We start from the raw sequence: 72,089 nt of genomic DNA, 5'->3' as shown, positions 1-72,089 counted from the left end.
AAACATTATAAGGCCTAGAAAGAAACTGGGTGCAGTATCTCAGACTGAAGATGATAAGTTGATGATTTAACATTAAAAAAAATAATCCCTCATAGAGTATAAAAAGCCAAAGTGATGATTTAACAGAAAACCAGAATTTGCTGTGGACCTAAACATGGCTTTTGGCTGTTGAATATTTTAGGAGCTTCTTGTGTGGAAACCCAACCATAACGCTTTAATAACTGCACAACGCCAAGAGAAGGACACTGCGGCGCCTGCATGCCTCTTTTAATTAGCGTCTCGTGCTTGTGTTAAAAACCCACTAAGATATGCTATCTTTTCCCTATTATTATATTTTCCTCTTTGATTTTAATATTCTAACATTCAGCTTTTGTACAGTATACTCCAGTTTTATCACCAACCGTTAGTGTGCCTAATCTAATGAACTGATAAAAATGTCTTACTTTATCACCACAGTTAGTTCTGCCCTCATATTTTGATGTACTCAGGTGTTGTAATGTATGTATGCCATTACCTCAGAGTAATAATTGCCCAATCTTATCTTGCATGTCAGCTTACACAATGCCAGGGAAGTGATCCCAAAACAGCAAGGGCGTTTCCAACTGGTTTCGTGTGTTTTGTCTGCAGGCTGTGGCAAGCTGACCGGAGTGAGCAACCCCATCACCGTCCGTGCTTCAGGCTCAAGGTTTGGCTCTTGGATGACCGACACCATGATCCCCAGCTCAGATAATCGGGTGAGGCCTCCATTTTGATTTGTCCACACTGTGTTGGTGTCGTGTATGTCTTGTGTGACTGTAATGGGTGCTGTGAGAACACACAGTGGACTAGAGATGGCCAGATTAGTGGACACAACATCTACATGGAAGAGGAGTGGTAGGTGTGTTAACAAGAAGCCTAATATTTAAATTATTAGTGGATAACACATCTGCATTGGAGAGGAGTAATGGGTGAACTAGCAAGGAGCCTAAAATCCAACTCTAATAGTGTCTGTCTTTAGCCAGGCTTGCTCATTGTACAGCTCTCCAGTCACTGGCTACTATTACATTACACCACAAAAAGGTGTGCTCCTTCAGTGTAGAGTTATGGGTGGAGGCGTGCCAGATAATACACCCATGACTAATTTTGCTGCTGTGACGCTGGCAGGATGCTGCGTGAGGCTGGTGCATGATGGGATGTGGTGGTGGGGGTGGGGGGTGCGGGATGGCTGATGGATAACCCAACCCTGGTGCTCCTGTCACGGCATCGCCAGGGTCTGATTAATCTCACCGTCCGTCATGGCTGTGGATATTAGCAGCCTGCTCAGCCTTAAGTTACCCCAATCACTTCCCTAATTACCCTCAATGACATGGCCAGACGACAGGCACAGCGGTGAGACGATATGAGCGAGCATCCCCTGCATGGAGCTTGACAGTCGGCCAGAGGGGAAGAGAGCAGAGGAGAGGAGAGGAGGAAAGAGAGAAGGAGAGAGAAGGAGAGAGGAGAATACTGTTTAAGAGAGCAGAGGAGAGGAGGAAAGAGAGAAGGAGAGAGAAGGAGAGAGGAGAATACTGTTTAAGAGAGGAGAGGAGAGGAGGAAAGAGAGGAGGAAAGAGAGAAGGAGAGAGAAGGAGAGAGGAGAATACTGTTTAAGAGAGGAGGAAAGCGAGAAAGAGAGGAGAGAGGAGAATACTGTTTAAGAGAGGAGAGGAGAGAAGGAGAGAGGAGAATACTTTAATAGAGGAGAGGAGGAAAGAGAGAAGGAGAGAGGTGAATACTGTTTAAGAGAGGAGAGGAGAGGAGGAAAGAGAGAAGGAGAGAGGTGAATACTGTTTAAGAGAGGAGACTGTGAGAAGTAGAGGAGAGGAATGTAGAGATAGATCAGAAGCAGAGGCAGAATAAGATGAAAGGTGACAATGAAAGAGGAGAGGTTTCATGAGGAGAGAACAGAAGAAAGGAAGAACAGAAGGCAGAGAGGAAAGGAAAGCAGAGGTGTGAAGAGAAGAGGAGAAAGAAAGAAAAGGCAGATGATATTTGTAATTGGATAGAACATGAAAAGAGGAGAGGAAATAGGAAGTGATGAAGAGAGAGGTGGAGCAGAGAGCAGAGGTGAGTAAAGGACTGGATGATGAGAGGAGGAGGATGAAGATAAGGAAGAGGAGAAGAAGAGGATTAAGCCTCCTGTCGCTCAATAAACCTGTGTCAGGCTGGAGTGCAGTCCAATACCATCGGCAGTAAAGGTCAACCTCCAAGAGCAAATCCTCAAGTCTGCTACAGGAACACCCACATCAGTCACTCTGACCACACCAGCTAGCCCATCAATCACAATTTACACTAATAGCCATTCCACACACATGAATGTTCAAATCAATCATTCTGATCACGTTTGGCGAAGAGCAATATCAGTGGCTCCCAGTGCAGTGGGAGTGTGTGTGTGTGTGAGAGAGAGAGAAGGGGGGGTTGTATGTGTGTGTGTGTGTGTGAGAGAGAGAGAAGGGGGGGTGTATGTGTGTATGTGTGTGTGTGAGAGAGAAGGGGGTGTGTGTGTGTGTGTGTGTGTGTGTGTGTGTATGTGTATGTGTATGAGAGAGAGAGAGAGAGAGAGAGAGAGAGAGAGAGTGTGTGTGTGTGTGTGTGTGTCAACGTATGTTATTGTGTGTGTGTGTGTGTGTGTGTGTGTGTGTGGACAGTGAAGAGAGCCCAGCTCTCTCTGAGCTGAGGTGTGGAGAGCTCCCAGCGTTCCCTCCTGCTGCTCGAGGGACTCATTTGAGCAGGGTGAGCAAGAGGCGCTCTTAATGCCCCATAATCCTCCTCTTCCATAATTCACCTGCGCTCCCCCCTCCTCACCCAGGCAGGCAGGCAGGCAGGCAGGCTCACACCCAGCAGAAAGCTCCCCATGGATGGGACTAAAAATAACCTGCCTGTTCCCTACCATAACAAGACAAGCAAAGAAAGAGAGTGAGAGAGAAATGGGGTAGGGAGAGAGAAAGAGAGAGACTGTGGAAAAGGTAAAGACAGATAGAGAAGGCAGAGAGAAACAAAAAGAGGATGGTTAGAGACAGAAGGAGAATGGCAGATATCGTGGAGAGAATAAGGCAGAGGTAGAGATAAAGAGAGAGGGATGGAGAGAGTAAGGCAGAGGTAGAGATAAAGAGAGAGAGGGATGGAGAGAGAATGAGAGATTATATACAGAAGGTAAAGGAGAGAAATGAAAGAGAGAGAGACAAGAACAAAGGTAACCACATAAAAAAGAAAGAGAGAGAGAGCAAAATCCTAACAAAACCAGACTGTAGAGAATGTAGGGTAGAGTATGCTATACCTGTGTACAGGGTTTGTGTATGTGCTCTGATTTCCTGTCTCAGTCAATGTGTTTGTGTTCTCTCTAGTTATGTGTTCTGATTTATTTATGTAATTACGGCTTTGGCAGTAAAACTACGTATTTGTCATGCCAATAAATTGAATTTAAATGTGAAAGGCAAAGGGATACAGACAGAGAGAGAGAGAAAGAGGGAGAGAGAGAGAGAGAGACTGAAGAAGCTAAAAGGTGAAGAGGGGGTGGAGGAGGGTGGAGAGCAATGCCTCGGCTCCATCCAGCGTCTGCATTCTCCATGAGGGGCGAGGGAGGGAGGCAGCCAGAGCAGCGCTAACTGCGGCTTATTAAATCAATTAATTGCAGAAGTTATGGCTTGATGGAGACAGAGGGCGGGGCAGGGGATTGGAGGGGAGGGGGGGGGCGCTCTGTCAATAGCAGAGGGAGCGAGGGAGACAGAGAGAGGGGGTAGGAATGGAGAGAGGGAGAGAGAGCAGGGGAGAGAGAGGAAGAGGGAGGAAAAGCACACACACACACACACAGAGGTTCACCACCCCAGTACCCAGCATCGGCTAACATCTTTACCACCATGCAGAGAGCAGATCAATGGCTGTCCTAACACACACAGACACACACATACAAACACACACTCTCCAAAAGGCACACGCGCACACACATAGAGACATACGCTCCGGCAAATATATAGACACAAACAGAAATCCATATATGAGCCCACGCACACACACACACACACACACACACACACACACACGTGCACACGCATTGATGTGCACCAGAAATGTGTATAAGTATAGCTGGCATGCTGTGCCGAGTGAGTTAACTGAGGCTCCAACCGCCTCTCTTGGTACTTATCGCCACAGGTGATATGGGAAGAAAAAGGCTGCTGTCACTCATCGTCACTCGCATACTGGGGACTCGCCGCGTTACATTTTTGGTGCTCTCACTCTCATCACGTCTCGTCTCTTTTACCCCCACTCTCTTTCCATATCCTATTCCTTCTCAAAGCCATCTCTAACTCTGCTCTCTCTTACTCTCTCTCTCTCTGGGTTTTATGTACTTTTTTAATATATGTATTTATTTTATTGTATATAAGATCTATGTGAACTTTGTACGAGTGTTGATTTTCACTGGCACTAAATAGAAAAATGTGTCAACAAAACTGACCCCCCCCCCCTTTCTCTCTCTCCCTCCCTTCCCCTCCTGACAGGTCTGGTCGATGGATGGTTACTTGAAGGGACGCCGCGTGCTTGAATTCCGCACCATGTCCGACTTCAAAATCGGCTTGAACTTCGTGCAGCACCTCCTGCCTCACCCGTGGGCGGGCACGGGCCACGTGGTCTACAACGGCTCCCTCTACTACAACAAGTACCAGTCCAACATCATCATCAAGTACCACTTCCGCTCGCGCAGCGTCCTGGTCCAGCGCAGCCTCAGCGGCGCCGGCTACAACAACACCTTCCCGTACTCGTGGGGCGGCTCGTCCGACATCGACCTGATGGCCGACGAGAACGGCCTGTGGGCCGTCTACACGACCATCCCCAACGCGGGCAACATCGTCATCAGCCGCCTGGACCCGCAGAGCCTGGAGGTGCTGCAGACGTGGGACACGGGCTTCCCCAAGCGCAGCGCCGGCGAGGCCTTCATGATCTGCAGCACACTCTACGTGACCAACTCGCACCTGGCCGGCGCCAAGATCTACTTCGCCTACTACACCAACACGTCCACGTACGAGTACACGGACATCCCCTTCCACAACCAGTACTCGCACATCTCCATGATGGACTACAACCCCCGCGAGCGGGTGCTCTACACCTGGAACAATGGACACCAGGTCATGTACAACGTCACGCTGTTCCAGGTCATCAAGACGTCCGACGACTGAGCCAGCAAAAGCGAGTGTGACTCTCACACACAAGTGACTCTCACACACAAACGCACACACGCAGACTCCAAACACACACATAGACACACACAAAGATGTAGCACACACACATACAAACATACACAAACACACACAATTATACAGAACCATATTCATTTGAACATTCCCATTAACACACAGATGGCAGCAGGGGCCAAACATACTGTACCAGAAGCTTTGGACTTTTTTAAGCACTTCGATCTGCATAGAGTGCTATTATTCACACACAAGGACTTGGGGTGGGGTAATAAAAAAAGTACACGGCTCCACACAGCTGTGTCGGAGGAGAGGTGAGAAGAGAAACGGACTGAGCTTTTCATTTGTTTCTGTGATGAGTAAGCATGAGTAAGTTCTTTTTATCTGTGGAAAAGAAAAAAATAAATATCGAACTTTAACATTTGAGAGTGTGTCTGTCTTTACAGCTTCTGTCTCTTCTCTAAAGGGCTCGGCGTTTGCTTGTCTTCATTCTCAAAGGCAGTAAAACATCCTTTCTCTGGGGCTATCGCCTCCACACAGTTCATTTTTAAAAGTGATTTTGTCACCCCACCAGCTTAGGGGAAGGTGCTATGACACGCAACTTATTCAGCAGTTCCTGAACCCCCTGGCACCTCCTGGGGGTGGGCACCCTGACACCCGGCTGAACCTGAATCCAAACCTGAGCCCAGCCAGACGTCAGGGCTTCCGAAGGTGATCTGTCAGGAGAATAGGTGGAGGAGGGTGGAACTTGATGACGATAGAGGTGTAGAGATGGAGGGATAGATAAATGGATGGAAGAGTAAAGGGAGGAGGAGGAGGAGGAGAGAGGGATGAAACACGTGCGGACGGACAAATAGAAGGATGGAGGGACCAGTATTAGCATTCGAGTGGAGAGATGAAGCCCCAGGCATTTGCAGGCGCCCGCTGCGGCTGCTGTTGTTGTTTGTGTTTTGCCGAACGGCAATCTGTTTCCATTTCTGCAGCACAACGCCTCAGCAGGCAATGCGGGAATGCTCGGCCACAGACGGATGAAACCTTATTAGAAAAACAAAAATAAACAGTTTGCTTGCTTGTTTTTTAGTTGAAAGAAGTTGCCCCTATGAGAAAATATTAAATATTTGATGCAAACAGTGTCATAGTATGGACATAAACATGAAAAACACCTGCTGTAACATCATAAAGATGTTACAGCAGATGTAGTCATTACTCATCAAGTCAATTGATGTCTGATGATTTGACATTGACATTTCAGCAGTATCAGTAATCACCACAACATAACATTATTCTGTTCCACACCACTGGACACTGGCTGTCATAACAACTTAGTACAGCATATGGTATCTACCACGACATGATGATGGCATGGTTATCTTAGTGTCATATTCAAGTAAAGTTCAAATCCTTAAGCCTTGTCAATGTTTTTTAGTCTTCTTAAAAGAATTCTCTAGTTAGCTATTTGTTTAAACACTTGCTTACAGGTTGAAATTCAAAATGTCTCTGGCCCCTTGGGGTATTCCTCCTCAAACGTCGTCTGAAGACGAAAACACAGTTCTGTCAATCACTCAACGTGAGACTGACACTAATGTTCACACTACAAACTAGAATCCTATTACCTGAAGATTGTATCACAGCATGATGCAAATCGTTCACTTTGACTGAACATAATGAATGTAAATGAAAGAAAATGATGCAGTGAAAAAAATCAAACATCCTGTTCATCCTACTGTTGACAGTAGGCCTACTAGAATATGTCACCAATAGTTTTCTCTTTTCTAACAACATCCTTCCACCTACACATGCACCACTATGAAACAGGACTTATCGACTGGCACGACATTTACTCCCCTAATTCTGTGTTTTCCGTAACTGTGTGACTTAATTAAAAAACACTGTTATATTACATGCTGTGCGCCCAAAAAACATGATGGAAAAAAAGTCTCATTAGTTCACCACGCCGAGCGTGATAACCCGACGAGTTTGATTCGGCGGAGGAAATAATTCAGCGAGAAATGGGACGTAGATTGCAGCGAGCAGAACATGTATATAGATGTTTTTGAAATTAGCCAATGTGGCAGAATGCATCAAAACACACACACACACACACACACACACACACACACACACAAACACACTAACGTCTGACAAGTGCTGATAGCGCATGCGTCTCGGTCGCACGGTGCCACTGAGCATGATTGTTCCATGGATGGCGGCTTTGATAAGGCCCCGCTGTTCCCCCACTCTCAGACCCGAGCGTTACCAATCAAAACACTTATCTCCTCGTGCAAAGTGACGCCTTGGCAGAGCGGCGTCAATCAGCTGTGGAGCTCATGCAGAGCAGCCACCTGAGATGGAGAGAGAAAATGACACGAGCAGAGCCGCCCGCACAGGTCAACCTCTCTTTCACCATCTCCAACTCTCACCTCCCTTCTCTCTTTTCACTCACTCTCTTCCCCTCCTTCTCTCACTCACTGCCACTCTCTTTTTCACCTCTCCCACAGACTCATTCTTCTCTCTTTTCACCTCTCCCACAGACTCATTCTTCTCTCTTTCTTTTCTCTTTCCTACACTTACTCTTTCAAACCGTCTTTCAAGCCCACTTACATTCATTCACTCCTTCTCTCCTTTCACTCATTCACATCCATGCAGTCATGCGTCTCCTTCTGCCTGCTGCCTCGTCAGTGAGGAGGTGCACTCAATCTGATTGAGTTGCTGAGGTGATGGGGTGCTGCTGCACTGAGATGAGGAGCGGCTGGAGTTGGAGTGTGTGTGTGTGTGTGTGTGTGTGTGAGTGAGAGAGAGAGAGAGAGAGTGTGTGTGTGAGTGTGTGCTTGTGTGTGTGTATGTGTGTTTGTATGTGTGTGTGTGTGTGTGTGTGTGTGTGTGTGTGTGTGTGTGTGTGTGTGTGAAGCAGTCATCCTCCGCATCCTTCCGCTGCCACACCCGCCTGCTTCCACACGACCAGATTCATCACTGAGCCGTCGGGAGAGAGAGATAAAACCTCCATCCACATTTTCAAAACAAATAAACAAACACACCAATAAATAAATAAACAAATAACACAAATATATAAACAAATGAAGACGGCTGGTGCTGTCGCCCTTTCCCTTCCTTTCCCCCCCACTCCCCTGTCTCCTCCTGTCCCAGCATGCACTAGGCAGTTTAATTCAAACTTACGGCCCCATCACCGGGCCTGGCAGCTGGTTTATACCCGGCCAATTAAAACATCCTCTGGACCTCCCACGCTCCACTCATCCGCCATCCATTACTGTAATGTGCCCCTCTCTGCCACCCTCCTGCTTGGCCAATCTGCTCCAAAACTCACATTAAGAGACCCTTGCTCTCCTCCATCTTATCTTCTTTCTGCAGTCTTTCACCGCACTACTTCTGTATCATATCCTCTCATCTGCCAACTTCCCCCCCACACACACACACATACACACATACACACAAAGACACACACACACAAAGACACACACACACACACACACAAAGACACACACACACACACACACACACACACACACACACACACTCCCCCAGCAGTGCACCTGTTTTAGTCCCCTTGCTCATGGTCGTCTACTGTTTGAAAGAGTTTGTTTTAAAAAAACAATTTGATCACGTCACACACAGATAGCTCCTCACCACTTGCCTTCAGGGAGCGATTTCTTTCCTTTCTTCCTCTTCTCTCTCTCTCTCTCTCTCTCTCTCTCTCTTTCCTCATCTCCAGACAGGCCAAGATAAAGGTGTACGGAGGGACCAAGATGATGGGCCGCAGGGGGAACAGCAAGGAGCGCAGGAGAGGAGGAAGTTTTATTCCTTCATCTCAGTGGAGGCGCTGCTCTGTAATTGGCTCTTTAATTGTGTTTCTTAACTCCCATTGATCCGGCACTCCCCGGACTAATCTCATTAGTCTCTGATTTGTGAAGGACAGTAAAGCGGACGCTCCCTTCTGGTCCAAAGCCACGGGTCATTTGCTTTTATAACCCCGACGCCCTGACATGCGCGCTTTTCGTCCGGGCCATAAACCCTCAGGGCCACGGAAAAAGCCCAACGCAACGTCTCCCACGGCGACCCAGTAATTAACACACTGGTCAGCAACAGACGCTCATCGGAGCATTAACTTCAGATAACAGACAGCCCGCTACATATGAGCCCTCCATGAGGGAGGCAGGGAGGGAGGAGGAGGAGGAGAAGGAGGAAGGGCCATGTCCATCTGAAGTGTGTGAGAAGAGATAGAAAAGATATGTGTGTGGCCGGAGAAGACTGAACTGGACAGGCGCGTGGGCGATCATCGTCCTCTGCGCTGAGGGAGATCCACGAGGATGGATCGCTGCATGGGCACGTGATGTCCACTCCACTCAGATTGTATGTGTCCTTGAGGTTACCCCAGCCCAAAATATTCACATGTAAATAAATCATATACATTCACTGCATGGCTATTGCTACTACTGTGGCCTATAGCCACAATGGTCACTGAGAGGTCAGCAGTGGTCTCGCGCTCTGATTGAAACTGTTACACTGGCTCCCCTTTACCTCCCCAAAGCCCCTGTCCCCACTGGGCACCCCTGAGGACCAGGGACACGTCCCCAGGGACCCCGATGCAGCAGAGGACAGATGGCACAGCACCCAAGAGCCCAACAAGGAAATTGGCTTAGGCAGAGAAAATACACTGGACAGAACAGAACAAGACAGGACAGCAGCACGTGACCACACGCAGAGGGAGACCCTGGTGTATTCATGCTCCAGTAGTGGACGAGGAAGAGGAGGATGAGATGAAGGAGCAGGGGGAGGGGGGAGGGGTGGGGGAGGTGAAGCAGCTGGGATAGAACACATGTCAGCTCAGCCGTGTAAAGATGGCACTGAGACAAGCAACACACGACACACTTCTTCACAGTGGCACCAACCCTCCCCCTTCGCTCCAGAGTGCTCCCGGAATCTTTCCACTCTGAAAAATCTTGCTGTTCATCATCAGCTACTGGGATGTAGATAATAGCAAACAGTATATAAACATAATTGTAATCATCTCACGTCCCACTTGGACACTCGTCTCCTCTTCCTCCTCCTCCTTTTCCTCCTCCTCCTCCTCCTCCTGTCTTTTCTCCCCTCCTCTCAGATATTGTCCACTCTTTTGTATCTTCTCTCATCTCCCAGTTTCTCCCTGGTCTCTTCTCTCCTCTACCAAGTCTTCCACCTCTCCTCTCATCCCCCATCTTCCTCTCATCCTCCTCTCCTCCTCCTTTCTGCTATCCTTCCTGTAATGCTCAAGCATTCTTTCCTTTCCTCTGTCTCCACTCTTCTCCTCTCTTTAACTCCCTCCTATCTTTTCTCCCATCCTCTTCCCTCCCTCCATCCTTTTTCTCCTTTCTCCTCCTTCTCTCCCATCCCTTCATTCGAGCAGCTGCTTAAGCCTTAAGCCAGGCAGTGTGTCTGATACACTGCCTGCAAAAAAAGCAGCGCTTCTAGAATGCTCCATCTGGGTGAGGGAGTGAGCGGGTGGACGTGGGTGGCAGAGGAGGTGTGATGCTGACCCGCACAAACTGTCGAGCGTGGTAGCCTCGTAAACGAATGAGGGGGCTGCAGTGAGCTAACACGATCGTAGGAGAAAGAACAACAGCACAACTATCGATTTCAAGAGCTCTGCTGCACACTTCAGCGACGGCGTTCCTAACTCAAGCATGTGTCCCGAAGCCACGTCCACGCAAAATTGATTTATTTGTCATTTGGCTGTGTGGGACCCCACCTTGAGAATCTCTCTCTCTCTCTCTCTCTCTCTCTCTCTTTATCTCTCTCTCTCTCTCTCTTTCTCTCTCTCTCTCTCTCTCTCACCTCCCTACTACCACGACTAAGCTTCCTGAGCACAAACTTAATGGGAAAACAAAGCCGACTGGCTGGATCTGCCAGCTGTAGGCAAATGAGGCTAGGCTAGGTTCTCACTACCAGACCAAATCTGTTTTGTTTTTGTTTTTTTCACTTAATGTGACACATATCTGATGAGGTCCAAACAGTGTGAACAGCACAAGTCACAAGAAATCTGTCTTTTTCCATTCTGATATGGCCCTCTTCCATGTGTGGTCTAACTCCGCTACAGGTGTGATGTTTTGCAATGCCACATGCAGTCTGAACAGTTATATTGGAATTCATGGGACTTTTACGTGCTTGAATCTGCATTTGTCACAATTTTGCACTGACGGAATCCCAAATATCATTTCACCGGAGCACCAGGGAAGTTGGGGGCACCCTTTCTGATGTGTGTTATCGTGTCATCACTCGGTGGAGATGAAAGAGAGCTACGAAGGTAGTCAGTCAGTCGGGTTAGCTGCGTGCTGTGTGTGTGTTTATTTATTGTTGGTTTGTGCATGTGGGTCAGTTTAGAATCTATCACCACTCCTCACTGGGATTGGAATTTGATATTGGCCACATTTAATTAAAAAAATGTGAACAGCTACACAAAAAAACCATATTGGAGCAAAAACACTGACTTGTAGTGTGACCTATAGCCTCAGTGAGGAAGGACAAGGAGCAAAAGAGAGCATATGCAGACATGGAAAGTGGAGAGGGAAAATATCAGTGGTGGATAAGGAGGATGAGAGTGGGAAGAGAGAGAGAAGAGCGGAGAGACAGGGAGGGAGAAGGAGAGTGTGAAAAACAGAACTGCAGTGAGACCAAAGGACAAAGCCTCTGAGGAAACCCCGACTGACTTATTCAAGTGGGCGCTCAGAAATACCCTCACAAGAGCCACGGTCCCTCCACAGCCGACACACACATGCACACACACACACACACACACACACACACACACACACACACTCATATACATACACACACACATCCACACACACACACACACACACACACTCATATACTGTACATACACACACACATGCACACACACAGAAACATACACACACACATACACACACACAAACCCACACAGAAACATACACACAAATAAGGCAAGCCGATTGAGCATTTATTCTGATATCTTGATATCAGGCATAATTGTCATGTACATGTAAGCCATTTTTGTCAACTAGTTAACTAGTGAGCCATGTTTGTGTGAACTAGTTAACTAGTGAGGGCCAAAATATGCACACTAGTTAACTAGTGGGAGCCAAAAGGCTCACTAGTTAACTAGTGAACACATTTAGCTTCACTAGTTAACTAGTGAGAGACAGAAATGTCTACTAGTTAACTAGTAAAGGCCAAAATACATACCAGTCAGCTAGTTGAAGGCTTTTGGGTCTCACTAGTTAACTAGTGACAGCCAAAAATGTGCACATGTTTACTAGTGAAGGCAAAACACCTCACTAGTTAACTAGTTGCAGTAGGTCAATGTCACTAGTTAACTAGTGAACCATAAATGGCTTACTAGCTAGCTAGGTGATGGCAGCAGGCTCACTAGTTAACTAGTTAATGCATCATTTGTCCAAACTAGTTAACTAGTGAGGTCATAAATGTATACTAGTAAACTAGTTCAAGACAAAATTCCCGCTAGTCAACTAGTGGCGCAGAATTCAAATTAGGAGGCGGAGAATTCTGAAAATTGAGGCTTTCTATTGGCTCCCTATGTCCAAATAGAATATGACAACCAATCACAGTACAGAATTTCACGAAATCCCACCCACAACATTTGCATGTGGCACACAAGTTAACATGCTGGCCAAAGGAACTCTAGCTAGTAAACTAGTTGCTTCAGTGTGACACTTACATGTAAACTAGTGAAGGCAGAACTGCTCACTAGTTAACTAGTTAAGACACAAATGCCCACTAGTTAACTAGTGAGGTCTAAAAAGTTTTTAGACCTCACTAGTTAACTAGTGGGCATTTGTGTCTTCACTAGTTAACTAGTGAGCAGTTCTGCCTTCACTAGTTTACATGTAAGTGTCACATTGAAGCCACTAGTTTACTAGTTAAAGTTCCTTTGGCCAGCATGTTAACTTGTGTGCCACATGCAAATTATTGTGGGTGGGATTTTGTGCAATTCTGCGCTGTGATTGGTTGTCATGTTCTATTTGGACATAGGGAGCCAATAGAAAGCCTCAATTTCCAGAGTTCTCCGCCTCCTGATTTTAATTCTGTGCCACTAGCTGACTAGTGTGAATTTAGGCTTCAACTAGTTTACTAGTATACATTTATGACCTTACTAGTTAACTAGTTTGGACAAAGGATGCATCAACTAGTTAACTAGTGAGCCTGCTGCCATCACCTAGCTAGCTAGTGAGCCATTTATGGTTTACTAGTTTACTAGTGACATTGAACTACTCCAACTAGTTAACTAGTGAGGAGTTTTGCCTTCACTAGTAAACATGTGCAAATTTACCCAAAGGCCTTCAACTAGCTGACTGGTATGACTTTTGGCCTTTACTAGTTAACTAGTGGACATTTCTGTCTATCACTAGTTAACTAGTGAAGCTAATATGTGTTCACTAGTTAACTAGTGGGCATTTATGCTGTCACTAGTTAACTGGTGTGCACAAATATGGCTCACTAGTTAACTAGTTGACAAAAATGGCTTGCATGTTGGCCTGATATCAAGATATCAGAATAAATGCTCAAGCGGCTGGCCAAATTACATAGAAGTTAACAAGTGGGAATTTGACATTCAGTAGTCAGCTAGTAAACATTTTTGTACCTAACTAGTTGACTAGTAAAATATAGAAGTCTTTAAACTAGTTAACTAGTGCACATTTCAGTGTCCACTAGACATGCTGAGCATTACTAGTTAACTAGTAAGATATGAAACATATGAACTAGTTAACTAGAGAGAATTTGGGCCTTACTAGTTAACTAGTGAGCATTTTGGCTGTCACTAGTTAACTAGTTCACACAGAAATGGCTCACTTGTTAACTAGTGGACAGAAATGGCTTGCATGTACATGACAATTATGCCTGATATCAAGACATCTGAATAAATGCTCAATCGGCTTGCCATACACAAACACACACAAACACACATGCACACACACAGAAACATACAAACGAATCATTCAACAGTCGCACTTGCATACAATTACACTCACATACACACACAAATTCATGCACACTCATACACTCATACAAAACTGCACAGACGCTGCTGCACAATGTCCCTGTATGAAGTTGATGTTTCGGGTCAGCGAATACACATTCACATCCTTTCAACACAAATAGCTAATGTTTATTTCAGCCCCCCCTCTCCCAACTGAGTATGGAATCACTTTATAATGCCACCAGAGTCTTGGTTATGCCCAGGCTTTCAAATATGCACTTGACTTGCCATGTCCAAACCAGCTTAGCCGAGCACACTGGTCCCACACGTGTATGCATACTCCACCTCCGATTCATAAACATGAGATTCCAGATGAGGAATCACTGATATCTTCCCAGGGCATGGAATAGAAAGGGAGGAGGAGACAGCCATGTTTGTACACTCATGTGAATATGAATACCGGTATGCCAGGGAGAGAGGCCCCAGGATACTGGATCTCTGAGGCTGTCTGCCATCGCAGGGGTGACCTGGGAAATGGAGTTTTATTTTATTCCCTCTAAACATAATTCAAACGCCCTGCCCTCTCGAGCTGGCACGCTCCCCTACAGAGCAAAGGTAATTAAAGTCACCTCCCATGCTCTCAAACAGCACAGCCAGCATCACCTTATCCATTCATATGCTAATTGGGTGTAGGCCGCGAGCCTGTGACCACTGTGGCTCTGCTTCCTCTTCCTAAACTAATTTCCCATAAACAGGAGCGTCAGGGGCGGCCGGGCTGGTCAGTCAGGGGCTTCCGCAGGGCCAACTCGCGCATAGCAATGAGGCCTTATCAATTTTACATTCATCAGGAGGAAGAGGGCTGGAAGTGTAGGGGGGAGCCAGAGGGGAGAATCAAGGCCCTCCTGCCATGGACACTGCTGCCGCTGAAGCTGTGGTGCAGTGCGGTGTGGTGTGGTGCGCTGTGGTGTGGTGCGGTGTCGTGTGAGGCAGCTGAGCTGCTGCTGTTCCTGAGCTACTGCGGACACAACCCCCCCCCCACTACCACCCCCACTCTCCCACTCCCCACACCACTCCCCACTACCCCCAGGTCCTGTCAACAGGCCTCCGGCTGCGCCAAAATCACGGCCGTTCATCACCACTGACACCCCGGAGACCCACTTGGGGCCCCGGCGCTAGTGCTGCTGCTACTGCCACGGCCACTGCTCCTGCTCAGACCGCAGCCCAGCGCTCGCTCAGTCCACTCACGTCCGATGGGCGGCCACCAGGGACAGAGAAGGGGCCGGGCCGCAGCCAAACAAACGCTAAAGGAAATTATGGAGCGGGTCCCTGACAGCCATGGGGTCTGGAGGCGGAGGGGAGGAGAGAGAGCGTTTACTGCTGCCACTTCAGCCGTCCTGCCCTCCCAGGGACCAGAGAGAGGAGGCAAAGCGTGGGGGAGGGGCCAGTGGGAGGGGAGGGGGCAGGGGAGGTGGCGCAAGGCGGAGGGGGGGGGGGTTGGTGCAGGTGCCACCAGACAATACATCCTCCTCACTGCAGGCTTTCTTCTTGTCGAAATTCACACCAGTCATCAAGCTCGGCAGAACAGCAAATGTGTTGCGACATCACATAATTGTTTGAAAACAACGTTTGGGGGAGACAGTCATGTATATCAGCATGGCAATTTTAAAAGTCATTTTGAAATAATTTGCTGTTTCATTTCAATAGGAGCATAAACATGCCAGTCAGTGTTACAGAATCATGATAAGACTTTAACATAGTCAAACTTACTTACTACAAACTTATTAATTGTTACAATGAAGTATTCATTGCATTCATGTTCTCTTAACTGTGAAATAAAACACGTCGAAGTTTGACTTGCTTGCACACAACCCATTACATTCACCTTTGTGCTCCAAGTCATGGGATAATGAACCGTGCTAATCTCGTCTTACACCTGTGCCTCTGTAAGGTGTGTCCTCTCTGGTCCAACCAGTGGCGTAACTATAGTAGGTGCAGCAAGTGCAGTCGCACCAGGGCCCGTGACCTCCCGGGGCCCGTCGCTACCCCCGCCCTGCCTCCTTTTTTTTTTTTTTTTTTGAAATTTAGAATGTTAGAGCACGGAGAGTGAAGCGTCACTTTGACGATCAATCGGAAGATGAGCGCTTAACCGATGCAGAGAGATACTTCAAAGTGCAGGTATTTAATGCAACTCTGGACATCATAATCAGTCAGCTCTCCCAAAGATTTGCAAGTATGCGGGAAACTTGTCATGTGTTTAAGTCTTTACGTCCTATGACCCTTCAACTCGCAGGTGATGATGAACTGCTTGAAAAGGCAAGACGTTTGTCAGACCATTATAGCAGGGACATTGCACCGACATTCCCAACACAACTCCTCTCATTCAGGTCTTGCTTTAAAGCAGAGATTTCACAGAAGTCATCTATTTTTCAACTTGCCAAAATGCTGGTGGTAGATTATGACAGTGTAACATCCACATTCGGGGAAGTGTGTACTCATGTTGTTTCTGACATTGCCTGTGACTGTGGCAACAGCTAAGCAATCTTTTTCCAAACTCAAACTTATTAAGACCTACCTAAGGAGCAGCATGGGGCAGGAGAGGCTCCGTGGGTTAGCTATCCTGTCCATTGAAAATACGAGAGCCAGAGCATTAAATATTGGGAACATCGTTGATGATTTTGCACAACGAAAGGCTCGTAAGATGGCCTTTTTCAAATGGCCTAATTCACGCATATTGGGGATTGTATGCATATGAATGATTTTATTTGGTTTCTGGACAGTTAAATAAGTTAGGCTACATTAAGTTTTGTTTCTGCGCAGTGCGAGTATATAAGCAAGCAATCTACGCTTGCAGTTTCAGCAGAGGGTTGAAGAGGCGCATTGAGTGTTCCCATAATTCCATGCGAGTTGATGTTAATGCAGTAATATTAGATTACCCTGGCCTGCAGGCTGTTAATAAAATTATTTTTTAATGTTTTCACATGTAATGGATATGTAGTCGTGTGTTTTTTATTTGAAATTGTAATCTGTAACTACTAAACTACTTCGGTGCCTCAGGCCCTTTGCATAAACAATTGAAGTCACCCTTAATGTGTATTGCATGTATCAGAGCTAATTCATCCTGGGCCAAAGTTCGTCGGTATGGGGCCCGCGTAGCGCTCTCGCACCTGGGCCCACCATTGGTTTGTTACGCCACTGGGTCCAACCATACCTGCGGCAACAGGTCGGCTATTAATGACACAATCACCAGCTGTGGCACCTCTTTTCCCACACTGTGTATAATGTCTGTTTGCACCTATGAGCTTGTGTGTGTGTGTGTGACATGACGTGACGAAGTGTTTAAACCTGTATTTGCCTCCATCTGCTACGCTTGCCTCCTGCTGACCTTGGGCACACCTGGTTGTGTGGGGACATCACAAGAAGAAACGCGGTTAGCAATCGTTAGAGCAATTACCTGGGAAAGCGAGGGCTTGGGGGAAGTGATTATGTGCCCTGGCTGTGTTTACCAGCCTGTGAGACGGCCAGCACCTCAGGAGGACACAACACAGGCAGGGACACAGAAGAGAGAGGGACGGGGCAGAGAGGGAGTTTAAAAGTGAGTCATGATGAGAAAGGAGTGGGTAGGGTGGTAGTGCGTGTGTGTGTGTGGGGGGGGGGTGGTTGTGCCTGTGTGTGTGTGTGTATGTGTGTGTGTGAGTGGTTGTGCCTGTGTGTGTGAGTGTGAGTGGTTGTGCCTGTGTGTGTGTGTGTGTGTGTATGTGTGTGTGTGTGTGTGTGTGTGTGTGTGTCTTAATGAGAGGGTGCAAAGAGTGCCAAGGAGGAAGAGGAGAAGACAAACCCAGAGGAGGTGAAGGTCCAGAGGGATGACTACCAATCATTGCTTCCACTTTAAAAAATGTGAAAACTAATGTTGCTAAACTAAAGTGTAACTCAATGGGTCTGTCCAAAACGGAAGGCAGCTGCCTCACTACCTTCAACTGTCTAACAAGTCACTTGCCGTAGCAGGTATCAAGGTACAAGCTATGAACTTTGTTTTGGACAGCCTAGCAAGATTGCAACACAAAACGTCATTGCCAGGATACTGACAGCTGATTTAATCAGTGGGAGTTGAAGCAGAGACATTCTGATGAATCCATGGTTGAAGACAACATGAAGGATACAGTACATCAACGCTGCCTTGAAAATTCGGCAAATTTAAGGTAGAATGAAGGCAGAATTTTATACAAATATTTGATTCGGACATGCCTCGATGCCTTGCTGTCATTTTAATGTTATCTTAGAGAGCAGGATTTTTTTCCATTTTTGAACACAGCCAATGTATATACGATGCCCAAGGCCTTGAGGTGCTCTGTGGTGCTGTGTTTGGTATTCTTTTTTCTTTAAATAATTCAGTCAGTTTTGGTCAGGAGGTAGGGAGGGAGGAGTCAGCCAAGGAGCAGAAGATGGAAAATGTATGTCTGGAGGGGTCGTGAGCCAAGGAAAGGGCCAGTGGGGTCATCTAATATGTGTTCTCCACACCCAATAATAACTCTGCTCTGTGGCTAGTCTGTTTGTATTTCCATCTTCATCTCCACCTAGGCATGAACCAGAAATGGATTTGCACCCTCCTGCTCTTTGCACCCTTCATCATAGTGTGGTGTGCAGCCGCACGACTGGGCCAACCAGTGGAGGAGAGGAGGAGGAGAGGAGGAGGAGGAAAGGAGGAGGAGGAGGAGGAGTGATCGACACACAGGTGGGGAAAGGTCACCCACCATCTCTCGCCACACGACCAAAAGCAGCAGGGCATTTGCCACTGGTCAGGGAGGAGAGGTGGGGTTGGTGGGTGGACAGAGATCAGATTCTCTCACATCACTCTCTCCCTCCTTTGCCCTTTCAGTCCTCAGAGAGAGAACAGACTAGCTGGAGAGCAGAGCCGAGAGAGTGGGGGACAGGAGGAGGGGGGCTGCTGGGAGGGTGGAGGAGAAGGTGGAGAAGACAGTTGGATGTGGCAGAAGGTGGAAGCAGCTGGGGGTTGGGGTTGAGGATGTGTGTGTGTGTGTTGGGGGGGGGGGGGGGGGTGTTGGCAGTCTGCTGGAAAATCTTAATTTCCTTTCTGTGCCGATCGTGGGCACTGATTATACCCTACCCCTGCCACAGCTCCGTTGGAGAGGTGAAGGCGCGCTTCTCAGTGCGACAGGCGATGGCGAGACGAGCGATGCTCGAGGAAGCGCAAAAGCCACGGGGACACAAGGGTTCGGAGCACGGGAGAATGAGTGATTAAGAAAGGACGGAGCGGGAAACAAAGAGAGAAGGGCGGATGACCGAGAGAAACAGAGAGAAAGACATAACGAGAGAGGAGGAAAGAGAGATCAGGAGGGAAGCCAGAGACAGAGAGCTTCAAACTTCCCCTGTTGTTTCATGGCTCATTATTCACCCATTTAGCCATGTTTATGTGCCTCTCCGGCTGAGCTGGCGCACACGCACCCCTCAGTAGTGGGGGGGGGGGGGGGCTGAGATAGGGGGAGGGGTTGGGGGGGTTGGAGGCCATACAACAACAAACTCAACAGCAAAACGGCAGAGGATAAACATTTACAGCTATCCAAATGGTTCTATGCCCTCACGCAAGCATCTATGTGGATCTACACTCACACATTAGCTGGAGCATCAGTTAGGTTCTGGCCTTTTCAGATTGGGGGATGACATTGCACTACACACTACTAGAGACCTGAATAAAGCCTGTGAAGCAGACTCTTTTACTACGCTATTCTTGCATAGTAAAAGAGTCTGGCCACTCGTCATTGGCAAACGTCTTCTTCCTGGTGAGTGGACACTTGTTTGAAGTTTAAAATCATTGGAATTCCTTTAAAGTAAACCAATCACTGACAACCGGTGAGGTTTCTCTGCACCAAGCCCCTGTTTAGGAGCAAGCAAGATAGCATCATATCATTGATTCCAATGGTAAAGACGGCTAGCAGTCACATGTTTCATCTAGTTATTAATTCACAGGACATTCAATCCTTTTACTAACGCTTATGAAGAAATATGTATACTTAACTGACTCATGCCAAAACTATATACATTACCAACCTCATTTTCTTCCAATACCGCAGTGTAGAGGACGAATGTACAGTAGCTCAACATTTACCCTAAGTGATAGAATTAAGGTATCACTTATGTTCAGTTGACGTTATGACATAGGCTTGCCGAACCTAGCCACAGGCAGCTCGACTGTGACTTTGTTTGTGACACTCCTGTTAATAAACTGAAAAGAGCTATACATAGAAATGTAATGGTCACAGATAACTCTCACACCACCCTTATTTACCTTACTTTGTGCCTTTTATTCACGTTTGCTCTAAAGAGTTATTAAGCATAAGCCCTTTTCACTCTCCATGTTGACGCAGGTTTCCATTCAATCCAAGCGGTCTGCTTTCCCCAAAAAAGTGGAGGGGACGTGTAGCAAATTCAAAGTTCATGCCGGTATAATGTAATAATCGCTCTCAGCCACACCCTCTGTTCGCTGGTTGGTTGGTGGCTCTCGGCTGGTTTTCTACACGAGAAATCGGTTGAAAGGACATCTGTTCCAGTCTAATACTGAAGCAAAATAAAATTGAGCGGAAGTACAGATGGGCGGAGCTACAGATGGGCGGAGCCAGACTAGCCTGCCACAAAGTTAGAGTAGATTGAGAGAGGATTAAGAATGGTTAAAATGGAGAAAAAGATGAAAACCCCTGTAAATAGACACTCGGTCTGATTCTACGCGCAGACATTTTTCTGTGTTCTGTGAATGCTGATGATGACAGCACCAGTGGTTCTGAGGGGGCTCCACTGCCGGGACCAGAGGAGACCCCAGCGGCATCACGTCAACCAGGAATCAAATGAAAGATTCAACATGCTGGCCTACTTGCAGGCGACACGCAGCCACACGCGCAGGTCTTTTCCTTGTTATTTTAACAGCTCGCCCTTCAATTTTTAATGCAGACATATGGTCACAGCAAAAAAAATCCACCTCCTGTCCGCCCCTCACACTTTCCCAAGGCCCCCCTCTCCCTCCTTCTCTCTCTCTCTGTCTCTCTCTTTCTTTCATTCTCTTCTCTGTTTTTCATCAGCCTGGGTGATAATCTTGTTAAGACAGGAGTCCACTGCTCAACACCACAGTGCACAACTGCACAAAATCGACCCAAACTGACAGGATGTTATAAATCTGCAGTAATGGACAATGTCAAGTGGGTAGCTGAGCTTCTGATGAATTATTTGCCTTGCTTTCTGGGTTTCTGATGTAAGGCTCACCGCAGTGAGAGACCAAGGAACCTTGTCAAAGCTTGTAAGCCCAACCGGAGGGCAACACAAGACAATGTTATGGTGGAGTTCAAAGGCAGGTATACAACAAAGTTTTGTTTGTACATGTGCGTGTGCGTGTGTGTGTGTGTGTGTGTCACACTGCTCCAGCTGTTTTGACATAGAGAGGTTCAAATGGCTCCTTGCTTTGTGTGGGTGTCAGGGGAGCAATAGAATGGGAGGGAGATGGAGAGAGGGAGATGGAGAGAGAGAGAGAGGAAGAGAGAGGGAGAGGCCAGTGAAGACAGTCAGAGACAGACAGAGATACAAAAAGGGAGAGACAGTGGCAGCCTGTTCTGCTGAAATGACAAACACTCCATTGCTCCATCTAAACGTCCTCTCGCAACTGTCATCACAACTTACTTTCTTTTTTTTTTTCTTGAGAGGAGCACATTACTAAGATGTTGTGTGCAAGGTGCAATTGCTATATTTAACAGCCTGTTGTAGATGAGGCAATGATATGCACACAGCTGTGCCCACGTAATCAATACCACGAGAGCTTTGCCAAGGCGCACACACACACAGACAATTCATTCAATAAGGCACTACAAATGGAGCTTTAAATGTAAGGGTGGGGGGGTAGAGAGCGTCTCCTATAACGTCTGCGGATCCAGAGAACACCGGATGAAAGCGTGATGAAGTGGTAGTGATGAAGGGGTGCGGCCGAGGAGAAGAGAGGCTGATGAAATGATTGCAGGCACAGGGAGCAGAGAGAGGGAGGGAGGGAGGGAGGGATGAGAGGAGAGAGGGGAAAGAGAGGATGGGGGAGATAAGGAGGGGGGGGTGAGAGAGTGGGAAGAGGAAAGAAGATGGAGAGAGTGGGGAGAGAGAGGAAAGGAATTAGAAAAGGGGGGGAGAAATAGGGGGAATAAAGAGAGGGAGGGAGAGAGAGGAGAGAGAGAGTGGGTGGGGGCTGCAACCCTGTGAAGAGACCTAGAGTCGCAATCATTTTCTCTCATTTCCTGCTATTCACAAAGGGCTGTGCTGCCTGCGGCCTGAATTACCCCAAGATAGCATGAATGCACCCCCACACACACACAAACACACACACACACACACACACACACACTTATACACACAGCCATGCACACCCACACAAACAGACAGACAGACAGCACACAACACACAAACACACACACGCACGCAGACACAGAGAAGCAACAAGAGCTTGTTATTTTTCAAAATCCTCCAAATTAGCAGTGCAATCTGAAATTCACAAACACACTCAAATTCAAACACACAGAGGAAAAGACACTAACCCTGCAGTCTCCTAAGAATCATTAAAGGGCCTTTTTAATGTCAGTCGACGGGCACGCTCAACGCTACGGACATCCGAAGAGTGGGAGGACCACGGGGGGCTGCCTGTTTCTATGGAGATCTCCAGATTCATCAGTTTAGGGAAGAGCCACTGACTTCAGGGGTGAAAGGTCACACTTTATTATATTTCTCATCAGCTTGCTGTCACTTCTCACAAAGAGCATGTCACAAAGGTCACCTGTGTATGAATTTGTATTTGGGATTTGTGTGCATGAGCATGCTGTGTTTGTATGTGTGTGTGTATATGCAATATTATGAGCAAGTTACAGCTGTGTTGTGTGCATGTTTATATGTGTGTGCAATTACTGAGCATGGTGTTTTCCTGTGTGTGTGTGTGTGTGTAGCTGAGGTGAGAGTGGAGAGGTTTGAAGGAGGAGCCAGAAGATGTGACCCACTCCAGACTATAGTGTCATCATCATCATCCACCTCTAGCACCACATCCACCTCCAACACCACCTCCACCTCCTGCACCACCTCCAACACCACATCCACCTCCACCTCCAGCACCACATCCACCTCCAACACCACATCCACCTCCACCTCTAACACCACATCCACCCCCAACACCACATCCACCTCCACCTCCAGCACCACATCCACCTCCAGCACCACATCCACCTCCACCTCTAGCACCACATCCACCCCCAACATCACATCCACCTCCAGCACCACATCCACCTCCACCTCCAGCACCACATCCACCTCCAGCACCACATCCACCTCCACCTCCAGCACCACATCCAATAGCACCTCCACCTCCAGCACAGGGGCGTCGCCAGCCGATTTTGCCAGGGATTCAGCCCCGAATGTTTTGAGTGTAGCCCCGAATGTATTTTGCAAAGTTGACTAACAAACATGAAACTATTATTCGGATCGTGCATTGAAACTGTGAGATGAGATGGACCTATTTATCAAATATAAAAGCAGGACACGCACAGGTTTCCTCTCACTCTCCTTCATGCAGCAGATCTAACTTGAACGTTACCTTACCATAAAACATAATTTGGAACGTAGGCTACTTAGAGCGCGCGCACACACGAGAGAGAGGGAGAAAGAGAGAGAGATACACAGTCAATCAGTTCCAGGGTTAGGCATGTCATTGTTTGCATTTTCTATTTAGTATAAGAAAGTCATAAGGAAATCATAAAAGCAACAAGGACAAGGAGGTGGTGGAGTTATTCTGTCGTCATTTAGGCTACAAGTTCAGGTTTGTTATCAGCCTGCCCTGCACTCACTCGCCTACAGTTTGGAGCTGGCCAAACAGTGCTGGCCTTTCTAGGCACCTTGCCTTTGTAGGATCGAGTTAGTGAGTCTTCAATGATTCTCTCCTTAAAGGAACACGCCACCCAATGTCAGTAGTAATATATGTTCTTACCTTAAAGGAATACGCCACCCCTAGGTGAAATTGGGTCTCTCCCCGCAGTCCCTAGAGTTGGATGAGTGAGCCAAAGCGTTTTATAGCCGACCCAGCCATTGTCCTAATCTAGAAACGGCCCGGTTAGCTTTAGCTTAGCGTAGTCGCTGTAATCCGGCGCTGCCAGCTAGCATGTCGTTGCAAAAGTGAATCAAATAACTCAAGATTTTTTATAATTATTTCTCGTAACCTGTACATTCACATCGAGTACAAATATCAATGCAAATTAACACGAAGGGATTTACTAGACCAATTTAGATTTGGAACTATTTTCAGGCATAGCACCGGCAAAGCACCGCTGCCAGGCGCAAAGACATCACGCAGCATCTGAAAACCCTCAACTTCACGCAATACACCAGTGTTAGTATTTTGAAGTTAGTTTCACCGAAGGACTTTGGTTTCACATCTACTGGGGAAAAATGGCTACTTGCTGTGTGAAGGGCTGCGGTAACAAGCAGAGGACACGAACATAATGTTTCACAGAATTCCAAACCCAGTGGAACGAAGAAATCTTTGGCTTGCTGCCCTCGGCATTCCTGCAACAACTCCAGTGGATAAAATCAATCAGTATCGTGTTTGCGAGGAGCATTTCAAACCGGAGGACTACAAAGAGAAAATGCAGTAGCCCTATGCTACGAGAAAAATGCTGTTACATCTGAAGGATACGGCCGTCCCATCCATTTTCAGTACAGAGGCAGAACAGTGTTCATCATCCATGCCTGTAAGTATAATTTCTATCCTTCTTTAGGTTATACGTTGCTAACGTTATAACTGAAACAGTCTGACTCACATTGTCGCTTCCAGTTTTATTGTATAACTTCATTAGCCTGCCGTTTCACCCTATTGACAATATGACGACTTTACCTTTTACCGTTACCTGTCAGTCGGCATGGGTTGGCACACTCCACACTCACACCACCTGTTCGTGTTTGCTCTCGTTCGCTCATCCGACTCGCCTTGACCAGTCGCAACGTCCTCTCTTCCCAGATCCAAAGCTCGCAACTCCTCTTCAGTGAACTCAGGTTCGAAAAGGTAGGGTCTTGGATCTTGGTAGTCGAAGTCATCATCTTCGTCTATCGTGTAATCTTCCATATTCATCGGCATTAGAACTCTTAGAGAAAGCCCACCTGTCAGTGTCAGCCTAGTAGCAGAGAACTTGGTAGTCATGCTGGTGTATTGCCGGAAGTTGAGGGTTTACAGATGCTGCGTGATGTCTTTGCGCCTGGCAGCGGTGCTTTGCCGGTGCTATGCCCGAAAATAGTTCCAAATCTAAATTGGTCTAGTAAATCCCTTCGTGTTAATTTGCATTGATATTTGTACTCGATGTGAATGTACAGGTTACGAGAAATAATTATAAAAAATCTTGAGTTATTTGATTCACTTTTGCAACGACATGCTAGCTGGCAGCGCCGGATTACAGCGACTACGCTAAGCTAAAGCTAACCGGGCCGTTTCTAGATTAGGACAATGGCTGGGTCGGCTATAAAACGCTTTGGCTCACTCATCCAACTCTAGGGACTGCGGGGAGAGACCCAATTTCACCTAGGGGTGGCGTATTCCTTTAACTTTCACGAGTTGAGTCATACCTCTCCCGTGTCCGTACGTGCACTCAAACGCTCTGGTGCGCGGCTGGACTGTGTTAGCATGTTGCTATGCTAGCGGGCTTTGACGGCAACTAAGCGTAGAAGTAATCAAAAACATCCACGTTTTACCGACTTAAATACAGTTGCACGAGTAGTTGATAGAAATGCTACAGCCACGCAACATGAAACGTGGCGATTTTCCAAGCGAATAAACCGGAGAACTACAATGTGTGGCGCAATAGCACTTGGGAGTACTTCGACCTAGCGTAGTAGTATTGTTAACACCTAATTGTAGATCCTATCCACCACAGAGTTTAGAATCCATGCTGGATCGACCCTCAGCCTCTCTCTCCCCTCTGAGCGAGAGAGAGGCACACACACTAGAGATGCGCTGATGGGCTATTATTTCAACCATAACTGCATAGCAAAACTTATCATCCATCAGCCATCCATCAACACCAAAGTTTTTTGACCAATCTTCGAAACGGCACCCGCCCACCATCCGCTGGTTGTTTTAATGTAGGGGGTGATGCAGCGCTGCTGACGTGAGGCTAGAAAGCCCTTGCCTGTTCTAGGAAGACTGATCCAATGCAGCAAATATATTAAAAGGCTAAAGTCGTACATTGGCTATGTTGTAGCCTATCCCCAGAATATCAGCAGCAAACTCAGTCTCTGTCTCGCAAAACAGTCTCCAAATAAAACGCACATCGGCCTGTTGCCTATACTGCCAGCTTGTGACAATATATCGTCCAAAATGCTTGATTGCATTGCATTCTCCACATTTTTAGCTACATTTTCATGTACCACATCAGCATTTTTGTTCAGTGAATCTTTTGTAAATTGCTTTAAAATGAATTGCGCTGTCTGTCTGAAAAAGACGTGCTCCTGCAGTCAAAATGAATGGGAGTCTTCAGAACAGGCTTTCAGTCACCCTGACATAACAGTGTGTAAAGTAGCCTATAATGTGAATGACTTGTTATTTTATCAAGGATTTCTTTCTTTTTGCAAAAAATAAAGTACAATAGGCATTAATTAGTAGGCCAGGAGCATGTTGAAATTATGTGGCAAATTGCGTTTTTTATTACAATGATAAAATTGTAAAAGTACGTGACCGAAGCTGAGGCAAGCCATGCAGGCAATAGGCCTATAGGCCCGACGGTAATTGTAAAGCAATTTACAAAAGATTCACTGAACAAAAATGTTGATGTGGTACATGAAAATGTAGCTAAAAATGTGGAGAATGCAATGCAATCAAGCATTTTGGACGATATATTTTCACAAGCTGGCAGAAAAGGCAACAGGCCGATGTGCGTTTTATTTGGAGACTGTTTTGCGAGACAGAGACTGAGTTTGCTGCTGATATTCTGGGGATAGGCTACAACATAGCCAATGTACGACTTTAGCCTTTTAATATATTTGCTGCATTGGATCAGTCTTCCTAGAACAGGCAAGGGCTTTCTAGCCTCACGTCAGCAGCGCTGCATCACCCATAGCCTATAGCCTAGGGGAGAACCGGCACAATTGTAACACTTTTTTATTTTTCCAATTCAAACTCGATTTACACAAAGACGATAGACTTGAGAGTTGTGAAATTTGACCAGAACAGAGTCGTACATGTCTACTCCATGAAAGTTGAAACATAATTTAAAAAAGATGTTATAGTTTGTCAATAATTTAACTTAACAGCCATAAAAAAGTGCGGTACAGTTGTAACAGTAGCGTCATGAATGTAACAGTGCTAAAATCGTGAATCCTATAACATATTTTAACACAAAACAGTGCTGGGTTAAACAAAGAGCATCTGTTTTCATATAAAATCAAGAAAAAAAGTCCAAATGTATGACTGTTAAAGCTAATTTATTGCATTATTGATTAGCCATTGCAGACTGGTGTTATGCTAGCTCACAATAACCTTTAAATATGCTTATTTTGGCCATATCCACTTGATAAAACCAGTAAATATAGTTGATAAACTGCTTATTTCTTACATGTCTGAAGCATTTGGTCCAACAGTGATATTTCAAGTTGCTGTGTTAACTTTAATTGGGTGATGGCGGCACAAAAATCATAATCCATAACTCGCAATGAGAATGTTCGTGCATTCGCGATAAAATCAGTTCATTTTGCCATAGAGACTGGTGTTACAACTGACCCGCACAGGTCATGTTTTTATTTTCATTTAATTGCATGTGCTGTGACTACATAAATCAAATAGGACTCATGTTAACTTGAAACAGGGGGACTGAAGATATGAATGACATGTGATTGAAGTCCACACGCTCAAATTTCACAAAGCAAACTTAAACAAACAGTTGCGGTTAAAAATAAATAAAAAATCGCGATGCTTGAATTTTGCACCTTTTTGCTTAATATCTCGTCGTATTTATAGTAGACCATTCATATTTGGATGGCTGTAAGATTATACATAATTACATGATATGTGTCTGTTTACGTTTCCGTAGCTACACCATATCTTGAGAATAAAACACTGTTACATTTGTACTGCTGTTACAATTGTACCAGTTCTTATGAAGGTATATTGGGTGCAAAAGTGGCGAGCACATTTAACTGCAGATTTTGCATGTGCACACTAAAGTCGTAAATGTGTAACAGTAAAGTTGAAGTTGTACATATTTTTTTATATCTTGTTAACACAAAATAGGGGCTACGGGTTCACAAATCCTTTTTACAGGTACACAAATCCTTTTTACAGGTACACAAATCCTATCCTGTGAGTCACAACTTTCAAGAGTCACGCACTCGACACTTTTGCTCCAATCGTTGCAGCGCAGTAGGTGTGAAACACATTTGCACATCCGTGTTTCATAATCTGAGAACATGCACAACATTCGTGCATTTGTAAACCCAAATGTGAACTAATGCATCCGAAGTTGTGCATCTGTGAAATAATTTCTCATTAATAAAATTCTACAGATCGCTTTGATTTTCTTGCACGACTACAAGTCAATTGATACAAGTGCTCGAATCTGCTTCTACGAGTGACGAGTGACTTTTGCTCCTGGCTAGGTGATATAATAGGTGCAAAAAGATTTGTATGTGTGCACGTAGAGCAATCGATCGAGAAAACAAGGCGGCCGGATCTGGATCCTGGATCACGCTCAGACTACCATTGCCTGCTCATAAAGTAAGTAACCTCAGCATGTTTCCTTATCAATGAAGGACACACGATTTATAATTTTTCTTTGCACAAAGCGAGGAAAAAAATATTGCGGTGTGCGGTGTTAAGTCGACCTTATTATTCATAATGTCTGCACAGCAAACAATTGCTAACTTGCCTTGCACTATCCAATAGTCTTCGTGCAAGATACAAGTCAGCTGTTCGAAAATTGCAGAACGATTGTGTCAGATTGTGTGTCCTAACGATTTTGGACGGGCAGTGTTATATTTCTGTACTTCTAAACTAGTTATTTATCTAGCGATAGCTAGCTTGATCTGGCACTGGAGGATTTAGCAAGCAGGTAAACTAAGCTAAACATAGTTGTCATGATAATGTAAACCAACAAACAAGATAACTTTCTTCATATTATTATCATGTTACTTACCTTATGAGCAGGCAATGTTAGTCCGAGCGCGATCCAGATCCGGCCGCCTTGTTTTCTCGATCGATTCGCTCGACGTGCACACATACAAATCGTTTTGCTCCTATTATATCACCTAGCCAGGAGCAAAAGTATCGTCACTCGTAGAAGAAGATTCGAGCACTTGTATCAATTGACTTGTAGTCGTGCAAGAAAATCAAAGCGATCTGTAGAATTTTATTAATGAGAAATTATTTCACAGATGCACAACTTCGGATGCATTAGTTCACATTTGGGTTTACAAATGCACGAATGTTGTGCATGTTCTCAGATTATGAAACACGGATGTGCAAATGTGTTTCGCACCTACTGCGCTGCAACGATTGGAGCAAAAGTGTCGAGTGCGTGACTCTTGAAAGTTGTGACTCACAGGATAGGATTTGTGTACCTGTAAAAAGGATTTGTGAACCCGTAGCCCCTATTTTGTGTTAACAAGATATAAAAAAATATGTACAACTTCAACTTTACTGTTACACATTTACGACTTTAGTGTGCACATGCAAAATCTGCAGTTAAATGTGCTCGCCACTTTTGCACCCAATATACCTTCATAAGTTCTCCCCTACATTAAAACAACCAGCGGATGGTGGGCGGGTGCCGTTTCGAAAATTGGTCAAAAAACTTTGGTGTTGATGGATGGCTGATGGATGATAAGTTTTGCTATGCAGTTATGGTTGAAATAATAGCCCATCAGCGCATCTCTAGTGTGTGTGCCTCTCTCGCTCAGAGGGGAGGGAGAGGCTGAGGGTCGATCCAGCATGGATTCTAAACTCTGTGGTGGATAGGATCTACAATTAGGTGTTAACAATACTACTACGCTAGGTCGAAGTACTCCCAAGTGCTATTGCGCCACACATTGTAGTTCTCCGGTTTATTAGCTTGGAAAATCGCCACGTTTCACGTTGCGTGGCCGTAGCATTTCTATCAACTACTCGTGCAACTGTATTAAAGTCGGTAAAACGTGGATGTTTTTTATTACTTCTACGCTTAGTTGCCGTCAAAGCCCGCTAGCATAGCAACATGCTAACACAGTCCAGCCGCGCACCAGAGCGTTTGAGTGCACGTACGGACACGGGAGAGGTATGACTCAACTCGTGAAAGTTAAGGTAAGAACATATATTACTACTGACATTGGGTGGCGTGTTCCTTTAAGCTAAGCATAACATGAAACATACATAGCCGTGGGAAGTGCAGGAAAGCACGCGTATTTATGTGTCATACCACTCACGATCAGAAAAAAAATAAACTCTCCGTCCCCCTGTCTATTATTCTATTATGCACTAAAAAAATTTTACATTAGACCTGGGAGATCTAAACAAAAACTAAACAAATTAACAAAACAAACCGGAGGGAGATATCCTATGACGCTAGCTTTATGGTACGACAATATGCCATATTAAGTAGCTGAATATTACCGTGAGTTTCCCAAGGAGCTGAACACGGGCCGCCTCAATCTTCAGCTTAAAATGATGCATAGTGTTAACGGGGAGTCTCGGTGCACCACGGTGAAAGGTGGCATGGATATTGAGTAAGCTCCATCCACAAACAAGAGCTCTCTTCAGCGAGGTAGATGAACTTATTCATCTGTGTCTGCGTGCCTGTTTCAGTGGCCTCCTCAGAGCGTTCTTTCTCTTCTTTTTGAAAGTGTAGGTTAAAGGCTACACTGTGCGTTTATGATGTTAGCATTTGTTGTAGGCTATATTTGTGATATGTGGATCAATTTAATGTAGGCTAGCCTATGAATATTGCGTTGTGTAGGCCTATGTTATGCATATGTTTTGAGTCAATGTGTTCTGTCTAATAATAGGGTCTTTAGCCTGTTTTGACACCCATGTCAGAAGCGTCAATAATTATTACGTTTTATTAATGTTGGTGTTCAACAGTTTTATATTTCACGTGTTCACCGTCGTTTTCGGTGTTTTGTTACCTTACTAGTGTAGCGTCAGATAGCAGACGGTTACTTTGTTTGCGTTATTTCAATCTGTGGTTTGCGACATTTTGTCGCATTTTTTCTGTAGTGTACCCATAATGTTCTTGACAGTGATGTATGCCTGTGCTGTCTGTCATGCAATGCCAGTATGCTGTTGTCCATTAAAATACAATAACTTTTTTTACCATTTCAATAAAGCCTATTTTTCCTGGCAAACTAACTTAGTTCTCAGTGCTCCAGTCTGCATCCTTTTCGTCTGTCTCGTTCTCTCTTTCATCTGGGTGATGCTGTTGTGCTGACAGCTCTGCTGTAGCCCTGCTGAGGGTCAGAAGCTTCATGGCTGCCAGATGGCATCTCTCCTGTCAGCCAAGGAGAGAGAGAAAGAGAAAGAGAGAGAGAGTGCAAAGGGAGAAAGAAAGTTAGAGAAAGAGAGAGAGGCTGAGAGAAGAATGAGAGGAGAGAGGGTAGAGGGAGAGAGTGAGAGAGAAAAGGAGAGAGTAGAGGGAGAGGTTGGAAGAGAGAGAAAGAATAATACAGGGGAGGAGAGGAGAGCAGGAGGTAGGAGGTGCAGGTAAGAGACTGAGAGAGCAGGAGGTAGGAGGTGCAGCTAAGAGAGACTGAGAGAGCAGGAGGTAGGAGGTGAGAGAGCAGGAGGTGGTGCAGGTAAGAGAGACTGAGAGAGCAGGAGGTAGGAGGTGAGAGAGCAGGAGGTAGGAGGTGCAGGTAAGAGAGTCCCCTCGTGCCCTGGAGGAGGAGAGAGGGGAGGAGGGCAGGCTCACACAGGGAGGTCAGGAAAATCTCAGTTAGATACAGAGCATGTATAGTAAGGTGTATACACACACATACACAGACACTCGTACACACACACACACACACTCAAAGTCTTCCTGCTCTACTGCTCTGAGGCACATAAGAAATTGCACACATTCACACACACAAACATGCATAGAAGTCTACACACATACACACACACACACACACACACACTCCCATAAAAAGATGCATGTGCCAAAAAGTAGTCATCCACTCTGAAATGATTGGAAATGTAGGCACCTTATGGCTTTCTGCTGGGAGGGGTGTGAGGAGACGACACTTTAAATGGACACCAGGCAAGGTTTTCGTTAATCATCTTCGTCAGTCGGTATATGGTTAAATGACTCATTACAGGGTGAATGATAACTCTCGCTCGCCCCTACTGCCTGTAGGAAGAATATCCCGCTTGCAAGTTTGGTGTATCCTACCCGCGACCTTCAGTCTCACAAAGTCTCAGACATCGCGAGAAGCAGGATCAGTTTACATCCTGCATCCCCAGCAGAGAGGCAGGCTAACGAAACCCGGCTAGCGATTGTTGCAAACGTGTGTATAATGGCGGAGCCGGCGAAGAAGCAGCAAAAACCCTTGACGGAAGATGCAAAGAAAAGGAAAAGAGCTTGAGACCAAGCTTGGGCTCGCACACGTATCAACACGTACAGAGAAAAAGCATCAGGCTTGCCTGGTGTCCCTTCAAAGCCAGAGAACAAGAATAGGAATTTCACAGCATCAGTGAGGAGGAGAAGAGTGAAAGATTGAGGTCGTCCTCCTCCACGTCTTCATTAAGTACTGAGGTGCCAAAGAAATCAGTGAGTAAAAGGAAAAAGAAAACCTTGGATGAGAAGGCAAATAATAAATCAAAATCACAGTCAGTGGACTATCAGAGCGTCCCATTTGATGCAGATTTTTTGTTGCTTTAAAATAACATATATTTCCCCTGAATCTGATCACCATGAGGATAGTGAACTTGATGAAGTGGCAAATGATGTAGCGAGAAAAAATAGACCCTGTGTCTCACAAGCAACACACACACAAGTACTGTATACACACACACACACACACACAGAGAGATAAACACACACACACACACACACAGAGAAACACACACACACACACAGAAACACACACACACACAACACTTTTCAATCTGAATTTGTGCCATTGGCTCAGAGCCAGCGCCTGCCTCAGCTCCAGCCACTGCGGTCAAAGGTGGATATTAGATTAAGGTGTGATACGCCTGCCAGGCCTCTCAGAGAGTTCAGAGAGGTGAGTGTGTGTGTGTGTGTGTGTGGCCATAAACCTGACTAATTCCCGAGCCGCCCTCACCAGAGTCTGCCTTCTGGAGTCCCAGCTGCCTGGCTTCCTCTGGCCATAAGCACCTCTGACACCTGGCCAGTGAGACAGCTCTATGGACCCCTCCACTCAGGCACGCAGAGGCTCACTTTAAATTCAGCGTCCTTGCATATATTCTAATCGACGCTTAATTATTTCAGAGGTACAGTGTGCCCATGACATTACTAATAACCATTAATAGTCCATTGGGATTTGATGTTAGTAATGTGTAATGACTTGTGACAATTACATAGTGTTATTCATCACTTAAGTAATTACACAGTAATACATGCTTTTAAGGATGTGGTCCATAGATCCATTACGCTATTTGGCAAATTTAGCCTACACCTATCCTCCCTGTAGCAAGCCTTGGAGCAATCGTTTACCATTATAGGCAATCAACAATTGGTGGGCGGGGCAGTAATGCATTTAATTGGTTGTTAACGTCAATTATCAATAGCCTTTCACCAGGATTGATGACTGCACCTTTTAATTTGGGAAGCATGACTAACCTCAGATCCCCAGCACATGCCATGCCCACATGTCAACACAGTGGCCACAGGAGGGAGAGAAAAACTCAGTTCCCAGTTGGCAGTGATCAATTTGTTAACAAAAAACAAGTCCCTTCATAATGAAGCAAAGACTAACATCCTATACATTTCTAGCCTAGAAATCTAGGCGCACCCTAGCGGCAGCAAATGTAATTTGCAACCAGGGTCGTCTAACAACTCTCCGTTGGCTTGTGAGCTGGAAAAAGTTTTGCCAACTAGATACTGTAAAAGTTTGATCTACCAACTAGCTCCGCTGGTGGTAAAATGCATGGGACTCATGGGTTGGAGTTCTATTCTATTGCGTGCAATTTGAAAGACAGCCGTTTATCCCGCCCCTCGGATTGAGCCCTGCCAATGGTGTGTTCCCAGACCCAACATCTTGTGTGGATCTAGCTTGCCAGGCTAATACATTTCTGTTATTACCATTAATCCCAGGGGGATTGTCGATTGTAGAAGGTTTTGCCCCCCCCCGCCTCCTCTCCCCAAACCCCCAACTCAAGCACTGTTCATTACTATCCCATGATATGCACATAATTAAACATGTGGACCTGTGTTAGTGTGTGAAGGCTGGGTGATGTACAACAGGGGATGTAAATAAACATTAACCAGCCTCCCTGAGCTACTGTACCTGAACACACACACACACACACACACACACACACACACACTAAAAATGCCAGCACGCAGGAGCACGTGGTTGTGGACCAGGTGTGGATGATTCCTCTCCCGCAGGAATCACAGGGCTTAATTACCCACCCAGCTGGCTAGTTCTCCACTCACACGTCAGCATGCAAACATAATAAAACACACATAAACACTCATAAACACACATACAGACACCCAAACATATGCACACACACACACACACATAAACACACCCACACACACGTACAAACGTAGCCTCCTAAATCACAAAGCTGCCACAGATGACATGCTCACAAATAATCTTTATGCCTCTCGTATACTATTCACCTCTGCTGCTGATAACGCATATAGTGAAATAAACTGTACAAAACAGCAATAAATAAAAGTGGCATCCATCTCTGGCTTTCTCATTGTGGCCACCACCCCTACCCAGTCGCCTGGCCATGAATTTTATGTGATGATAAAAAATAAAAAATGTGAGCATTTTTTTCCAAAAGTAGAGGGGCTCGCATTCTTGCTTCTAGACAAACAGGGACAAAAAGGGAAAGAAAAAGTGCCAGCAAATGAAGGTATGGAGCCTATGGCAACACACCAGCACCAGAAGTGGAGCTAAAGCAATCTCAGTGTGGACTATCAGCCTGTATAACCAGTCTCCTCAATCACCAACCTGTTATTGATGATGCTCGTATTTCTGTTTTATTTGTGTGTGTTGCGTTTACAGTGCGCCCACACGGGGGCAGGTTATATTCTAATTACAGGAGGTCATAAATTATGGATGGGTGCCCGCCCTTTAATGCAGCTCGTTTCTGTTTTGTATATTTTATTGCGATTAAAGTGTATAGGAAAGATGAGGCCATCAATAGGAAAAGCAGTGCAGCGGAGGTTTGGATTGCAAATACCTGCTCCTGAGGAAAAGGGGAAACAGAGAGAGGGAGGGGTATGCATAGCAAAAACAAATGCCTTTACCGATGCACCCATAGATATATATATACTACGGATGCTCCATTTACACATACTGTACATTGCATTCTAAAGCTCACTTAAGAGGGCAAACCATTCACCCATTCATCCTGGTGACTAGAATTCACTCAGCTTGCCATTTGCCACCGAGTCATTTGGGTACATCATGAACAGATGCCCTAAATGACAAAAGCATGTATGATGTGGGCAGTGTATACCCAACAAGCCTGGGGGTTGAACATGTGGCTTATGTACCTGCGCTTGCACAACTCCAGTGGTATTTATTATGCATTACCTGTAACTACTTCATCCCACCCAACGGAAACTAGAAATAGAGTTTAATCTTAGTGCACTTACTGGAGTAGAGAGAGAGAGAGAGAGAGAGAAATTGGGGAAATCAATTCATCTATAGTTCATAAGGTACGCTGGAGGGCCGAGCTGCATCGTCCGTGAATGGTGGTAATGATGTTGTGCAATTAAATGGTTTACAACTCCGTTTCTTGTCTCAAAAAATGGCAACACTGTGCTGTTTATTGTCCTGCCAATACAACTCATTTGAACAGGAGGGAGGGGCGGAGGGAGAGAGCAGAAGAGAGAGAGAGGAAGAGAGAGAGAGAAAAGGCAGTGGCAAGCACAATCAGTCACAGATGAAAGTCATTTGTCTCAGTCTGCAAGGCACTCATTCAATTATTCTCTAACTGTTTACTTTGGTGGCAAGAGGGACGTGCCAGCTAAAGTATTGATTTGGTTATTTTTATATCATTCCATTAAACACCCATACTAAGAAAAAATAGGATAGAATTAAGTGCTTTCACTCCAACTATTCCAAAAGCAAGCATGGAACATATCATATTATGTGTGTTAGTGTATATGTGTGAGCACTGATGTGGACCACTTGTAAGGCTGACTTTGTATAAACATGTAGCTGAGTTATGGATGTTCTACAGGATGTGAAAAATTCTTCACAGAATCGTTCACCTATTAAATACTCAAAATATAATATGTAATACTGTATAAGTTAAATACTCAAATAAACATCGCTAGACATTCCATATTATATATAATAAACTTGGTTTTAAATTATGTTTTAAACTAGTGTGCTCTTAACTTGAAACTGCTGTAGTTTATCCTATGGTGAGTAAGACTAGGCTGACTATTTGGGTCAAGTTAGAACCATAGCATCTGAATCATCTAAGACATTGTTTTGTTTGATCCCGTGAGGGAAATTTGGTCTCTGCATTTATCCCAATCCGTGAATTAGTGAAACACACACAGCACACAGTGAACACGCAGTGAGGTGAAGCACACACTAATCCCGACGCAGTGAGCTGCCTGCTACAACGGCGCTCGGGGAGCAGTGAGGGGTTAGGTGCCTTGCTCAAGGCCACTTCAGCCGTGGATGTGGGCATGGGCCCCTAACAATCAACACATCCCCTTCACTGTGCATAACTAAAATGCCCAACATTGTGAAGCCAAATCCACCCACTACATCAGCTAGCCCCACTCTGTGTGCGTGTGTGAGTGAGTGAGTGAGTGAGTGAGTGAGTGAGTGTGTGTGTGTGTGTGTGTGTGAGAGAGAGTGAGTGAGTGTGTGTGTGCGTGTTGTGTGTGAGTGTATGTATGTGAGTGAGTGTGTGTGTGTATGTGTGTGCGTGTGTGTGTGTGTGTTTGTGTGTGTGTGTGTGTGTGAGTGTATGTATGTGAGTGAGTGTGTGTGTGTGTGCATGTGTGTGTGTGTGTGTGTGTGTGTATGTGTATGTGTGTGTGTGTGTGTGTGTGTATGTATAGAGTTGGGTGGTAAAGAGAACACAACTGCTGACTCATGAGCAGACCAGGCGCCCAATTACAGCTGAGGAACGCCTGGCGCCCCACCGAGAGACTGAGCCGCCACTTGAGCTCCTCACGGCAATTTGTCACATCATGCCATTTAAGAGCTGTGGACGAACCCCACGCACACAGCACAGCACAGCACAGCAGCAGGAATTAGTCCAGTGACCAGGCATATTTGCTGCCCAAATGAAGTCCTTGCCAGCACTGCCAAGAGAGTGGCTCTAGAGTGGTTTAGGTTGTGCTGGTGCCCTCTTCACGTTGCCTGCGTAATGCGTATTTTTCACTTGAACTTTCAGTCATAAGACTGACATGAGCTTGTTATGAGTGTCTCTTGGGATGTCACTAGTCATCACAGCAGTCAATGCACATTGTGTCCATCAGAGTGCCATTTTACCGTCTGTAATTCTAAGAGATCTATAATATTTTGATAAAAAAGAGGATAAACATAAAGTGAGTACTCTATAACAAAAACATACAAGTGTACAGCAGGTGTAAATATAATGCTTTAGATATGGCATAGGGATGCCATTTCGAAAGGGATTTATGGGATAATTCAAAGTCAAGATTTTGGACTCAGTTGGACTCAGTGTGTGTGTGTGTGTGTGTGTGTGCGTGTGTGTGTGTGTGTGTGAGGACTCAGGGTGTGAGGGATGGCTCAGTCCACTGCCTGAACAACAGACGACACAAGGAGTTATTTATTTGCCGACACTGATTACCTTTCCCGACAAGGCTGTACCCGGAGTAAAACAGCAATTTCCAATTTACAAACCCTGCACAGCAAATAACGCCGCCAAATTGGCCTACTCCGGGCACGACGCTAGTGGCGGATGCAGATAAGTGCGCAAAGGCGCAGTAATTCAAAAGCGAGGGGCCGACCTAATCTGTTGAATGTGACAAAGCCTTAACCCAAAACTCATTTCTGCTTCAGGGGCACTGTGCTTTATCTGCAGAAAAGGAGATTTGTAGAAAGTTTTCTTTTCTCTCTCTCTTTTTTTCCAGCACAAAAGCCCAGCCCCGCGAAAAAAAGAAGCGAGTTATAATTCACGTCACACCAGATGGGCAGTCGGCGCTTGTGCTCAGAGGGATACTTCTACCACTCTCGCCACTCCATCGCTCGTCCCCATCAGCCCCTGTATGGCTTCCTCGAGTCTGCACTCAGCAGCAGGACCATGGGAGGGGTGTGTGTGTGTGTGTGGAAGGGGGAGGGGAATAATGGAGTGAGACAGGCAGGGGGGATAAAGGAGAGAAAGACAGAGAGAGGGAGAGAGAGAGAGAGAGAGAGAGAAAAAGAAAGCAGCAGAGCCCATCAGCAGACCTCATTAACGGCCCACTCAAACTCACAAACAGGCCCCAGCTCTAATTGGGTGGCGAGCTGGGGGACTGGAAATAGACAACAGCTTTCAAAACAAACATTAGTGCGCCATCTACGTCCCCTACAGACGTGGCACGAGCACAAGTGTCCCTGTCAACGGCACAGCCAGCGGGGGCTGCGGAGGTTCCACCTGCTGGCACTGCTAGCTGCTTGGAGGAGCTTCAGGATAGAGAGCTAAAACAAGACGGCTGTACTAGCGTTCCTGTTTGTTTTGGAATTGAAATGCAAGACCAGCATCCAATGGCACAGTTCAGTCGCAGAGTCACATTTCAAGAAAGAGCGCCATTTGGATGGTGGAAGCCTGAGGAAGGGATGGTGGAAGCCTGAGGAAGGGATGGGGGAAGCCTGAGGAAGGGATGGGGATGTTCATTAGGATGGTGGAAGCCTGAGGAAGGGATGGTGGAAGCCTGAGGAAGGGATGGGGATGTTCATTAGGATGGTGGAAGCCTGAGGAAGGGATGGGGATGTTCATTAAATACCAGGTCATTCCTAGCTGTCTCTCTGCCATTCATAATAATATTAATAAAAAATATACCGTGTTTTTGGCCTCTCTCACTCTTGCCCAAAGGTACGGACAGAGATTAAACCAAATATTTCAATCATGTGTGCACGAGTGTGTATGTGTGTATGTGTGAGTGTGTGTGTGTGTGTGTGTGTGTGGGTTTAGAGGCCTTGAATGGGATAAAAAAACTAAATAAAAAGCAGAATGAAAGCCTTAAGGGAGAGAGAGAAAGAGAGACTTTTAATCATAGATGAGGAAACAATGGTCCAGCTTTGGTTTGAATTATGAATGCCAGAACAGTTCCCTATTGAACTGTGATTATAACTAGATATCTCTGACATTACTGTATGCAAGGAAATGCAATATTCATGTTTTTCCCCCTATGCATCTAATAAGAAGTGTGTCTCTAATTCATGCGTTTGTCATCGGGATCTGCCTGCACAAGTAATTACTTGCATCAGAGATTACTTCATTAATCCTGCCGTTTTAAGATGGAGGAACAGGCATTCCAGAGGAGATTACGCCTCAGATGGAGGACGAGAACGCTGCGGAAGCCTGATGTGGAAAGATCCTCACCACCAGTCCTCAGTTCATGCACGCATTAACTGCATCTCCAATGTGCACATGTTGGAAATGAAACAATGGCAATTGTGTTACAAGCAAGAAGAGTATGCCTTGTTTGGTGCATGCATGTGTGTGTGCGTGCGTGCGTACTGTAGGTGCGTGCGTGCGTGTGTGAGTGTGTGTGTGTTGGTAACTCGAGTGCAAACCCCCTTTTTCAGCAAGTCTGTTGTTTTTCCTCTAGCTCATCCAGTGAAAGGCTGATTCATTTTATTGACTGATGAAGACAGGGAGTAAGGAAAGCTGAGGAATGGACAGGAAATGCTTATGCAAAGAGACAAACACCGCCTGATGATCTAAGTGTGTGTGTGTGTGTGTGTGTGTGTGTGTATGTGTGTGTCTGTGTGTGCGCGCATGCGTATTTGTGAGTACTTGTGCAAGTCTGATTAAGTGGGTATGCTTGCGAGTGTGTGTGTCTGTATGTGTGCAAGTCTGATTGTGTGTATATGCGTGCATGTTTGCATGTCTGTATGTGTGCAAGTGTGTGTGTGGCTCTGTGCCTGTGTGTGTGTGTGTGTGTGCATCCTTCTGCACAAGTGCGCCCCTGCATGCATCTCCCCTCTCCAGCTCTCCCCGCTCGATATGTGATGGACCTCATTGAAAAGGCAAACTGACAGCTATGTTTAATTTCCCCGCAATAACAGAAAATTGAACACACCACGCGAACGGGAAACGAAAAAAGGCTTTTCATCAAGCAAGAGAGCTCTCCAGACAAAACACTGCTACTGTTGGCCCATAATTCCACTGCCAGCCTCTGGCCCAAACAGCTTGCACAAACTTATTTGTCACAAATCATAACGGAAGAACAAATAACCTTGGATTGATACTCCACAAACCCTGGGCAGCGAGGTAGAAATGGCCAAACTCAGGAAGATTGAGTGAGCAAGAGAGTGTGAGAGAGGAGAAAACAAAAAACTGAATATGATCATGGGTCTCCTAACCTGACCTCCAGTGTCTCTGGACTAAAACAGACAAGGTGAACCAACAATGGATGTCGCCAGGACACTTCGGTATTCCGGAATCCGTTTCTCTATTTCTGGCCAAAGCGGTTTCATATGATGGTAGTCAGAACAAAAGACCGGATGCATCCAAAGCCATATAAAAGTAAACTTATACTGTATTATATAAAATAGCCCTATTGAGTGCAGAGTTGTCAACCATTCAAAAGTTATATAAGTTGAAGAATATTCAAGTTATTCAAGTTGCGCTCATTTGTACAGCATGTAAACAGAATAGGTTAAGTTGAAAACGGAATGGAACGGAATGGAATTGAGGTTTCAGGAATAAGGTGGAAACAACAGTTCTGTACAACCACAATGATGCCCACACATCTATGATGGTCATGGACAGATTATGAGCCCTTGGGCCCAGACATGAAAAGCCCCCCCCTGCTCACCAGAGAAAGTTGGTAAGGTAAAAAATAACTCCTTAAATGATTAGATTTAGATAGATTGAGACTGACAAATATGGCATAACCATCAACAGATTCAAGGCATCTTCCTGTGAAAAAAGATGCCAATTACAAAGCATTATTATTGCACATAGCATAACCTGTGTTATTGAGGGGCCCTACTCAGATATCGGGGGTGGGGAACATAGTAGCAACTTCACACAGAGGCTTGGGCTTCAGGACCCCCTGGGGACCCTGGGCCTGGGCTCAGTAGGCCCGTTCAGTAATCCATCCCTAGTGATGCCCACACCAACCACACACACACACACACACACACACAAACACACACTGCCTCCAGCACTAGGGCAAAGCCATGCCTCTGGCCGCGGTTACGTCACCATTGAAGGCCCCGTTAATGAGCTTGTATAGATGAGTCACCGCAGCAGGAGAAGAGTAGCAGCAACCCTATGGTGCCGCTCACGCGCGCTAATCACATTTCTGAGGCGTAGAAGCCCATCCGTGCCCCGCGCACAGAACAACACAACAGCGGCTAAGTCTATTTTCTGAACATTTTTCTCGTTGCTGAGATGAAAGTGTTTTTGCGAAGCTGACAACGCAGGCGAGCGGAGCGAAGATGAATATTTATACATGTTTATATATAAACAGCACACACGGGACCCTTCCCTTCGCCTCCATCAAAACTCCAGCTGCAACTATCCTCCACCTCCTCCACCTCCTCCTCCGCCCTCTTCCCAGGCCTCAACAGCAAACTCGGAGTCGGAAAACACAAACATGCACGTTTCTCTTTCTCTCTGTTTTTTTTTCCAACTATCTTTCTCTCTCTGTAAGAACTCATCTAGTCTTCTTCAGTTGTGTCAGTCCAGTCCAGTCCAATTGCACTCAACTTTTCTGGGGGGGGGGGGGTGCTCCAATTTCAGAGGAACGCTAGCTCACCCCGCTGCCAGAGTGCGGTACAAAAAGCTAGCACTGGCAGATATTCCCTCCAACAACTGTCCTCCTTAAAGAAAGTATGTTCCCTGTGGAGTCCCTATCTCACTGGCTGAATTATGGGTCTGAGTGAGAGAAGCAGCTCAGGCGAGACGCCCACCACTCTCAGATGAAAGTGATGGCGGTGTCACTGTGCTGGCCATTTTCGTGCGACACCCATCACCGCAAGCCCACTAGTTGATTCCATTTCTGTTCATTGTGTACTAACGAGGCTGCTGAGAGACTGAGAGGCATGTCGACATAAGGAGAGTGCATCGGCCGGTCAGACTCGGTATCCAGCAGACCAAATCAAATCCTTCACAAACTACTTTTCTCAACTCGCTCTACTTACTCAAGACTTGGCAAGATATACTCTCATACAACAACATGTTTAAACACTCTATTCATTCTATTCACTTATGCACTTATATAACCATCATAGAATTTTGTGAAACCATGAAACACCATCTGTGTCATTTGAATGGTCCTTAACGTGGAATTAGAATCGGAAAGTTCTGTTCAATTCTTCTTAATCTGTTCTTAACCTGTAGCAATCCCCTTTATTACCACAGAATCTATGCATTTTACATTCCCTTTAAGGACATTGAAGAGGCATGAGCACCACTAAGCGCTTGTTGGTCTTCATGTTACATGCATGTACAGATGGCTGGCTTATATACTGTATGTAGGGACACCGAAGACTATGTTCACACTACGCTCTGTGCTTATTATGCCTGTATGCGATGGGGAAACTAAAGCTGAAAAGCCCTTGTATGCATGTGTGTGTGTGTGGAATATGACTGATGCAGCCAATTTAGAGCAAGTAAATGAGCAGCAACAGCCATGTGTGAAAGTGGGGCTGTTAATGCTCGCCAAAGCTCCAGAGTGCCAAGCGCGGGCTGTCACATGGTTCCTCTCTGTTCATTAAAAAGATATCAATGTAAATGGTCCCCATACATTTTAAAACAGCAGCAAAGCACTGCTTTCCACCGCGCTGTCCCTTTCAAATGGCAGAGAGCGGATCAGAAGTCCTTAATTCACACAAATGCACGGACACACGTGCACACAAACACACACACAGTGTCTTTCTCAGACACACACAGACATGTACACACACACTCTTTCTTTCACTCTCTCTCTCTCTCCTTGTCTCTCTGACATACACAGAGACACACATGCTCTCTCAGACTCACACACACACATACAGAGAGAGAGAGAGAGAGAGAGAGCGAGACACCCATGTCCCCCCTCACACACACACACACACACACATACACAGACTCTGTTCTCTCTCCCCTCTCACAGCACTACAGTAATCATCCATCCACAGTGCTGCCTGGCCTCACCTTCCCCACTTTGCTGGGAGACACACAGGAGGTCCCCTAGGTGACCGCTGAACCCGCCTTCTACAGGCCAGTGATTGCATCTCAAAACGCTTGCAGTGGGAGCACGCGTGTGTGTGTGTGTGTGTCCTCTTTTCCGTCCTGATACACAGCCCGCCAGCTACATCTGCATAAGGCAAATCTGTCACTGCAGCAACGCTTTTTTCCCTTCTCTCCGACACCGTCTAGTAGACAAGGGAGGAGAGAGGGAGGGCTTGTCTCGTGATATTAACCATATGGTTTGAAAAGATGCAAAAATGTTTGGGGATGAGCGTCACTTAAATGATTGATGGTGTCTCCTCACAGGGTGCTTTAAGAGAGGAGGAGGAGGAGAGGGAGAGAGAGATAAAAAGGGAGGAGGGGAGAGAGAGAGAAAGAAAGGGAGGGAGGCTCCGTCACTGCTTCCATAGACAGAGAGACAGTTTCTCCTGACGAGGAAGCCTGTTTGCTCTTGATCTTCTTGCAATGCATGGCACATCATGTGACCATAGGCAACATGCATGCCACGCACACACGCCTGTGCACTCATCCGAGGACCGGAATGAACACGCCAGAGCCCAATGCTGCGCAAAATTGGAACTGATGGAATGGCGGCTTAATATGGAAGTCGTGTGGTCCCATAGCAGTGGCCCCCTCAGCTCAATTGGCAGGCCAAAGAATGATCACCAACAGCACAGCATAGACTCCCTTTCCCAGTCAGCACATGCACTGATGAAAGACAGATTTTTCACTCGGCAAGTCAAGTCACAGCAAGTCGTCTGGCATAAAAGCATGGGCTATATGAATAAATAATTATAAACATATACAGCTCCCTCCCATTAGGAGGCTATGGCCCAGAGCTACTGCAGCGAGCTAAGCACACTGCCTAGAGGGTTAGAAATGCAGTGTGGCGGGAGGCCAGCTCACAGGAGATTAAATCCAGAGAAACGTTATCTAAACATATAGGCTGTATGTGATGCAAATGAAAGGGAAGTGGAGCTTAGGCCTCCATGCTGAAGGCTCTGTAATGATCTACAAGGGTCTGCCGGTGAGGAAAGTCATATCACATGAGAGAGTGGCGAGTGGAGAGTATTGGGGTGGAGGTATGGGGGGGGGGGGGGTACTTGAGCCAGCGAGAAGCTCAGAAAGATCAAGAAGCGAGTCTAGCGAGACTAGCGTCTCCCAAGACGGCAGCGTTAGCCTGCAGATACATGAAGCTAGGCTTGACTTGAGCCCTCAGAGCGAATCCTTGATGTTTCATCTCCGCACTAGGGACATTCGTTTGATTGGTCATCTTCCCGAAAGACGAGTGGCTTGCCTCCGGGCATGTAAGAGGGAGAACACAAGCGAGAGTGGAGTGTTCTTTCAGCGGAACTGGAGTTGAATAAACAAACAAACAAACAGATTCGTTCTGATTTGTTGTACACTTCTGGCTGCACATGGAGAGATTTGTTGTAATGGTGGAATGTCAGTTCATCTTTTGCAAATGGCAACAGCAGCATTTCCATCAGCATTTCCATCTGTCAGGGGCAGAGAACAACAGTCAGTTAGAATGCAAGTTTGTGTGTATCTGTGTGTCTTTATGATTGTGTGTTTATATGTGTTTGTGTGTGTGTGTGGCTTTATGTTTGTGTGTTTATATGTGCTTGTGTGTGTGTGTCTATGTTTGACCATCATCATCTTTAATTTACTCTAACCTCTGTGCATTGGAGCACAAACACAATGCAGCGCTAGTTCATTAGCAAATTCAGTAAACAAAAAATGAGTGCCGCTCTGAACGACCTCCGACATCTGTTTGGGCTCCAGCATTGAACACCATCCAGATGCTGCAGCAGAGGCTCGCTCACAGGGCAAGGGCAGGTTGTCAGGACAAGAGAAGAGCGCTATTAAAAATCCACTTTAAAAAAAAAAAGTAAAAAAAAAAAAAGAAAAAGAACAGATACGGAGGCTAACTGCGATTAGCGGCTCAGACACCTCAAAGTATTCCGCTCTGCGTTTATCTGGGCGAGGGAGCGAGCGAGCAAGAGGCCTCTCTGCCGGCTCTGCGCCACCGAGATTAAGTCAGGTGATGATGCATACCAGTGCCCCGGTCGAGGGTCTATCTTCTGGGTGCTGACATTTAATCCATGTTCATTCATCTTCACTCTGACTCACTGGCAGGCCGGCAGCGGCTACTGCGCTAACCTACCTACCAAATGGAAGACGCGCACCGTAACTGACACTCATACACACTCCAGCATACACACACAGACACACAAAAGCATTCATGTGCATTGAGATTAGATATATAAAAGGTCTGTTTTGAAAGGATATAATTATATGTGGCATAGCCTACTTCATCCACGGCATGAAAAGGGACGTTTTTATGACAGCAGTTCACTAACGCTATGAATCTTGGGTAAATTGATTAGCCGTGTGGGGAGTGAAGCGCACAACTTCCTGACAGACTTTCATTTGCATATTTGCTGCATTGAGAAAATTGAGTTGGGGATTGCCTGGGCTTCATAAATAGTGGGGGGGTCAATGGAGAGACATCCATTACGTGTTTCTGAAATACCAACAGGCTCACTGCGTCCATCAGCCAGGGCTTCATCCTGAAGTCTCAAATCATCATCGCAGACTAGGGGAATATTTTCACACAAGTCTACACAAAATCTGGTAAATCTGTGCTCTGTCTACGCAAAGGTAATAAAACACAAATTACATTCATTTCACATCATTTCACACAGACACTGTGAAGCTTTTCAGAGGGCACTGAATTGGTTTGCCACACACAGAGACACATACACACTCTCTCTTACACACACACACACACACACACAAAGCTTTAAAACATCACAGGACAACTCAGGCTCCACTCGGTCGCGTTAACCATTCAGAAAGCGTCTGCTCAGCGCCGTGGGTGCTGCGCTTGGTGTCGTGTTTGTGTTGGCTGGTTATGGAGTGTGTAGGAAAGCAGCAGAGAGCAGGCTCCATGGTGGTGCGGTGGCATGGTAGACATTTGGGTTGTGGGGTGTGAAGACTTGGCTAACACTTACAGCCGCATTTACGCAGAAATAGAAAGCATCAAATGCTCGCTACAAATATAGGCACAGAAATTGGCGAGTCTGTATATTTGTAAGTTTGTATTTGGCGTTACCATGAAAAGCTTTTCATAGAACCACGCCCATGTACAAAAACATCCACACAAATACATCCGCCTCCACACACACACACACACAAAACCTCCAAAAAAACTGAAGCAGATAAAATATTGTATTGATGTTTTCAAGAGAAGAGAAATAGTTTGGGCCATGTGGTGAATGATGAGCAGGATAGCCTCCAGATGTCAGACAGATCTCCTGTCTGAAATATTGCTATTGATTGATTTACCACCACGTCTCTCTGCTGTAGCGCAAGACAATGAAAACATCACCCAACCCAAAACAAGTGGGTTCCTCACTGATAGGCCACGGATGGCTAACCCAGCTGGAAAGGGCTTGGAGAGTCGTTGCTAATTAGGCAACTAACAGGCAAAGGCTCCATCCAGGGGCTTTTTTGTCTCCCGAGCCATTGTTCCACTTTGCCGCACCGAGAACCACACTAACGAACACGAGGGGGCTTGCTCGTATCGTGGACAGTATCATTTCACCACTCTTCCCATTCCTGTCTTTTTTCCACAGCTGCCAAAAAAGCCCGACGGGCAGGGTTCGGCCCCTGTGACCCATCAGTCCGGCACGGACCTCCGAGGAACTATCCATCACTGGGCCCTTGCCTGCAGCCTGGGGATAGATTTCCGCTCCCTCGGCCAGCTCATCAATCAGGGAGGACGTTGCTGCATACCCAAACAGGCTGCTAACTCAAAGAGAGCCGAGGGGTGGGGGGTTTGAGTGGGTGTGTAGGATAGGAAACTGGGAGATAGGTAAGGGGACCTCGTGCTTCTGGTCAAACAAGTCAAACAGTGAAAAGCAAGCCAAAAAAATGTAGTAAAGTCTTGGTGTGGTACACTGTAGAGGAATGACTCAATCTTTTTTGGGAAGGCAGAGAGGCTTCTCTAGACCATAGCTACTGCTGATGGGCAAAGAGTGGCTGTTATAAAACTTTATAAAAGCCTGTTGCACCTTTCCCCGATTTCCACGAAATTACCGATGACTGATCCAAAGCGAACATGGACTCAACGGGTGGCCACTGTTTACTGATGCAAACCGTAGCAAGGAATGAAAAAGCACCGAGCAAAGCAGCAGACTACAGATGATGGTAATCAGGAGTGCTGTGGAGACACACAAAAGGGCACTGATGCAACAACTATGAAAGAACGCACACGGGGCGTGAACACAGACAAAAGAGCGGGTGCAACTGCAATCACACAGCCTGGTGGGCCAATGGGAGCTTTAATGAGACGGCATGGGGCTCAGGAGTGCTCTCTGGGGCTAATGAAGAGGACCGAGTGTCTTCTGCAAGGCTAAACCAGGGGCACACAGGTTTCAAAGGGGCTGCAAACAGTGTTAGCATTTCTTGCTAACTTCCGGCAGACTTAGGCAGTGTAGACTTGCTTGGTAATTTCCACCAGATTTAGATTTTGCTAGATCAAGTCACTACAGAGTCTTGAAAGAGTCCCTGACACATTTCTCTCTCTGTTAGAGCATCTGTTTGTCAGAGAGTTATCAAAAGGCAAAGCCAGCCAGCTGAAATATTGCTTTCAATGGGCTGAGAAAGCTGTGTTGCCGTAGAAGTGCTGGATGTTGGTTGACATGTGCCACAAAAACAAAACCCTTGAGATGAGAGCCAGCAGGTGCCCCCTTCACTGAAGAAGTGACATGGGCTTGGGTGAGGAAGTGACATGGGCTTGGGTGAGGAAGTGACATGGGCTTGGGTAAGGAAGCTGGTGCTGAAGAAGTGACATGGGCTTGGGTGAAGAAGCTGTTGCTGAAGCCTCTGACGACGATTTGGCAATTAAAACCTCTAATTAATCAGAGCTATTTAAAGCAGGCCATTCATCCACTTCGGTAGCAGCTCAGACTGAGGGGAGGTGGGGTGGGGTGTGGTGGGGAAGATAAACTGCTAACTGCTCTCTCTGATTTACCTCTTCCCCTCTCCCCCTCTCTTTCTCTCCCTCTCTTCTCTCTCTCTCTCTCTCTCCGACTCCATCCACGGTTGGTTTCTCAGTGGGGCTGCCTGCGTTTGCTCGGACGTGTGGCATAAAGAATGGCAGGCGGGAGAGAAGCGAGGTGGTCAGGGGGGTTCTGTTGGCTCAGCAGAGGTTACCCAAGACTAGAGAACAGGTGCAGGATTTAAAGCTCTACAGGGCAGTAGGTTTATGGGAGAGAATGAAGAAACGAAAAGACTACAGGAGCCTGGTGCAGAGAACACGTTTCTTACCTCATCACAACCTCAGGATAACATTATGACCTATTGATTACCACCTAGGAAGGATCAACACATTGCATGTAAACACAGCCCATAGTTAAGTACACAGATCCCACACACATCTCAACAGCATACTAACAAGGCATAGATTTTTATATAACAATAACAAATAGAATTTAGAAGAAACAACTCATCTACATTCACACTCATATCAACTGATATTAACTTTCCTCTACAGTAGTTAACAGCCTCACATACAACACGCCCAGGCATTTCTTGTTTGATTTTTTTTGTCCTGTTGATACAGACTTGGTAGTTGGTCTTGTTTTAAAATCTCTAATTGCCTTCCTTCTGCTAGGCAATGAAATAATTACTTGTTATTTTGGAGCAACGCTGCAGTGAAATGAGTGTGATACATCAACAGCAGCCTGACTGGGGCTGACTGAGGGAGAGCAGCTCCATAATCTAGCCATGGCACCACTGGAGGGGTAGAACTTCAATCAATAGCCACAACAATTTTTGCTTGCACTCTTGACATGCTTGGGCTAAAACTTTACCCACAGCACTAATAAAAAGTAGGGTTTTTGAGCATTTAACAGAGTTGTTGTTTTAAATGAGGGAGCTTTATGAAGGGGGGGGGGGTTCTCATCCTGTTCAACTGCACTACCTGCAGTTATGTGTATGCCTTTGTGTTAAAGTAACAATCACTGTCAACACTGTCCATTTTCAACACACTGGATACTCATTTAGCACTAAGGGGGTACCCACTCTAAAACTGACATAAAGGGTACTGTGGTAGCCTGGCAAATGACCATCCCCTTGGTCTACGCTTCGCTTCGTGGAGGGAGAGGAAAATCGAGCGGAAGTACGTAGGAAGGCAAGGCCAGGCTAGTACTGTGGCAACAAAAGTAATTATCAGTTTAATGCTACACCTTCCTGTATAATGTGTAATTGTCAGTTTAATGCTAGACCTTCCTGAATATGGGCTTATGTAACAGATTAAAGTACCAGTAAAGAAAACGCTACCATTATCTTATTGCAAGAATTGTGTCTGCTCTCCAATTGCTCGGAAAGCGGGGCTATTCTTGAATTTCTGCTGGCTAACTCCTTTTGTGTTAGACAAGCAGACCTAATGTGGGTTATTACTGTAATGAAGTTGAGTAGATAATGACAGGGTTTTTCTTTATGGGCGTACAATCCTTTTAAGCTGAAAAGTAGGCTATTTCACCTCTGATGCTGCAAATTAAAAGGGATAAAGAAACAGGATGCTCCTAGGAATATGCAAAAAGGATAATAACGTAACTCTCGCCGGAGGAATGCAATATTAGAATCCCCACCTATCCCTTAATGTCTCTGAATCTGAGACTATGAACATATGTTTTATTAGATGTCTAGACTGGTGAGTTATGGAGAACTAGTTTAGAAAAACTAGATGTACCACATAGCGATAAAAAACAAACAATATGATGAGTGCATGTGTCTGCATGTATACCTGTGTGTGAGCGTGCGTATGTGCCAGTGTGTTCTGTACAAACCTGTGTGTGTCAGGCTTGTACAAATTCCAATTTGATTTTTGAATTTGAATTGTCAAAAACAGGATCTAGAATTACAATTTGTAAGTAGAATTGAATTGAAGTTGAATTAAAATTCAATGAAATTCAAATAAATGCATATATATTAAGGGTAGTGTTTAACAATGAAGCTTCACAGTATATGTCAGATATATGATTGCATCAAACATACAACTTATAACAGTAACCAATTAGCCTACATTTCCAAAGTAACCTTCCTAACACTGAATGTATGTGAGATTGTTTCAACATATTCTTTCTGTTGTGTGTGGAATTGCCATGAATTTACCGGTAATTCCACTTCCTTCAAATTCAACTTCAACTTGGGGGGAGTCAATTCAAATTCCAATTCATGAATGAAATGGAGGCCCATTTTAAAATTCTGAATATTGCACAAGCCTGGTTTGTGTGTCTGTGTCTATATGTGGCAATGGTCAGTAGAAAGAGAATGAATGGAGGGTTTGATGAAGGGAGAGGGGGAGAGGTAAATCAGAGAGAGCAGTTAGCAGTTTATCTTCCCCACCCTAATCCTCTCATCAAACATCAAGCCCTCCTTTCAATCACTGCACAGAATAGTCTTTCTTTGCACACATTTTGCATGGGCCTGGAATATTCCTGTGCTAATTAAAAGCTAACAATTAACAGTTGACAATTCACAGCTTGTGTCATCCAAGGATGGCCTTTCAAGAGTATGCTACCAGTCAAGAATGGCCAATGGAGCCCACATCCTGTGAGTCGTATGAGGTTCTAACCCCAGCAGAGAGAGAGACGGCTGGAGGAAGAGAGGAAGAAGCTTATTTAATTTGAGGAATCATGTTGTTTGCTCTTCTTTCACATCATAGAAATGTAAGAATACTGCACTTTATTTTGCCGATATGATTCACTATTTGAGCACACTCCACAAATAAATCGAAGCCTGTAGGGCTAATGGCCTCTTCCTTATCCTGCAGACTCACTTAAGTTTCATCCTTTTTGGCAAAATGGTTTACCCTGGAAATCCTTGCGAGCACAATTTGAATTGTCTCTGCCAGACACTCTGGCAATGAGTAATGATGCACGTTACTTTTACCCCTTGCATCACGAGGAACCAATCAGTGTTTCTGATATAGGCGGACCAGAGACGAGCTAAACAGATGACGACAGCGCTGCAACAAATCAGTCAGTAAACATTGGTTGTAGTGTTATCCAATTGCATCGAAGTCCGGAATCAGTCAGTAAACATTGGCCGTAGTGTTATTCAATTGCATGCAGTGAGATTTTCAAATGCATGCTTGGTGCTGCCCCTGGAGTTGGGCCATTATAATTTCTCTTGGGGATCAATAAAGTATCTATCTATCTATTACATTAGCCATGGCCAGACCCTTAATCTTTCTAGATTACCAGGGTCTGGATTTTCCAGGCTAAAAATGGTTTTCAAGCCATTGCCTAAAAAAAGCTGAGCCTATTCCCCATTCAGGTGGAGCTAGCAGGATGTTGAATTTAACATCTTGCAGGTATACAAATAGTCTATAGGCCTATCAGCCATAGCTTACACCAGAGCCCTAGCCAGAGCCCGTCTTCCTATTAGACATTCTCTGCCTACACCAAGTTTCGTGTACGTTGATGAAGCATAAGTAGCCAGAGACTAGCTTCTTTCTACATCTACGCAGGTGGTCTGCTGTCCGTGCTGCTGAGCCGAGGTGTTCTTCGGTCTTCAACTCAAGACTCAACTTGCCCAGAACCCCTAAGAAGTCCAATGCATTTTAAATTCCATAGTCTATTCACTTAAAATAGTCTACTGGGGTTCACGTAGGGTAGGTACATTTATAGTCATAGTTTGACAAGCAAATTCAGCTCACAAGTTTCAGCAAACAATCTGAGAGAAATGCCCCTTCGGTCTTTTAATAATTTCTGTTGAAGACTCGACAGCAGTCAGCTCCTGTGCCCATGACAGCCTGTGGGAGTTTCAGACGATACGCTTATCTTTTAAAGGCGGCTGCCTCACAGAAACGGCAACCTATCAATCTGGGACAGGCAAGTATGGTAAAACTGACCTTTAATGTTTCTTAGATAGTGATGTGCATACAAATCTTCCTTAGACCACCTCAACCAATAGGGCTATTTGGTACCCTAATGGATTAACTTGTCACACCTCATGTGTGAATGAAATAGAGAATGAATGGCACATCCCTTTTTCACAGCAGGCATTCGGACATGAAATAGGAGGGTAGGCTACTAAATACGTTAGTTAAGTCTCTGTTCAATTTAAGTGTAGCAGAATCAGAACCTTAATTAATGTCATGTCATTAGTAGCCTATCATCTGGGCCTGGCACATATTTCATGTCAAAAATGTCTGCTGTGAAAAAGGGCCTCAGCACTACTTTCCATCCAAACCTCATCTGCCCTTCGCATCCAATTCTCTTCTGCTCGTTTTTTGCCAAATCCATTCCTCACATTCATATCAATACTTCTAACCATTACCTATACATTTCAGTAGAAGGCACAAGCACATGCATATTTATCTAACTGGAAGCTGCATCGCACCCCCCCCCACCCCTCCCCCAATCTTCAAAACGATAACCATAAACGCAAGCAACGAAGCAGCATTGACACCGACTTTACAACATTAAATCTCTATATACGGCTCTGCCTGAAATTGCCAAGCACTGCCACCTGGTGGATATTCATTTCCTTTTTCTTCATTCACAATAAAGTGATATTGCAATAAACCGTCCATGCGCCTCACAGCCTATTCAATGACTGCCCACCTATCTTGAATGAATATTATGCGAATAGAAGAAATCAATCATGTGTGCAGCATTTCATTTGACAGACCCATTCATGCAGAAGTCCTTTAAGTACTTGGCAAGCGGGAACCCTACTGAGAGAAAAGCTAACTGCAACAAACAGGAGCGCGTATTACAAACTGTGTTTGTGAACGAATTGCTTTTACATCAGAATGCTGTACAACACCAGGCACAGCACAGAAATGTATGAACTGAAGCACTGTGTGACAATAATCCGCCATGGACTACGGTGGCGATTGTGATGAAATCATGCACAAATAAATAAATGCAAATAACAATAAGAAAAAACAAAACAGGACACAATTTAAATTTGAAAATGTGCTTTACATATATGAATATCTATAAACATTTTAACACTTTATGTATGTAAATATGGATTATATACAAATGGCTGCAAACTAGGAAGGCACCTGGACACAGAGACAGTTTTGCATTGAAAATGTAAACCACCTGGCTCAAAGAGGACAAATCAAATCCAACAACTCCAGACTTCATCAACACATCCCTCTTTAAAACATCCTGAAGTAAAACAGTTCTCTAACTTAATCTTATTTATTTATGTGGAATAAAATGATAGTAAGACAATAGTGGTGTTGTGATCGCTAAAATATATTATTTCTTAATTAAATATGATAGTCCTAACCTTGCATTTTTAATGTCTGTACTGGTTTTGTTCTTCTCGATATCGCATCAGCTGGTTACAGACAAACCTCTGTAGGCTGGCGTGCAAGTGTTGTGTAGAACTGTGTGAGCATCACATCCAATATCTAATTGTATTGATCACTATATCTGTGCCATAAAGATACTAACAAAAACTTAATAAATTATCTTTTATGCCTCATAAAAAAAAAAACCTTACTGTTTAGTACTGGACACGGCAGACTGTCAGTCGCTGAACATCACTTTGCTGTCTCCAGAGAAGAATGAGGCTATGGCTGAGACGTGACATTCGGCATGGCGGTGTGTGTGTTTTTGTGTGTGTGTGTGTGTGTGTGTGTGTGTGTGTGTGTGTGAGAGAGAGAGAGAGAGAGAGAGAGGGAGGTGTCCTATCTCAGGAGAAAGGAGAAGTCCCCAAAAAATAGGTCTTTGGCCCCGCCAATGCCTTGCATCACAATAGGACTGAACAAAAATATGTGTGTACACATACTCTCACACACCTGTACAAATGCACAAAAAAGGCATAAGTGGTGTTGGAACCACATCTCACCTCTTGCCACATGGGTGCACACATCCTTACACAGCTGCTTTAGGCCTAAGTGTTTAGATTGGAATGAGCAAGCCAAAGTTGTGTGTGGTTGCTAATGTGTTAAGAAGCCCACACACCCAACGTCACAAAAAGACAGGGGGAGGGGGGGGGGGGGTCGCCTTTGCCCCATCACAAGAGTGAACTTGTGGATTCCACCCCTCCAAGGCTGTGTTATAATGTGTCCCAACCTCTTGGTGTGGCACCTGAGTATCCCGCCCCGCACGTCAGGTTATCCTCTCACAGAAATAAAAACAAAAAAAAACCAACATGACCACAGAAAGAGAGAAAGCGAGAGCCATGACAAGAGACAAATGAGCACAAAGCCCACGGCTGTCCGGTGCTCCCACGCAAATGGAGCTGCGCATTCGGCTGTGGCGGTGACGGCACATTCATCATCCCGTCAGGCGCGGGCAGCCTCAATACCTCACTCGCTGCTGACCAGGAGCTCAACTCGGAATGAGGATGCCCAGGAAGCGGAGTGTGTTCGCTGTGCCCTCGTCTTTGGTCCATTACACCACAGCCTGGTCCCACTGAGAGGTCCGGAATGCAATGCAGTGCTTGGTTGGCAAGGAGCTGTGATTTTGGTACTGTAAGAGTCTCATGTGGCGTGGCGTGGTGGAGAGGTGCTATGAGGGGAGATGGAGGAGCTGGGGAGGGGGCAGCACATTGCTGCAGCCCGTCTGTCTGTCTGTTGGGGACGTCAGAGGTCACTTGTTGAGGGTGATGCTGACGTAGGAGGTGGGGATGTAGCCCTCGTCCCCGTTGGAGCGACGCACGCGGGTCCAGCCGTCTCCTTTGTCCTCCTCCACCACGGACAGCACCTCGCCCTCCTGCATGGCAATGGTGCCCTCGCTGGAACCTGCAGGTTGGACAATCAAGAGGCCAAACACAGAAGATGACATAATTAGCCATTTCAATCTTGTGCATGCATCTAAATGAGATATTTGCTTAAAGCAACACACCAACTTTGAGGCACCCACTTCCAGTGAATTACGCTAAGCTAGGCTAACAATGTCAGACTGAGGTATTGTTATTGCATGCACAGAGAAGATAAGGGGATGTATCCGCTCATCTTACTCTGGTGCAGACGGCAAATAAACTGATTTTCCAGAGAGCTGGCGTGTTCCTTTAAGGCATACCTTGACAGAAACGGATCAGGAGATTTCCGTGTGTGTGTGTACCTGGGAAGTTATAGAGTGCTGTGCACTGGCCAATGGGAGCGGCTAACTCCTCCTCCTCAAAGTCGTCATCAAACTCGGCGTAGATGGCATGCGAGGGGTCTGGGGTGCCCTCCTCCGAGTGCGCTCCGTCTGGGCTATAATGATAAACACTAATTCTAGACCCATACCTACTGCTATTTCTACTGCAAATACGACACATACGGCATCCATCCACAAATGTTATTACAGCAGATGGCATAATTAAACTCAATTTAATTTGATATATACATCCATTACATATGAATATGTCTTGGGGCACTTTGAACTTCATCCCCCAAAAAGCAAGCACTAAGACAAATTGGGCTTAAACAAAAAACCTCCCCTGCAGGAAGAACCCTTGAGCAGGAGGGGGCGCTAACTAAAGCAAGTCATCCATATTTAAATATACATGGCATGGGGTCATAAAAAATAATCCATGAAGATGACAACCTACCTGTTCTTGTAGCTCAACTGCTAGTTCAAGGTGCTAACAATACAGCAAGGTCGTGGGCTAGACACCCAGAGGAAACATGCACTGATAAAATGGGTGTCTGTATCTGTTGTGTAAAGCCCTTTGCATTTGCATTCAAGACCAACCTGTATGTATCATGGGCTCCATTATTGTTGAAGGATTGCGATGAGTAGCGCAGCGTGTCCCCTCGACCTCCTGCCTCCGTGAGCCAATTCTGCCAGACGACAACAGACAGATTGATGGGATTGAGCGCCACAGCGCTAATACTGATTCTCACTTAATCCCTATAAGCCCGTGCCACTGCAGTGAGCGCAAGCTACCACTAGGGGGCGACCCGTACCTCATACTTGCTGAGCTCTCCCCGCAGCCTCTCCATGTTCTGGGTTGTCTGGTTGATCTGAGGGGCCAGGCTGGCTGGGTCGCCCATCTGAGGGTTCTTCTCGTAAACGTCCTTCATCTTACCCAGGGCCTCACTGCACAAGAGAAAGAAAGAGAAGATATGGGGGGAGTGAGAGAGGAAGGGACAAAGAAATATATAGGGAGAAGGGAGAGCAAGACAGAGAGAGGGAAGGAGGGAGGGAGAAGAGAGAGAAGGGAAAGGGGAGGGAGAGCAAAAAAAGGAAGGGAAGGGGAGAGGAAGAGAGGAAACAGGAGGGATAGAGAGAGAAATAGAGTTAGAGGAGGAGGAGCAGGAAGAGGAGGGGAGACGTGGTTACGGTCTAGGCCTACTGAACTGCATTCCCTGGTGACCTGAGCGGCTCAGTAAACAAAGCTGACTAAAACCCTGTGACCTCAGGGGAGAGGAGCTGAGGGCTGCGTCGGGCTGCACTGTGATGCACGCCACTGCCACAGACGACACGCCAGGGAGTTGCCACGGAAATGGTTGCCGTGGGGGGCAGCGGCACTCACCTTTGATCCACCTCCTTCTGCAGCTCCTTGCCCAGCTCCTCGATCTTCTGCTGCAGCCGCTTACGCCGCTGCTCAGGGGGCAGGTGGCCAAAGTCCTCTGTGGCCGTGGGCTGGGGAGGAGGAGGACGCATGGGAGGGCTAATCAGTCCACACCATACATGAACACACACACACACACACACACACACACACACTTCCTCCAAGGATCCCTCAACCATTAAACAAAGGTAATGAGACACACACACACACTTTCTCCAAGGACCCCTCAACCATTAAACAAAGGTAATGAGACACACACACACACACACACACAAACTAACACACACTTTTAATGATTGACTACTGTAAAAATTAGATCGATTTGGTTAGCTAGTGTACTAATAAAAGACCAAATTGTATCTTATCTACGGTGTGTGTTACTCTGTGAAGTTATAAATAAAAGAGAGATATATATTTTATGCTGAGCCAAGACCAGAACAGCTTCCTATTCACCACCAGACACCTCCCGTGCACCGTCACACACCCTTAGAGCCACCTTGCGTGTAGGCCTAACTCTTAGATCAGCGGGATTCCTCCTGGCAGCTGGGTCTGAGATTAAGAACTCAGGGTAAATCTGTCAGAACCTGCCTTTGATGGAACCATTTTTGTTTTGTTTTAAATAGCCAGGGATAGTTTTGTGCTGCCGAAGATAGATCTTCCTTATAATGGCCACCTCCTCAACACACTTTTCCAATCCATGTATGGGCCAATGGGGGTTTGCGTGCATGGCAGCGCTACAAGAAGCTGCCACTTGTCTCTTTTGGTGACGTAGGGGCCCTGACCCCTCCTGTCCTGTCTGTCCAACAGTGATGGAGAGGTGGTCATTTAAGCCTTAGACGTTCCCACGCAACAAAGTGCAAAAGGTTGCCACCCTAAACACACCCCTACACCACAACTGAAGAGTTGTTCTTGTTGTTTTTTATTTTTACCGTGCTTCTCTCAGGGGTATACCTCTGGGGAGAGCAGACACACAAACAAGGCAAAAGATGGTCCGTTAAACGTAGTCAATGACATTAACTCATTATGTTCTCACTCAGAAGGGGGGTTTAGTGACAGTGTGCTCGCAGCAGGGTTGAAGTCCATGCACATGGGTGTGATGTTTACAGTGAGTGTGATGAGAGAAGAGATGACAAAAACAACAACAAAAAAAAAGGTACTGTGACCTTTTTTTAAGGCCATGCTCGTCTGTTCAGACCCATCCTCACAGCTTTGGCTGAATGCCCAAACTCTAGTTGTAGCACCACACACGTTGGCACAGGTTGGCACCGACGCCAGGCCTATGCCTTGGGATTTTTCTGGAGGGGAGGGTGGCGCAAGGGGGACTCACCGTTCTCCTGAGGGTCCGGAAGGACGAGATTCGGGGTTTGACAGTCTTATTGATCTCCTTCAAACAGTACGACAGGGGGTCCCGGCCGAACTTGGGGGAGGGGGGTCCGTTAGCAGGCGAGGGGGCAGGGGGGGTGGAGAAAGGCGTGAGTGGTGATGAGAACTGGGTTTTGGAGGAGAGGGATGAGGAAGGGAGGGAAGGGGGGGGGGGGGTTGTTGGAGGGGAAAATCAGAGGGCAAGACCAGGCAGAGACCCACATGAACGAGGATGAAGGGATTTGGCGATGAGAGAGAGAGGGAGAGAGAACAAAAGAGGTCAAGGGGGGGTAAGGGACAAAAAAAAGAAAAACACAAAGAAAAAAAAAGCACACAAAAGACACACAAACAAATGACAAGGGAAAGAAAGAGACACCGTCAACACCTTAAAACGCACATCAAAGGAGGGCGGCGAGGAGGACAACAGTGGACCACCCTCAGCAGAAGCCCCAAACAAACACTGCAAAGCACTGAAGCCCACCACCACAGTCACAATCACAGTCACAATCACAAACCCCAACACCAGCCAATGGGACACAAGCCAAGAACGGAGAGCAAAGCAGGGGTTCACTTTCAAAGGTAGCCGTCTTAGTTTTTCAAAAACAATAAATACATAAAATGACTGCTGTTTAGACGAAAGCAACTGCATTTGGTCTCAAGCGAGACCTGCAATTTGACATGAAGGGTTCACCAGCGGACGATTTTCAGATTTGGCCGTACCTCCATGAAACCCCACTTTGCCCTCTAATCATGCAATTTTATGGCCTGCCTTCCAGCAGAGAAAAAAAATAACTGCTCAGACGCTGAACTGCGTAAAAGAATGATCTGCAATAGCATGGAGTGATGACATGTGATGGATACTAAATCAGATTAGTTCAGGTCCCGAAAGGGCCGTGAACAGAAGGGAAAAAATTAAAATAAATACAATTTAAAAAGCCATGGACCTCCCAACTAAGACGTTTCATAATGGACAAGCTGAATCCAAAACTGCCCAGAGACGAGTGTGTAAGATGACAAACAGAAACTGTGAGAAAACTCTTAAGGTGAAAAACTCCCTGTAATTGGTTTCTAAAGAATCCAAAGCAAAGAATAATGTGTTTTGATTTGGCTTTTTTACGACACAAAGGGGTGAAATAAATTCTCATCCTCAGTCAGCGATGCGGAACTATTCCTTTACTGGTCACTAAGGTAAAATGAAACGGGGAAAAAGAAAAGAAAACCCTCACTGCACCACAAACTACATCCTCTCAACTCCCCCAAAGGAGCCGCTCCATTATGGAGCCTACACTCTCCTCAGCCCTAAAAGATTGCTAAGTGCTATTTGTTTTAGTAAGTAGGAGTGAATGATGTGTCTATGGCTGAAAGAGTGTGGGAGATGTTTCTGGAATCAGCTATCTGGTGGCAAAAAGAGAGAGGAGTGGAGGGTGGAGGCAGGGGCAGAGGGAGTAAAAGACCTGTGGTGTGTTTGTTTACATACTCAGACTAGTAGAGCGGGGGGCTAATCGCTAAAGGCTAACAAAATGGCTGCTACAAAATGGATGACCAATGATGCAGAGCAGTGCTTCACACAGACAAGGACACTAGAGGTGGGGAATAATTGGAGATGAAGAGAAAGAAGGAGACAACAGTGGACAATATGGGAGACAAACATGCAGAGGAGGATAAGAGGTGGGTGGGGGTGGTGGTGAGTGGAAGGTTTTTTTTGTTTTTTTTAATGGGATGAGGTCCATGCTGGGAAGGGGAAACCAGAGGGCGGCGAGGAGGTAGGGGTGCAGTGTGGTTAGTCTGAGCCCACGATCATACTTCAGGTTCAGCCCCGTTTGGCTGGCTCTGGACTCACTCAGGAGTGCCCACACAGGCTGGTTCCGAATGACCTGGGCCACCCCCCCTTTAAAAGGGACAACAGAGCAGACATGGGGGAACCCATGATGGACCGTTTCACTTCACTTTTCGATAGAATGCCACAATAGCCAACTAATGACACATACAGTGAGGTTATTTATTGTTGTTGTTGTTCTTATTTGCTGTTTACATCCGATTTAGCAATGTATTCGGTGCAACATACTGTAGCGTCCAAATGCCACTCCCAGCAGTTTTGTCCCCCCGGTAGATGACATTTCACAAAGGTATCATTGTGATGCGCTCGAGAAAGACAGATTCTGTTCAGCATAAAGGCAGCAGTGTGTGTTGCCTGATGCCCGTGGCAGAGGAGTCAGTGTTTGTGCCCTGTGTCCATAAAAGCAGACACAGCAGAATAATGCTAAACCATGGTCACACGCTGCAGAGGGGAGGGGCGAGGGGGGGGGGGGTTGGGCTGCTCCACTCTCAGCCAGAAAGACAGCCATGCAAAGACGGGTTCTAGAAAGATACAGTCAGTGTGTGTGTGTGTGTGTGTACACATGGTGTGTGTGTGTGTGTGTGTGTGTGTGTGTGTGTGTGTGTGTGTGTGTGTGTGTGTGTGCATACGCACATGTGAGAGTGAGGGAGAGAGAGAGGGAATGTCATGCATATACTCTTCTGGGTAGGTGGAAAGTCAGGGGTGGGCAGGAGGAGCATGTGTGAGACCACAGCATCTGGGCAGAGTCCATTCTGAAGACTTCCGAACCTGAGAGATGTCAACTAATCAGACACACCTCCACTTCCTGCTCTCCAAGCCTCAACGCCCCCCCCCCCTCCTTTCTTTCCTCTCGGTATGTCAAACAGCAGCTCAGCCCTCTGGCTTGGCCTACCTCGCTCACAATGAACTACTTTCTTGCCGATATCCACTTTGGACCATCTGGTAGGCAAAATTTCAAAACCCTTAATCTAATTAGCCCCGGTGAATAAATAAAGCCCCTGTTGCCCACAGTACTGCCTGTTGGCAGGGACACTGCAGGACGGTGACCTTTCGCTTGTTCAAAACACATTCAGCACACTACGCATACACACACAGCAAGAGAGATATGCACTTAACATTAGGCCTGAGACTACTACACGCCAGCGACATCCTGTGTGTGAAGCATCACGTCAGTCACATGCTGGCCTACCTTGCTCTTCTTGCTGAACAGCCAGAAGGGCTTGCTTTTGTTTTTGCCCAGCAGGTCTAAGGGGCCTTTGGGCGTCCCCAGGCTGCTCTCCGACGAGGTGCGGTTGATGCCCTGGCTGTAGTCCTCAAACTCCAGGTCACCCGGCCGCTCAAAGCCAGACTTGTGCTGTTCAATGAGAGCCAGGGAGTCCTGTGTAGACGCGACAGCAAGGCACAATGTTTAACAAATCCTGGTGCTGAAGCTTCATACATCTACTTCAAGTAGTGATTCACATATGAATGTTAATTTAAAAGGTATACTATGCAAGATTTTCACCTTAATATAACCCTTATGAACCCAATTTGATGGAAAACAAACTTGTAGTAGGGGAATCGTTCACCAAGCATAGCCATACAGCATAGCCGTAGTGTGTCGCTAACGAGAGGACCAGCCATGAAACTTCAACAATAGTCGACCAGAAGACATCTCGCGAGAATCATGAAACATGACCTTGTCAGTAGATATAGCTCTTTGAAGATTGTCTGTTGTTAATCCTTCACCTCCACAACAAAAGCATTTTCATTGTGTAAAGGGGGAACAAGCCACGAGAAGTAGTCTATTTAAGACGGCAGAGTAAAATATAAATATATCGTGACTCTAGGGAGAGCTGTACAGTCGCCAAAAATACCTGAAACTGCATAGTATACCTTTAAACGCAATTTGAGACTAGGGGTTGCAATGGTATGAGATCTGACAGCCACTTCACATCCATTCAGTAGCATTCTTTTCAATATCAGTATTAAAGGTGTAGTCAGGCATTGCGCAGGAAGTCGCATTTGTTTGTGTGTATGTTTATATTTACATTTATCAGCAGATGCAAACTTCATATTTTAAACAAGGACCAAACAAAACACGCTAGAGAGGTAGGTCACCCCTACTTTCAGTATTCCCAGAGAAATTCCACGCAGTGTTTCATTTTTGTTTAGGGACAGGCTGCCCCCACTTTGTTTGTTTCCGGTTTTCGGAGCCAGGGCTGCCTACAGACACCGGGCTTTTTACAATGTAACCATGGAATGGGCAGCTAACGGTTGTATGAGGAGATGATTGCTGAATGTGACAAAAAATGTTATGGGCTTGAAGTCACGTAAAATCCCTGACTTATCCTTTAAATAACATGATAACTATGTACTTTTTCACTCCACGGTATGCTACAACACCGGTACTACACCGCTTTAACCCTATTTGGAATACACTCACATTGTGTTCGTTCACATTGTTGCCCGCCCTGGTGATGCCATCCAGGCACTTCCCGATAATGGGCATCACGTGTTTCTCCGTGTCGGAAAACAGGACATAGCCCTGTGCCAGCCTTCGTATGCGTTTCTCGTCCATGTCCTGCAGTTTCTGTGATGGCGACACACAACAAGAGAAGTCACCAGTCTATATTTAGAGCCTTTGATTGGTAATGACAGAGAACAGAACGTCATGGCCTTTGGTCTTGGGATACAGTTCTGTTGCGCTGAAAGATCACCTATTACAGTATCTCACCATCTTGGAACAAACAGAAAGATAAAACCAGTCCTTGGGACCCACTCAGGCAAGACAGAGAAGAGAGCTGAGATAAGGGGTGTCAGGTTCCTGCATGCTATCAGTGGTATGTACTGTGGCTAGCTGGGGGAGGCAGGGCCTTACGTTGAAAATGAGGGGCATGTCGGTGAAGTAGAACTGGGACTGCTCCTTGTTGTATTTCTGCAGCTGGGCGGCGTAGTCGTTCTTGCACTCCTCTGCCACGTGTGAACGCATGTGTGCCTGCTGCTTGGCCTGAGCACAGCACCACCACCAACAACAACAAAAACAACACGTTTGAATGTTCAGTGTGCCACAACAGGTAGATTGGTAGATTTTGTTGATAGTTATACTGATATAGGACAGATCGTGTGGGGCTGTGTACCTTCTCGACGTCGGCCTTTGTGGCGTTGATGTCTAGGTCTGTCTTCTCCGCATACTGGGCGGCCTTCTCCGCTTCCCTCCACTCCCTCTCGAAGCGTTTCTTACTCTGGCAAAGGCAGACGGTTCTAGTTCAATCAGCTAGCTAAATCTACACAAGACAAATTTCACTGCTACGCAATGCTGGGGGATGGGTGACATTTCCAGAGCAGTGTTCTGAAACAGGCAAGCAAAAAACACTTCTTCAGATCCACCTTTCCTCTGAGAAATGATAAAGGCAAGAAACCTATATCCAGCTCTTTATTAAACAACCCTCAATATGGTCCATTGCACATAATCCAGCCTTGATCTCCTTGTTTGCTTTAACTACATACATAGCACCTGCCCAAACACTGTTCATTAAAATAAAAATGTAAAAAATATGTCAACAGCTTTACAAAGCTCCCTTCGATCAAAAACAACAAACAACAAAGCAGACATAAACAAACAGGGGCCCAGACAAAAGCTCCCCACTGTTTCCCAGTCATCGCTCACGCAACAAAGAGACACATCGGCACTGTGAAGACAGACTGAATTCACAACACACAGATTGAGCTCTCTGTTTTCACGCTGAATAGAGGATTGCTATATGGGGGCTGCTGGACACAAGAGAGTCATACATAGACAGACAGACACAGATACTGACTGACTGCCTGACTGACTGACTGACCCCCCCTCTCCAGTAAAACAACAGCCTCTTCAAAATCTGACCCCTTTATTCAGTGTTGCTGGAGTGGACTCAAGGGTGACTTACACTGTCCAGCTGCTTGTAGGTGCTTTCCAGAGACTGCTGCGCTTTCTTGGCCTCAGAGAGATGCTGTGAGGTTCGAAAGACAAAAAACAAGAATGGGGGAGGGTGTAGGAATGGAGAAAAAACACACACACAGTGGGTATGAGAAAGAGGAAAAGATAGAGGGGGAGGGATGTATTTATATTTAAATAACAAAACAACAGCAAAACAACCCTGATAGTACATGAACACTGAACATTTCCCACTGCGTTGTGGATGTGTGTACACGGAGACTTGATGTTCGACATGGGACCACATACCAGTGGGAACCGGCTAAGGAATTCTGCTTGGGAGTGTGACACAACAATAACATGACACCCCCCCACGAGACGCTAACGTGTCCTTAAAGACACCACAGACAGAATTCTCTTCCTCTCCTCCTCCTCAGCCATAATTCCCTCTCTTTCACCCTTCTACTCTCGTGTGTGAGTGTGTGTGTCTGTCTGTCTGTCTCTGTCTGTATCTGTATATACACTATATGTATTTATCTATCTTTTCCTTCATCGGTCTCTTTCTCTCTGCCCCTCTCCTTCTCTCACTCCCTCTCTTCTTCGCTCACTCTCTCTCTTTCTCACCGTCTTGCGTTCCTGCTTGAGCTCTTGCAGGTACTTGGTGAGCTCGATGCAGATGTTCATCATCATGTTCTCTGCAATCAGCTCTCTCTGGCCAGCGTAGTCATTCATCTCGTTCAGGACATCCAGGAAGGACTGGTGGTTTGTAAACCTGCAGGGTAGGGCAGACGGAGGGTGTGTGTGTGTGTGTGTGTGTGTGTGTGTGTGTGTGTGTGTGTGTGTGTGTGTGTGTGTGTGTGTGTGTGTGCAACATCAGCAGAGTGTAACAAGAACCCGGAGATCTACCCTTACTCAGAACACACAAGTGAGGGAGTATAAAATGTTATAAAGCCTCCTGGCCTCAAGGACAGAGAACCAAACACCAATCAGGACTCAGCAGGAAGTCATTTCCATCCCCAGTTTCCTTATTCCTGCTGCCCAGGGGCAATGAAATTGGCCTCATTTGCATCACCCTGCCAGTTGGATGAGACTATTGTTCGACAGGGCCCCAGGTTGCTCGCGGCAACAGTGTGACTTATGGTCAGGGTGGCTCCCGTGATGCTCTACTCATGCTGCTGATGACTCACTGGAGTCTCTCTGCAGCTTAAAGGTGCAGTCCTCAATTCTGGCCCAAAGGTTGTTGACATTCCGCTCAACAGCCAATCAAAGCACAACTCCAATCCAAGCTCTGGAACCAATGTTATTGATTGGCTGGATAGTGTATAGGTTGATCTGAGCCACTCTGTTTTTGTTTTGTTTTTTGCTTGTTTGTGGAGAATACTCAAAGAATGGGCAGTCCAAGAAAAATAAATTATGTTGAATTTATATTCAACAAGGACTATACCTTTAACTACTGGCTGGAAGTGAATTGAGGTCTCCTCTGAAGGATAGCCTGAAATCTAGAAAGATTTATGGTCTGGCTATGAAAATAGCCCAACTCAAGGTACATCACCAAGCATGCATTTGAAAATATCACTGCATGCAATTGGATAACACTACGACTAATGTTTACTGACTGATTCCGGACTTCGACGCAATTGGATAACACTACGACCAATGTTTACAGACTGATTCCAGACTTCCGACGTTGCAGTGCGATTGTCATCTGTTAAGCTCGCCTCTGGCCCGCCTATATCAGATACACCGATGTGATTGGTGCAGCTTGGCTCCATGGGCATGGGTAATGAGCATCATTACTGATTGCCAGAGTGACTCGCAGAGCAAATTCAAATTCAAATCTGGATTTCCATGGTATCTGAAGGAGTCCAGGCACCAGAAGAGAGCGAGGGAGCTTCAAGTGACTCACCTGCATTCCTGTTCCTCCTTGCTACCTCTTTTGGGGCTGTATTTCTTTGTCAGGTTCCTGTGGGAAACACAAACACAAAGCTCATTTTTTTAATTTTTAATACCAAGAGAGGGAGAGGTTACATGCAATAACACAGAAGAGGAAGCAGCTCGCGACAGGCTTTCACTGTTAGGATGACATAACTGACATGCATTTATTGCTGTCTACAAAACAGTACAAGTTATCTCCGGTCAGGGCTAACAAGTTTCCTTCTATGATCAGTGCAATCACTGCTAACTTCCAGGAGTAGTCTGAGGAAGGAAAGACCCCACAATTGGAGGTAGAGCAGTTCCCATTACACTACAGAGCCAAAATCCTTCATATTTCAGGGGATTTTGTACAGGCAGAATAAGTAGATTTGTGCATGGATTCAATGATAATTAAGGGCCTGGTTACCACATGCCACATCAAATACAGAAACTCAAGGCTGTTTCCAAATACAGGGATAAATACGTAGGACTATGGTTAGTTGCATGGTTTCAGGTACAAATGAACGCAAGTCCAGCCTAAGGAATGTTAAGGTATCTTATTCCTAGTATTTTTTAAGAGCTCTGGCTTTTCCCGCTCCTCAAACTTTTTGCTCTCCTTTTCTATCCCTCCACTTCCTCTCAGTCATATGTCTGTCTGCTTCCACTTCCCCTCCTCCTAGACACAGCGAGACAGATGAACGTTCCTGCAAAGGAGGTGGAAAGAACCAGAGCAAGAACAGGTTGAGGGCAGGAGTGAAAGTAGGAGAGAGAGAAAGAGAAAGAGAGATGTGTGTGTGTGTGTGTGTGTGACAGAGAGATATATGTATGTGTGTGTGTGTGTGTGTGTGTGTGTGTGTGTGTGTGTGTGTGTGTGTGTGTGTGAGAGAGATGTGTGTGTGTGTGTGTGTGTGTGTGTGTGTGTGTGTGTGTGTGTGTGTGTGAGAGAGAGAGATATGTGTGTGTGTGTGTGTGTGTGTGTGTGTGTTAGAATGAGAGCACTGTCTCCAAGACTGCCTGGGCAGCGGCCAGGGAAGAAGCTCAGGGGAACAGACAAGTTCAGTTCTGCCCCAAACCAGTCATGAGACCCAACATATATTTCACAACTCACCACACTGCAGCACAAGCACACCCCAGATACTGCCTCAATACACACACACACACACACACAGAAACAAACAATGCTGGCACACACACACACACACACACACACACACACACTCTTGACAAACACAGAAAACACACTGCTGACATAAATTCAAACTAACTGACAAACTCAGAAAAAAACAATGCAAGAACACACACTCTACTGCTGAGACACAGACACAGACAGACAGACACACACACACAGAGAACACACAGAACACAGAGAGAGAGAGAGAGAGAGAGAGAGAGAACTGAATGTACAAGCATCAAGGGACACAGGCAGGCCTACCTCAACTGCTTGGCATAGTTTTGCTCAATCTCTGTCCGTTCCTTGACAAACTTCACATACTTCTCCACCAGATCCAGCCCCGACTGTGTGTGCTTGTCAATGATGTCATACTGGTCCTGTGGAAGAGACCAAAGCAAGATTAAATATGGACATAAAACAGGAGGACAGCGTAAAAATATGGACCGAACACAGGGGAAGACGTTCCATTAGGACATTGCTGGACTGACTAACATGTTGGGGATCCAAATGTGTTGACATTTGGATCATGCTTCTGTGGCCGCCGCGGATTCTCACTACGCCTGCCCACACACTGGGCATTCCACGGATGCCTTGCATGCTCATATAACCCTTGACCCCAGCTGCATGATCTGTGGGAAGGCTGCCCCGCCACTGTAAATCATGCTGTGCTCCGATACAGTTAAAGGAAAGGGATGGAGTCCCCGAAGCACCACCACCACAGCCCTCAGACAGGAAGCGGGAAGTGCAGTTCCATCCCATTTCCTGCCATGATGTTTCTGCGCAAACACTTGATGGATGAAAAAACGGCTCATAATGTCAATGCCATTGACAACCCCTGTTGCATTCATAGCTCAGAATCCACTTCACAGAATTACAGAGGGTGCTTTTTATTTGCATGTTAAGTACAAACACAGGGCCCAGAGTGTGCTCGGCATAAAGAGGCACACTTTCCCAGCAGCCTCGGAGGACCGTGTTGGTTGTCCTGCTCATTCTGGTCCTTCTTTGGCTGTGTGATCTTTTCAACCCACCACATGCCTCAAGCATAGGCATGCCGCCGCGCGAAGAGCGATATCTAGCTCGCTCGGCAGCCCCACAGCACAGCACAGCACAGCACACACCTTCCTCCTCCTCCTCGCCGCAGTAATAGGCTTTACAGTAGCAGGCTAGGGGGAGGGGAGAGGGGAACCTCAGCGGTGGATTCCTAACAAGCTGAGCCACGTCCCTGACCAACCGCTCCTGCTCTGGTCTCAACAACACCCAACCACCACAAATCACTCACCTGTAGCAGTTCTTTCCAGCTCTTTTTGAAAGAGTGCGGAGGCTGTTATTTCAACCCCGCCTCAACAGTGCCACTTCTGCAGCCCTCTACATGGCCTAAGGGTGGAGAGATTCAACCAAGGAGCAAGAGCAGTTTTACCACTCCGTTTTGAAGGGCAATGAAAGTATCTATTTAAAGCAAACTTGACGATCACACCAGGAGCAGTCTACAAAGCCTACAGGGCCTAGAGGGGGAGAGTGTTTATATTATTTGCAAATCTCATTCTGTAAACAACAACATAAACAATTAATGGAGGTTTGTCACTCAGTCACATACCCGTAGATTGCAGGGTTGTAACTCTTCACTTAATCACAATAGCCACCACAGTGTTAGAACTGACCCCAGTGTGGGAAACCAGGCCTAATTTGACGTGCAGGACACAACGGATTGTTTGATTTGAAACGGTAAGCTTTATATAGACTAGGATATTTACAGTGTTTACTGCACTTCATCTCCCAGAGATGGGCCAAACTCACTAACATGGACACACACACACACACACAAAGTGTGAATAGAAAATTAGTTATGGGGGCCTTGTCATGAACATAAAGACTTAATAAGGAGCCTGCTGCAGTACATTTTTCTAAGTCATGTACAACACACACTTCCGGAGAGAGAGAGAGAGAGAGAGAGAGAGAGAGAGATGCAAAAGGCCTGGACATTCACAGAACAACAGGCACACTTAACACTGGACACTCCAAAAATAGACACTGGATTAACCATAAGGGAGGGAACATATGCCATAGCAAAGGCTTGTCCGTGTCACTTAACAACAATACTAAACCCTACCTGAGCCAAAGTTTGAAAAAGGCGCAAAGACACAATAAGCATGTGGACTCTCATCTCTTCCATTGAGGGTTAGAATTCCATTTCGAATTCAACAGATATGGTTGTGTAACTAACCAACCAAGGAGTTGACTGTGTGAGGACAAATCAAAACTTCACCGAGTTTCTCTTCACTGAATGACAGAGTGCCTGGATATATTTAGGGACATGAACTACATGTTGTTGTGGCTTCATTAAATTAGGGCAAAACTAATTAGGTTGACGTTCCAACTCTGAAGATGGAAAGGGGACAGAGGAAAGGGGCCCAGGGGGCGCTGCGGAATGAGGTCAGGACCTAGCCACCCCTTTCCCCCCTCTGATGCTCCACGAGCTACAGCACACTGCGCGTGAGTGCTAGGACAGTAAAGGCTCAAAACGGGGGGTGTCTTGTAAGGCAGCTTGCTGACAATCTGAAACCGATGGACTGTCGGTTTCTTTATTTTTTCCAAGCTTTGTTTTAGTTTATGGAGGGCTCCAACTTCTTATCCACCCAAACCCTCTCGACAGGATGAAGATGTCACAAAAACCGGATGCTTATCGCTCCACGGACACTTACGAGCTTTTATTTAGAATGTACAAGGAAAACTTGGGAAAAAATGTCGTGTCCTTGACATAAATTCGTGTCAGCGCCAGCCCTCAGCAGTGAGGTGGTGTGGGAGTCAGGCGAGATTGCCCTATTTCTAAATATTTCCCAGCTCCAGTGTGGTAGCAAAGGAATGCCCGGTGATATTGCATGACGGTTAGTTCTTCCTTACACAAGAAAAACGGCGAAGATCGAAAGTCGCCAAAGTAGTAACGTTATCACAATTTGCCCAGGATTTTAAAACTCGGAGCCAATATCCAATTGTGCTGCAAAGTAGGCTAGGTTAGCGGCTAACTTAGATGAATGCTGTTTGTTGGTTAACGTCACAGCTGGATATCATTCCATCAAAACAACTTTATGCAAACGTCTTAACGTTAGTCACTCCCTGCATAACTAAATTAACTAGTACTAACTGTTTAGTACTAACTTCCTAACATTACTCTCTTTTAAAAAAAAATCTCAGATGTTAAGCTAACATTGTGCAGCACGGGGGATGCAGGTTTGCAGTTCACGTTACCAGTGGGGGACTAACGTTAGAGGGAGCGAAGTTAACGTTCACGTTAAATTAACGGTGCCACAACGCTTCTTCAATGCCAAACATGACCAGGAGGAAGAATGGCGTAGCTTCTAGTCAAAGTAATGCCAATTTACTCGGAAGTTTCTATGACCGCTGACACGTCAAAAAATATATAAACACCAGTGTCTCTTACGATTTGAACAGATTACACGATTTTGTTAATCGTTTATGACAATTCAACATTAACGTTACTTGCTAAATTATCAGCTAGCATAAATTTGACGTTGACGTATGTTTGAACTAGATGCTAGCTGAATATATTCACTTTCGTGTAGCTGCTATTCGTAAAACCAACTGCCGTTATGCCATCCACTTTACATCAATTTAATCTGGATTCATATTTTAAATCACCTATGTAGCTTAACGTTATCTGACCAACTCACCCAAAGATCTGTTCCCCAATCCATGTTCAGCCTGGTCTTCTTGTCAGTGTAACGTTGGCTATCCTTGTGTACAAAGAAGTTATCCCAAAACTCCACAGACGGTCACCCGCGTCATGGACAAAATCTTTTCATGTGTTCGAGATAAAGTGACTGTTTGCACCACTGATTTGCATATTCAAAAAGCCTACAATTCAGTCTCAACCAAATGACCAATGATGCATTTATTCGGATTGCAAAATAGCCATGTAGAAAAACTACCGTTACCGTTGAATTTTCTGTGGCAAAGCCAAGAGAAAGGGATCAAGTAGCGCTCATATCCGCGTCACTCCCAAATCCTAATTCTTAAAGGAGCCGCTGGATTGAATTACGGGTGTAACGTTGGTCAGTGGATCTTCTGGCCAATCGATTTCCGTTTCGGAAATGAAAATTAACAAAACATAAAACGAAGGATTATTTGATTTCCGTTTTAAAATACAAAATCGAAAAACGAGAATCAAGTTGTTTTCCGTTTTCCTAATCGGTTTCAAAACATCAAAAAACAAATACCGAAATTAGTCTTAAATTTCGATGATCATTATTCAATGAAGCCTATTCTTAGGCTAATCTGAGGAGGCCTAGAAGCTCGCATCATATCTTAGGCTAACTTGGTAAAAATACCTGTTAGATATGGCGGCCTTGGGAAGTGTTGCGAGGGATATAGAAGAGATGGTTAAAAACGACATGTCTTATGCAGAAAACACTTTAAATAACTTTTGTTCACAAAGAGGTTACTCTGAGAGGAGCATCTGATGATTTTGCACCCAGCATAATTAGGCATCCACTAACTCGGGACCACCTGGGAACTAAGGTGGCAAAAGCAGTTTGCGAGGTAGCCTAGGCCTTAGGGGATGCCAGGCCTGCGGTCATGTAGCCTACCATGCCTACTGTATGCAATCACTCATTTTACTTTGATGTATTTATTAGGT

The 72,089-nt window shown here is 45.8% G+C and overlaps 2 protein-coding genes across 6 annotated transcripts in view; one reads left to right on the top strand and one right to left on the bottom strand.

Moving 5' to 3' along the window:
* The window catches only part of olfm2a (olfactomedin 2a), a 33,942-nt gene extending 28,753 nt beyond the window's left edge, over positions 1-5,189 (top strand). For all 3 annotated transcript variants that reach the window (XM_076267173.1, XM_076267171.1, XM_076267172.1), the window contains exons 5-6: positions 628-734; positions 4,515-5,189. In XM_076267173.1, coding sequence (XP_076123288.1) covers positions 628-734; positions 4,515-5,189 — 782 coding nt within the window. The remainder of the gene's footprint in view (positions 1-627; positions 735-4,514) is intronic.
* A 48,508-nt stretch (positions 5,190-53,697) lies between these two features.
* trip10a (thyroid hormone receptor interactor 10a) lies at positions 53,698-71,438 on the bottom strand. 3 transcript variants are annotated; one of them, XM_076266383.1, is made up of 15 exons: positions 71,125-71,438; positions 67,700-67,815; positions 66,260-66,316; positions 64,978-65,125; positions 64,367-64,429; positions 63,578-63,682; positions 63,319-63,447; positions 62,884-63,030; positions 61,648-61,836; positions 58,587-58,748; positions 57,221-57,330; positions 56,652-56,784; positions 56,437-56,525; positions 55,822-55,955; positions 53,698-55,499 (listed from the first exon to the last, which is right to left on the bottom strand). In XM_076266383.1, exons 1-15 carry the CDS (start codon positions 71,146-71,148, stop codon positions 55,348-55,350), a joined length of 1,758 nt encoding a protein of 585 aa, XP_076122498.1. In that variant the 5' UTR covers positions 71,149-71,438; the 3' UTR covers positions 53,698-55,347. The 3 variants fall into 3 exon arrangements, with proteins under 3 accessions (XP_076122498.1, XP_076122499.1, XP_076122500.1); XM_076266384.1 differs by lacking the exon at positions 58,587-58,748 and adding an exon at positions 58,189-58,212 and having other exon boundaries at positions 71,125-71,437; XM_076266385.1 differs by lacking the exon at positions 58,587-58,748 and having other exon boundaries at positions 71,125-71,436.
* Positions 71,439-72,089: the final 651 nt, after the last annotated feature.

Source organism: Alosa pseudoharengus, unplaced genomic scaffold (genome assembly GCF_046254945.1).
Source record: "Alosa pseudoharengus isolate Yale_2024_CS ecotype anadromous, Long Island Sound unplaced genomic scaffold, YU_APseudo_1.1 YU_APseudo_1.1_scf_4, whole genome shotgun sequence".
NCBI lineage: Eukaryota > Metazoa > Chordata > Actinopteri > Clupeiformes > Clupeidae > Alosa > Alosa pseudoharengus.
The sequence above is the reverse complement of the archived record's forward strand: the minus strand, read 5'-3'. Positions and strand labels throughout refer to the sequence as shown.

Bases quoted from the DNA above. Each gene is read 5' to 3' on its own strand.
- trip10a (XM_076266383.1), bottom strand. From the start codon at position 71,148: ATGGATTGGGGAACAGATCTTTGG. The intron at 66,317-67,699 runs GTAGGCCTGCCT...TGTTTCCCACAG, and splicing joins AACTATGCCAAGCAGTTGAG to GAACCTGACAAAGAAATACA. The intron at 58,749-61,647 runs GTAGGCCAGCAT...TCCAAAACCCAG, and splicing joins TGTTCAGCAAGAAGAGCAAG to TTCTCATCACCACTCACGCC.